Source organism: Sciurus vulgaris (genome assembly GCF_902686455.1).
Source record: "Sciurus vulgaris genome assembly, chromosome: X".
NCBI classification, from domain to species: Eukaryota; Metazoa; Chordata; class Mammalia; order Rodentia; family Sciuridae; genus Sciurus; species Sciurus vulgaris.
In genome coordinates, this window is record NC_136471.1 from 138,263,032 (window position 1) to 138,331,704 (window position 68,673).

At 58.6% G+C, this 68,673-nt stretch overlaps 1 protein-coding gene and 2 long non-coding RNA genes across 6 annotated transcripts; 1 reads left to right on the plus strand and 2 right to left on the minus strand.

Moving 5' to 3' along the window:
* Positions 1-12,350: 12,350 nt before the first annotated feature.
* LOC306651370 lies at positions 12,351-14,033 on the minus strand. Its single transcript, XR_013761137.1, has 5 exons — positions 13,749-14,033; positions 13,405-13,577; positions 13,061-13,147; positions 12,803-12,975; positions 12,351-12,402 (listed from the first exon to the last, which is right to left on the minus strand). It is a non-coding gene; the product is annotated as an uncharacterized lncRNA (long non-coding RNA).
* A 3,368-nt stretch (positions 14,034-17,401) lies between these two features.
* On the minus strand, positions 17,402-34,822 carry LOC306651985. Its single transcript, XR_013761282.1, has 5 exons — positions 34,689-34,822; positions 33,154-34,559; positions 29,857-29,945; positions 28,321-28,441; positions 17,402-18,023 (listed from the first exon to the last, which is right to left on the minus strand). It is a non-coding gene; the product is annotated as an uncharacterized lncRNA (long non-coding RNA).
* A 17,816-nt stretch (positions 34,823-52,638) lies between these two features.
* LOC306651981 (regucalcin-like) lies at positions 52,639-57,657 on the plus strand. 4 transcript variants are annotated; one of them, XM_079125008.1, is made up of 7 exons: positions 52,639-52,753; positions 54,018-54,183; positions 54,683-54,865; positions 55,363-55,578; positions 55,752-55,883; positions 57,051-57,205; positions 57,458-57,657. In XM_079125008.1, the coding sequence occupies exons 1-7, from the start codon at positions 52,748-52,750 to the stop codon at positions 57,506-57,508; spliced, it is 909 nt and encodes a 302-aa protein (XP_078981134.1). In that variant the 5' UTR covers positions 52,639-52,747; the 3' UTR covers positions 57,509-57,657. The 4 variants fall into 4 exon arrangements, with proteins under 4 accessions (XP_078981134.1, XP_078981135.1, XP_078981136.1 ...); XM_079125009.1 differs by lacking the exon at positions 52,639-52,753 and adding an exon at positions 52,767-53,393; XM_079125010.1 differs by lacking the exon at positions 52,639-52,753 and adding an exon at positions 53,671-53,777.
* Positions 57,658-68,673: the final 11,016 nt, after the last annotated feature.

The following is a 68,673-nucleotide window of genomic DNA, read 5'->3' on the forward strand; positions in this document are numbered from 1 at the left end:
AGAAAGTTATTTTGTTATGCAAAATTTAAAAGAGATAGAGAAAAAAAATTAAAAACCAGACTCCTGAGTGTCAGCCACAGTGTCCCAGTGCCTGGAGACCCGATCCCTAGGCTAATCTAAGAAATGAGCCCAGGTCATTACCTCTGCCCCTCCTCCATCAAGTTCCAGGAGTTGAAGTTCCATCAACGAGGACTCTGCCTTTGCAGGAAGAGGAGCTCCGAGGAATTCTCGGTCACCAAGAGCCCCTTCAGCTAATTACAGCCTCCGCTGGATCCCAGTGGTCAGCCGGGAGCTGCAGTTCTCCGCCTGACCTTCACCTTCCCGAGGTGGGCTAGTAAGCTGGTCACGCGTCCCGGCGTGCCCCCGTGCCCGGTCCGCAGCGGCCACAGCCCCGCGGCCCCGCGCACGCCCCTGTCCCGCCCGGCAGCCGGCGCTCGGACGCCACCAGTCGCTTCCCACGGACGCTCGGAGAGCCCCGCTCACCTGGGTGGAGGCGCTCACGCCGGACAGCCGACAGGACCGGCATCCCCGCGGAGTGAACCGAGGCCGCGGGGCAGCAGCGGAGGCGCGAACGCAGCAGCAGGTGCGCGCCGTCCCTCCCCGCAGCGACCCGGCCCGCGCCCCGCCCCCTGGAGGCTGAAGGGCGCGTCTCCACAGGTCGCGCTCTGCGCGGTCCCGCAGCCCGAGCTGGGGATTCTAGGTGAGCGGGCTCGGGGCCTGTGACGCACGCCGAGGTGGACACTCGGGAAAGCTACAGCAGAAGCCGCCGGCGTCTCCTACCGCTGGAGGTTCCGTGCGATGGGATCGACTTGGTCCAGTCGGTGGACGATGGAGTAGCTCCCTTCGCGGTGGCGCGTGGCTGCTTCTGCAGCCGTCCTGGTTTAGGGAGCGCTCTGGCCCCAGTTGTCCTGGGACCGTTTTCCTCAATAGGACCGCACTTCTCTGGTTCTAAATGTAAAGCCCCACAGCGCTTGGAGTCTTTCCATTAGAGAACCCAGTTTTCTATTTCCTTCCCCCCCCCGCCCCCTTTGGATGTTGCTAAGCCTTTATTTTACCCATTTATTTACATGTGGTGCTGAGAATTGAACCCAGTGCCTCTCACATGCTAGGCAAACACTCTACCAACTGAGCCATAAACCCAGCCCCAAGAATCCCAGTTTTCTTGATTTACAGCAAGAACCCAGGAAACCTGAGAGTCATACCATCATGGAACCCCTCTACCTTGGCTTTCCACTTAGAATCCAGAAGCCTGGGGAATCCTACCATCATTGCATCCCAATTCCCTGGCTCTCCACCTAGAGTCCAGCAGCTCCTTGAGTCCTGCCTTCACAGAAACCTTGTTCCCTGGAACTTCACAAACAGTCCTGCTGGTTCTTCCAACATAGACTCCATCTTCACACTCTTCAACTAGAGTCCAGTTGCCCTGGGTGTCCCGCCATCATAGAACCCCAGTTCTTTGGATCTCCATTTACATCCCAGAAACTCTGTCTGTCCTGACTTCATGGAACCCACTTCCCTGATTCTTCATGTAGAACCAGCAGCCCTTGATGTTCTCCCATTATAGAAGTCCCCTTTCCTCGGTTTACATGTGGACCCCAGCAGCCCTAGAAATCCTGCCATCTTAGGTTTCATGTTTGGGGCTCTCCATGCAGAACATAGCAGCCCTACAATCCTGTCATTATATAACCCCAGTATCTGGGCTCTCCACATGGAGCCCAGCAGCACTGCATATTCCAGCAAGGTAGGATGCCAATTTTCTGAAGCTCTACATAGAGCCCAGTACCCTGGTTAACTTTACATCACATGAACCCGGTTCTTTGTACCTCCAGGTACACTCTAATGCAATTATTCATGAAAGATTTGGCATCATAAGACCCAAGTTCCTTGGCTCACCACATACAGTCAAGCAGCCTTACAAATTCTGCCATCATGGAAACCCAGTTCCCTTGCTCTCAACAGAGAACAGCAGCTCTGTGAGTCCAGGCGTTTAACACAGTTTACTTGGCTCTCCAAGTAGAGATCAAAACCTCTGCTACCAATATAGGTACAAAGTTCCTGACTCTACACAAGTCCCAGCAGTTGTGTTTTCCTTGCTATCCAGAAACCAGCTCTGTGCCCTTCTGAAGTGCTCAGCAGCCTGGCAATTTCTGCCATTATAGAAGATCAGTTATGTGGAATGCAGATAGAGCCCAGAACTCTGCACATCCTTCCATCAACAGAACCCCTGTCTCATGGCTCTCCAGGGAGGGCACATTAGCCTTGGGGACCCTATGATATAGACTTCAGTTCCCTGTTCTTCTCATAGAACTTAGCTGCAGTGTGCGTACTGCCATCATAAAACCCAGTTTCCTTGAATTTCAATAAAATCCTGCAATACTGTTGGCTCTGCCATCTTCCACTCCAGTTCCTAGACTCACCAGGTAAATCCCAGCAGTCATGGGAGTAGTTTCATCATAGAAACCCAGTTCTCTCCCTCTCCATGAAAATCTGAGCAGCCTAGGGTTTCTGCCATAAAGAGACTCAGTTTCCTGGGTCTTCACATAGATCCAGCATATTGTGTGTCCTGCCATTATAAAATCACAATCATGGGCTGTCTTCATGGATTCCTGCAACTCTGGGGGCCCTGACATAATAGAATCCCAATGTCCTGCTCTCCACATAAAGCCTGGCTGCCCTGTGTGTCCTTCAGGCAAAGAAACCTATTTCCCTGGGTCTCCATGCAGAACCTAGTAGAGCTGGGTGTCCTGTCATCATAGAACACCATTCCCTGGCTGTCCACAGAGGGATCAGCAGTTCTACAATTCCTGATATCATATAATCTCAGTTCCTGGGTTACTCAGTTTGGGCTAAGCTTCGTGTGAATACTGCCACAATATACATTTAGCTTCCTCTCTCAGTTTATAACTCAGTGTTGTTACATCTTGCTATCCGTTGAATGTGATGATCCATCTCTCCACCAAGAGCTCTGATCATCACAAGTCAGATGCTAGTTTCCGGGTTTTGGTTGTAGATACTAGCTGTCACGGCAGTCTTGTCATTACAGACGCAAAGTTTCTTTACTCTCTACATAGAGTCCAAGAGCCCTACAGGTCCTGGCCCCATGGAATCTAATTTCCCTGGATCTCCAGGTAGAGTCCTGAGTCTCTCCTGCTGTATCATTAGAGAACACCACTTTCATGACTCTCGATGTGGAGCACAGCACCACTGAGTGTACTGCCATAAACAGAACCCAAGTTCCCGGATTCTTCATGTAGAGTCCAGCAGCCCTAGTCGATTGGCCATTATAAAAACCAGGATACCAGGACCCCACATAGATCCCAGCAGCCTTAGGGTCCTGCATAGAACCAAGTTACCTTCTGTCCACACACAACCCAGTAACATCACAAATCCTGCCAGCAATGGAATTCTACTTCACCCTTACTCCGCACAGCGCTCGGCAGCTCCAGGTTTGCTGTAACCACAGAAACCCAGTTTCCTGTCTCTGCACAAAGAACCCATCAGCTCTGGGCATCCTTCCATCAATACAGCCCATTTCCTTGTTCTTTGCAAGAGCCCAAATTCCTGAGAGTCCTGACATCATATGGCCCCAGTCCCTTAGGACTTCCATGTAAATTCCTGAAGACTTGAGAGTCCTGGAAACATAAAACAAAAGTCCGCTTGCTACAGTGAACAGTAATCCTGAGAGTCATGGAACCATATAAACCAAGTCCCCTTGCTTGCCACATACAGAACTGCATAACTGTGAATTCTGACATTATAGAGCCCCATTTCTCTGGGTCTCCAAACAGAACATGGGAAGAAGACGTGGGAGACCAGTCTTTATCCAACCTATGTTCCCCGGCTCTCCACATATACCACAGCATTTTTGGGGTTTATGCCATCATAGAAAAGAGTTTCTTGTTTTCCATGACAGCTCAGTTGTCCTGCAAGCCCTGCTATCATAAAACATCAGTTTTGTAGTTCTCGAGGTAGAGGCAAGGAGCCCTGTGCATTCTGTCAAAACAGAAAACCGAATTTTTTCTTCTCTATGTGTAGCTTGGACACACTGGGAGTTCCGTGATTGATAGGATTCTATTCCTTTGTTCTCCACATGGATCACTGTGAGTACTGCCAACATAAAATCAGGATCTCTCCGTCTTCACAAAGAGGCCAGAAAACATGTGGATCCTGCCATAATAGAACCCCATTTCCCTAGGTCACATAAGTCCCAGCAGCTTCGTGAGTCTCACCATTATAGACTGTCAAATCTCTTGTGGTACAAGTAGAGACCAGGACCTGAGAGCCCGGTCATCACGGGACCTAAATTCCCTAGCACACCACAGAGTCCTGCAATCATTACTCCCATTCTTTGACTCTCCAACAGGACTGCGGAGCCCTGGAGCCCTGCATTTCACATCCCCTGTTCTGGCCCTCCATGGACAGCCCAACGTTCCTATCGGCTGTGTCATTATAGAAACCCGTTTGCTGACTCCCCACGGAGAGCCACGTGCTCTCAGTGTCCTGTCAAAGCACCCCGGTTCTACGGCTCTCCACATAAAGTCAGGCAGCTTGGTACGGTGACATCAGGGAGCACAAACGTCCCCGCCTCCAGGAAGAGCAGGCATCCCTGGGAGACACGCCTGATTCAAAGTCCGTTACCTCGGTTTTGACATACAGCCCCGCAGCCTTCAAGTACCTCTCATCATGAAACCCCATTCCCTGATTCTCAAAGCAGAATCTGGCAGTCTTACAGGTCTCGCTAGCCTGCAATGCCAGGTACCTGTGTCCACATGTAGAGCCAGCGATAATAATCGCCTTACCAACAAAAGAACCTCAGATGCTTGACTGGCCATAGAGTATAGAATTCCTGGGATTTCTACCACCATAGAAACTCAATGCTGTGTCTCTGCTCATACAGCAGAGCAGCTAGCTCTGTGAGTCCCGACAGCACGGAAACCTAGTTCCCTGGTTTTGAACATAGAGTAAGTCAGTCACTTGATTTCTGCCACAGTAGAGCACAGTTTCACTTGCTTTCCACATGGAGACAGCAGACCTTTGAAAACTGCCATCATGAAACACTATTTATCTGGATCTCCAAGTGGAACCCAGAAGACCTGGGAATGCTTAGCTCACAGAACTCAACTTTCCTGACTCTTCTTGTAGATCCCAGCAGCTTTGTGTTCTTCCCATCATAGAAACTGTTTCCCTTTTCTACACATAGAGATGAGCAAATCTCTGACTCCTGCAAGCATGCAAGGCCACTTATGTGGCTCCCATGGAGCCATGAAGATATGGGAGGTTTGTCATCATATCCCAGGAACCATAGATGGATCCCAACAGTGGTAGCATTTCTGCCACAGTAGAAACCAGTCTCCTGATTTCCACATTGTGCTCAGCACGTCACCATCATGTAACACCAGGTGTGTGGTCCTTCACCGAGTGCAGGAGCCAGTACGACTGCCTTCAGTACAGATCCTGTCAGCACTGTGGTCACACATGCGGCACAGCTGCTGTGGGAGAGAGGCCATCAGTAGAGCCCAACTCCCCCGGTCTCCATGTGCGTTCCAACAGTGCTGTGAGCGCTGCGAGTCCTGGTATCACAGCACCCAGTTCACTGACTCTAACCCTGACACCTTATCCTAACCTGCAGTCAGCATCGCAACTTCTAACTACATTACCTATAACCTTGAATTCTCTGCCGCTCCGTGGTAGTTTTGAATATTGCATTGTCCACAGTCCTGTGGTCCTTGACGTGTTCCTGCGATAAGTGGTCAAACTGCAACAATACTTTACCCACAATCCTACACAAACATTTTTCCCAGAATCCCTGCAGTATTCAGGCAAATTGGAGACTATGTTACCCACAATCTGTACACAGGAATTTCCCAGGATCCTCTACATTGAGAGGGTAAATACAGGAGTGCATTACCCTCAATTCTGAGAGTTAAGATCCTTCAAGTGGCCATCAAGGAGTAGTCAAGTTGGACTACAGTTCCAATAATCCTTTATGAACAAGTTTTCCAGTAATCCCTACGATCAGCTGGCAATTTGAGAGACAATATTCACCACAGTACTTAGTGACGTAGTTCCCAGGATCCTCCACAGTGAAAGGGCATTTCCTAGACGATAATGCCCACAATGCTATGACGCTAGGAGTTCCCAAGTTTTCCTGCAACGCATGAACAAATTGCAAATATTCATCACCCACAATTCTGCATCAAAAATTTTCCAGGATTCCCTGAAGTAAGCAGGAAGATTTTGGGATTACATTACCCACAAATCTTAGGGAGGAAGTTCCCAGGATCCTCTACTGTAAGAAGGCAACTCCAAGATGACACTGCCCACAGTTATAAGGGGTATAAACCTCCACGGTTGCCCATCAGTGAGCACTCAAATTGAATTACAGTGACCACGGTCCTTTGTGAACTAGTTTTGCAGAAATCACTGCAGTTAGCAGTCAAACCTTGGGACTACATTATCCACAGTCCTTAGGAAGTTCCCAGGAGTCTCAACAGTGAGAGGGCATTTCCAAGGACTACACTGTCCACAGTCCTAAGGGGATAGAAAGCACCAAGTTTGTCCAATGAGCAGACAAATGGGGCTACACTTCCCACAATAATTTTTGAACAAGTTTCCCAGGAATTCCTGAATTGAGGAAGTAAATTTTGGAACTGCATTACCCCAATTCTAAGGAGGTAAGAAGGTCCCAGAATCCCCCACTACAAGTGGTTAAACCCAGGACTAAATTATCCATAATTCTAAAGAAAGGAAGCTCCCCCAAATCCCTCACTGTGAGACCAGTTTACCTACAATCCTAATATGGGTAGGAACTCCCAAGATTCCATGAAGTGATCAGGTAGAACTTAGGGTGACACTACCCACAGTCCTCAAGGCAACGAGATCCCAAGGCACCCAGTGCCAAGCAGACAAATGGTGGGGCTACATTACCCACAATCCTGATGGAAGGAAGTTCCCAAACCCTCTTCCATGAATGGTGAACCCAGAAATACATGACCTACAGCCTAAAGGGTAGGAACTCCTAACTTCCTGCAGGGAGCAGGCAAAACCCGGGATATTACCCACAACTCCAAGAGAGAAGGAAGCTCCCAGGATAGCCAATGATGATCAAGCAAATGATGGGAGTATGTTATGCATAACCTTAAGGCAGGTGTTTCCCAGCACCCCCTGGGCCTGTGGTAAACATGAGACTACACTTTTCCAACCTCTATGGGGGAGGAGTCTCCCAGGAACCCCCAGTGAGTGATAAACCCAAGACTACAATCATAACTGGGGAGAGTAACTCCCATGAATCCCTGGAGCTATCAAGGGAAAACCCAGGGTAACATTACCCATGATCCCAAGAGGGAGGAAGTTCCAAGTATCCCCCAACAGAAGTGGTAACATCTAGAATTACGTTACCCACCGTTATATGGGGTGGAAGCTCCCAGGATTCCTCAAAGTGAGTAGTAAAACTTAGGTTATACTACCCATAATCCTTACGGGAAAAGTCTCCAAGGAAGGCAGGAATGAGCAAGCAAATCATGGAACTTTATTTCTCACATTCTGAGATGAGGAATTTCCCAGGATCTCTTGCAGTAAGCCAGCCAAATCTGAGATTATATGGCCCACAATGCCAAGGGTTAAGGAGGCTCCCAGAATACCCAGTAGTGAGCGAGCAACTGTTGGGACTACGTTACTCATAATCCTAAGGAGAAGTTCCCAGGATACTTTGCACAGAGAGGCCAAATCATGAGACTACATTATCCACAATTCTAACAGGGGAGGCCGCTTCCACAATCAGTTTTAAATGTAGAACGACATTACCCACAATTCTATGGGGGCGGAAGGTCCCACAATTCCCCAAAGGGATTCGTAAACCCCAAACTACTTCACCCACAATATTTAGGGGAGGTGGCTCCCAAAATATTAAGAGGTGAGCGCGCAAATGTTGGGACTACATTATTCATAACAAGGAAGGAAGGAAGTTCCTTTGCTCATGGAACTATAGTACCCACAATTCCAACTGGGGAGGAAGCGCCCACAATTATGTACAGTTAGCGTAAAACGTGGGACTACATTAGCCATAATTCTATGGGGGAAGTCGTTCCCATAAGGCCCCCGAGTGAGTGGTTAGCCGGTGACTACGCTCACAATACTTAGTGGCGGAGGCTCCCGGCATATACAGCGGTGAGGAGGCAGATGTTGGGACTATATTACCCATAAACTTATGCGGGGAGGAAGACCCCAGAGTCCCTGGAATGGAGAGCACAAACCATGGGACTACATTACCCACAATTCCAACTGGGGAGGAAGCGCCCACAAATACGCACAGTTAGTGTGAAACGTGGGACTACATCACCCACAATTCCAACTGGGGAGGAACCGCCCACAAATACGCACACTTAATGTGAAACGTGGGACTACATTACCCACAATTCCAACTGGGGAGGAAGCGCCCACAAATACGCACAGTTAGTGTGAAACGTGGGACTACATTACCCACAATTCCAACTGGGGAGGAAGCGCCCACAAATACGCACAGTTAGTGTGAAACGTGGGACTACATTACTCACAATTCCATGGGGCAGGCGAAGTCCCCAGAGTTCTTCAAAGAGAGCGGTAAGCCGTGATTACTTCATCCACAATACTTAGGGGAGGGGGGTTCCAGAATACCTAGCGGTGAGCGGGAAATACTGGGGCTACATTACCCACAATCTCAAGGGGAGGAAGTTCCAAGGGTCTCTGGGGATCAGTGGTAAACCTGGGCCTAGTCTACCCATGGTTCTTAGTGGCAGAAATTCAGGATACCTCTGGGTTTCATCAATCTCACTAACCTAGTCCTGCAGTTAATCTTTGCCTGGCCCTACCCCTAACCCTAAAATTACTCAGAATCCTCAGGGTATGACAGCAAGCGTGTGACATTCGGCTTCCGTAGATCTCCCGGCAGAGGGGGTGTGGGTAAAATCCAGAACTACATCACCCATAATCCTTAGGGTGAGGAAGCTCCCAGAATCCCCCATGGAAAGTCACCCAAACCCAAACCCTAACTAATCCTGAGAGTTATAATATAGTTCAGCAGGTTGCTGGTTTTTCATGGGGGATCCTGTGGGGCTTCAACCCCCTTAGGATTGTGGGTCATTTAGTCCAGAACTTTGCCTACTCGTGGGAAGTGGTGGAATTTGCCGGCAAGCTTCTGCCCCTGAGGGCTGTGGGCAATGTAGTCCAGCGTTTTGCCAGTTTATGATGTGTGCTGCCTTCGCCCGGGTTGATTGTGGGTAATGTCCAGTATTTTGCGGTTCTCTGCGCGGAACTCAGGGAACGTCCGCCCCATTAGGATTGTGGGTACTTAACTCCCATATGTTTTCTGGCTCAGAAGGTTGATTCCGTACACGTCCATCTCCCCTCGCAGGATTGTGGGTAATGTAGTCCAGCATTTTGTGCACTCAGGGTGGAGGTAGTTAGAGAAAGGGGTCTCCTGAAAGCTTCTGCCCCAGGACCGAGGGTAATGTAGACCAGTATTTTGCTGGCTCTCTGTGGGGGAACCTGGAAGCTTCTGTCACCTCAAGATTGTGAATAATTTAGTCCCACGTTTCACCAGCTCGCAGGAGGCAGGGGACTCCTGCCCCCACCCCAAGGATTGTGGGTAATGAAGTCCTACATTATTACAGCTCATGATGGGGGGACATTGCTATGAGCGTCCCATCCCCGCCCCTTGAGGATTATGGGTAATGTAGTCCAGTGTTTTGCTGGTTCTGTGAGGGAAGCTGGGAGCTTCTTCACCCTTAGGATTGTGGGTGAGGCAGTCCCACATCTTGCCAGCTCTCAGTGCGGAGCACTCAGGTTTCTGCCACCCCTGGGAATTGTGTAGTCCAGTGTTTTCCCTAAGCAATGTTTTCCCTCTACCAGATGTTCATGTAAGCTGCAGGCTGCATGCTTGCCCAGGCACCCTGAAGATTCTTAGTACTAGGGCCCAGTGACCTACCCATGCAACCCTAACCTCCACGTTTCCTCCCAGGCATCCCCAGGTATTCTGAGCACTTTAGTCCAGCATTCTGCCTGTACATCCCTCACTGTGGAGAGCCATGGGATCTCCAGGCTGCACATTCACACAGGCAAGCTTGGGAACTCTGGGCAGTGAACTACAGCCATTGCAGAGGCCTTTTGGAGCTGCAGGCACCCAAGGTTCATGGTTAGTGTCGTCTATTATTTTGCCCATACATCCTTCACCCCAGAGGCTGGGAGCTGCACGCCACGTGGATACCCAGGGACCCTGAGGACTGTTTCAGTGCAGCCACATTCTGCTGCTCAGCCCTCACCATGCAGGCCTTTGGAAGCTGCGGGCCATGTACCTGCCCTGGAATCCCAAGGATTCAGGGTAGGTAGTGGAGCTCAGTGACTGACTGCCCAGCCCTCTCCACAGGTCTGTGGGCGCTGCAGCAGGATGTTTGCCAGGCACCCCAGAGATTCTGGGCAGTGTTTTCTGGCACATTTATCACCACAGTGGCCTCTGGGAATTGTCAGACAGCCCACTCCATTGTGTGCACTTGCCCAGAAATCCCTGGTACTGTCTACAAAAGTCGGAAAGGTCTCTTCGTTACAGTCACAGTATTATTATCACATTGATCCAACTCCTCAATATTTTTCAAGTACTTCAACACTGAAAAAAGTCATCCATAAAAATAAATAAAAACACTGAGATCGCATTAGCCCTTCCCTCAGGCAGTAGTGAGGCGCCAGTTGCTGGGACCCCATGCCTGCCCTGCACTATCCAGAGTTTATGTCTAAGGGTTTCTCTTTTCAGTGTCCTGGGATTTCTCCCCATAAACTGTACTTTAGCATACTATGATAATGAGCAGCCAAAGCCTCATCAAGGGATACTTTTATAAATTAAATCCCACTAAAAGATTACCTGGAAATGTAAAGGACACAGCAGAGCTTCTTCCTCAGCACATGGGATAGGGGACAAGAGGGCTTTCCTCATTCTTCCCCAGCTTTTCCTCAGATGGACTTCAGTTGTCCAAAACCACAGTGGCATCTCCACACGTAGAGCTAAGGGAAACAAGTCTCACGGTACCCATGGTCCCTCGGTGCCCCCTGCAGATACCAAGGTGGCTCTCGTGACAGTAGTCATGGCCCCTTAGTGTCTGCAGCCACGGTATCTTCCTAGGTGGGTCCCAAGGTTAGGGTGCTCTTCTGAAAGTTGAAATTGTCGCTGGGCATGGTGGTGCATGCCTCTAGTCCTAGCTACCAGGGAGCCTGAGGCAAGTTAGCAAGACCCTGTCTAAAAATAAAAAATGTAAGGGCAGGGTATAGCTCATTGGTAGAGCACCCCTGGGTTCAATGCTCATTTTTAAAAATGAAAATGTCTACTCTGAAAAATTCATATTAAGGAAACAAAAGGATCGGCCACCCACTGGTGGAAATATTTGGAAAATGCACACATAAAGTGGACTTCCACCCTAAATCTGATAAGAAACAATCCAATTTAAAACAGAAGAAGACCTGAACAGACAACCACCACAGATGATATGGGACTGGCAGAGAGGCACAGCCATGCTGCTCAGCATCACCTGGCATGAGGGAAATAACCCACCCTGCTGTGGAGGCCCTGCTCCTGCCTTAAATGGCTCCTACCTCTTCAGTGCAGTATCGACTGGAGGAGGTAGGACCAGAGCTCTCACTGATTGCTGGTGGAATGCATACTAGTCCTCTGCCTTTGAAACGTTTACGACTTATTTCCAAAGTTAAACGTGAACACACAATATGATCCAGCATGGGCTTAAGGTGTTAGACAGTGGCCTAGAAAGCGTGTCTTGAAACATGTCTAAATACAACATGCAATTTCACACAGTCCTACTCGGAATGGCCCAGTAACTTAAGGAATCAGGAAGTGCTTCAAAGGGTGAATAAAGGACAGGTCATGTCCCTGGCCATGTGCCATGGAGGCCATGGGGGCCGCTGTCCACACCTGTTCCACCAGGCCCGCCCTTGCCCTGTGCCCCTCAGCGGAGCAAAGTGGGTTCTGCATGAAACACCTGTAGCAAAAGGTCATGAAGGCAGTGGCTGCCTATGAGAGACCTTTGAAAAGGCGCACACACAGAAGATGAACTCAGAAAAATGCAGCCACACACAGGCCTGCATCCTTGTCCTTCCTCCTGGACAGTCAGACCTGCAAGCAAGTCCGGGACACCCACAGAAACACACCTGCCAGAAACACCAGGAGGTGGCCTCCAAAAGGGCTCCTGTGACCACATATGATTAGCTTGGGGACCTTATCCTGCAGCCTTTACTGTCCTCGTAATGTCACCCTCAATGACACCTAGCAGCACAGGGGGCACTGCCCAGCGTCCTCAGTCCCTCTGCACCCTCCACTCCCCTGCTCCTCAGTGTCACCCTCCATCTCTCCTAGCAGCACAGTGGACACTGCCCAGCGTCCTCAGTCCCTCTGCGCCCTCCACTCTCCTGTACCCCAGTGTCACCGTCCATCTCTCCTAACAGCACAGTGGACACTGCCCAGCGTCCTCAGTCCCTCTGCACCCTCCACTCTCCTGTACCCCAGTGTCACCGTCCATCTCTCCTAACAGCACAGTGGACACTGCCCAGCGTCCTCAGTCCCTCTGCACCCTCCACTCTCCTGTACCCCAGTGTCACCGTCCATCTCTCCTAACAGCACAGTGGACACTGCCCAGCGTCCTCAGTCCCTCTGCACCCTCCACTCTCCTAGCAGCACAGTGGACACTGCCCAGTGTCCTCAGTCCCTCTGCACCCTCCACTCTCCTGCTCCTCAATGTCACCCTCAATGACACCTAGCAGCACAGTGGACACTGCCCAGCATCCTCAGTCCCTCTGCACCCTCCACTCTCCTGCTCCCCAGTGTCACCCTCCATCTCTCCTAGCAGCACAGTGGACACTGCCCAGCGTCCTCAGTCCCTCTGCACCCTCCACTCTCCTGCTCCCCAGTGTCACCCTCCATCTCTCCTAGCAGCACAGTGGACACTGCCCAGCGTCCTCAGTCCCTCTGCACCCTCCACTCTCCTGTACCCCAGTGTCACCCTCAATGACACCTAGCAGCACAGTGGACACTGCCCAGCGTCCTCAGTCCCTCTGCACCCTCCACTCTCCTGCTCCTCAGTGTCACCCTCCATCTCTCCTAGCAGCACAGTGGACACTGCCCAGCGTCCCCAGTCCCTCTGCACCCTCCACTCTCCTGCTCCCCAGTGTCACCCTCCATCTCTCCTAGCAGCACAGTGGACACTGCCCAGCGTCCTCAGTCCCTCTGCACCCTCCACTCTCCTGTACCCCAGTGTCACCCTCAGTGACACCTAGCAGCACAGTGGACACTGCCCAGCGTCCTCAGTCCCTCTGCACCCTCCACTCTCCTGCTCCCCAGGGTCACCCTCAGTGACACCTAGCAGCACAGTGGACACTGCCTAGCGTCCTCAGTCCCTCTGCACCCTCCACTCTCCTGTACCCCAGTGTCACCCTCCATCTCTCCTAGCAGCACAGTGGACACTGCCCAGCGTCCTCAGTCCCTCTGCACCCTCCACTCTCCTCCTCCTCAATGTCACCCTCCATCTCTCCTAGCAGCACAGTGGACACTGCCCAGCGTCCTCAGTCCCTCTGCACCCTCCACTCTCCTGCTCCTCAGTGTCACCCTCCATCTCTCCTAGCAGCACAGTGAACACTGCCCAGCGTCCTCAGTCCCTCTGCACCCTCCACTCTCCTGTACCCCAGTGTCACCCTCAATGACACCTAGCAGCACAGTGGACACTGCCCAGTGTCCTCAGTCCCTCTGCACCCTCCACTCTCCTGCTCCTCAGTGTCACCCTCCATCTCTCCTAGCAGCACAGTGGACACTGCCCAGCGTCCTCAGTCCCTCTGCACTCTCCACTCTCCTTGCGTCCCAGTGCTAGCGAGCACCCAATTCTCCCAGGATCCCCACAATAAGCAGGCACTTCACAGAAAACTTTACCCACAATGTGAAGCGGCAGAGGCTGCCAGGATCCCATGAAGACCCTCAGCACAGGGTAAATAGTAACCCAGTCCTTGCACTAACCCTAACAGTGTACAGAATCCTCAGGGTACCAGGGCAAGCATGTGACCTTCAGCTTCATGTGACTACTAGCAGACATGTGGGCAAAACTCAGGACTATGTTAACCATGATGCCAAGGTGTAGAAGTTACCAGGGTCGTCCCCCGACAGAAGCAGGCAGAATGCAGGACTACATTACCCACATTCCCAAAGGGAAGACTCTCCTAGGAATACACAGTGAGTGAATGCATCATAGGACTACACTACCCACAATTCTAATGGCAGAAGCCGCTAGGATCCCAGCGGACAAACAGCAAAACACTACTCCTTGTGCAAAGCTTTAATCCCAGCGGCTTGAGTGGCTGAGGCTGGAGGATTGCAAGTTCAAAGCTGGCCTCGACAACTTGGCGAGGCCCTAAGCAACTTAACAAGACCCTGTCTCAAAATTAAAGTAAAAAGGTTGGGGATGTGGCTCAGTGCTTGAGCACCCCTGGTTTCAGTCCCCATTACCAAAACAAACACTAAACCTAACGTAGCCCTAATCCTGACCCAAACAGTACTCAGAATCCTCAGGGCAACAGGGTATGTGGCCTTTGGCTTCCATGAGACTCCCGGCAGAGGCGAGGGCAAAACTCAGAACTACATTACCCACAATGCAAAGAAGCAGAAGTTCTTAGGGTACCCCATGGTGAGTGGGCAAAACTCAGAACTGCATTACCCATGATGCCAACTGATGAAAGTCACCAGGGATTCCCCCTCCCTGAACAGTGAGCAGACCAAATGCAGATTACCCACATTCCCAAGGGGGAAGAATCTCCTGGGATCCCCCACAATCCTAAGTGGCAGAAGCAGCCAGGATCCCAGCATGCCAAATGGCCTTTGCCCTGACCCTAACACTACTCAGGATCCTTAGGATATAAGGGTAAGTCCATGGCCTTCAGCTTCAATGTACTCCTGGTAGACGTAAGGGGGCAAAGAAGCAGAAGTTCTCAGGGTACCCCGTGGTGAGTGGGCAAAACTCAGAACTACATTACTCAGAACCCTATAGGTAGAAGTTGCCAGGATCCCCAACAGATAGCGAGATGTTAACCCTACCCTAGACTTTGTCCTAATATTGACTCTAAACCTAACCTTACTGAGAATCCTCAGGTTTCCAGGGTAAGAATAGGTTCCATGGGACTCTGAGAAAAAGTGAGCAGGCAAAACTCAGAACTGTTTCGCACACAATAACAAGAAGCAGATGTTCCCAGGGTTCCCCCCACCCTGCCTTGGTGAGCAGGCAAAGCACAGGACGACATTACCCACAATTATAAGTGGCAGAAGCTGCTAGGATCCCAGCAGACAGCAGGCACATTGCTAACCTTGACCCTAGGCTTTGCACTAACCCTGTCCCTGACACTGCTCAGAATCCTCAGGGCATGGGCAAGCAGCTTCCATGTGACTGTGGGCAAAAGCATGTGGGACCGCATTACTGACAATCCTAAAGGGGTGGAAGCCCTGGGGTCCACTGTAATGAGCAGGCAAGCCACGGACTACATTACCCACAATCCTGATCCTGGGGCTACCTCATCTGCAGTCCTGGCCAGAGGGAACTTCAAGGGGTCAGGAAAAGTGGCCACTGTGGGCACTGCAGGACACTCCCCACTCACGGTTCAGTGACCCTGCGCCCCCTGTGGCTGTCCCAGTGAAGCTCTGGAAGTCCTTGTTATTCCAGGTCATGATTTTAGAAATGAGGCAGAAATAGAGCCCACCATGCCACGCCTTGATCAGAATGGATGGAGACAGCAAGAGGCAAAGTACAATGCCAGAGACGAAGGTCCTTTGACATTTGTCCTGTGGACTTTGAAAACTAGAATAAGAACAATTTACAGCATTTCCATTTGTAATAGCATCCCCCCAAACTGAAGTCCTTCAGTACAATTGTACTTTCAGAAAAACTTGAAACAGGGTACAAAGAAATAAAATTAAATGTAAATAAGTGCACAGGTACTCCTTGATCAGGACTGTTAGACTCAGTGTAGTTCAGATGGAATTCTCTCACGCGTGATCTGCACATTCAGTGCAATGCCCCTTCTCTAAGCCCAGGAAAGATGACACTGGCTGCCAGAGGGCCAGTCTGAGGACTCACATCTGGATCCCAGACGCAGTCAGAAAACGTTCTGCTGTGAAGGGAGAGACAGAGAGGAATGGAAGCTAATGGAGAGCACAAACACGCCCGTGTAAACACAGTTCAACAGGCTCGTTTTCCTCACAGTGTTAAAGTACTTCGACAACACTGAAAAGTTCATGTATCAGGTTCAAACATCAGGTGTAAGTGTATTTGTTGCATTTTGATAAAGGGACAAAGGCCTCTGATGGAGAAAGGAATTTCTTCTCCACAGATGGCGATGGGACAACTGGAAACAATACAGGAAAGGGACGAGGGTGAGCTACAGCTTACACGAAACTCCACCCACAGTCCACAGACTCATACTTAAAGTGTGAAACTGTAAACGTTCTAGAAGAAAGCATGCCTGACCACATTTCATGATGAGTTTTTATGCACAGCTCCAAAACAAATACAGAAAGAAAACTGACAATGTGAACCTTATAAAGATGCTGACTCTGTGAAAAAAGAATCATGCTTAGGAAAGAAAAAGATAAGCCACAGACTGGGAGAGATATTTGGAAAGTACACGCCTAAAGAAGACTTCTATGTGAAGTAGACTAAGGAACTTCATAAGAAAACAGACACTCCATCTAAAAACAGGTGAAGATCTGCAGGGCCACCTCCCTGGAGAAGTGCAGATGGCAAACAGCACAGCAGTGACGTGAGCAGCCGTCCGGACGGCGAGGTGGCTGAGACGCCGAGACGGTGCTAAGCCCTGTCGATGGACAGTCTTCATGGTGCACTGTCAACTGTGAAAACAGGAGTTCACACGCCCCGCTGCCGGGGGCACGGAGTTCTCCACTTCGCAAAGAGCTCAGCAGTCTTGCAGCTGCTTGTGGTCTCCCTACAGGACTCACCGTCTGATGCCTCCACCTGAGAGAATGCTGCTGTGGTCTGAATGTCTGCCCTTCACATTTCACGTCCCAAAGTCCCGGAGCCCAGAAAGCCACCCTCGCATCTCAGCCGTCCAGCTTGGAACAGCCAAGGTGTCCCTGTTCATCTCAGCAGGGAGGGTCCCCAGGAAGGCACACAGGAGGATGCTCCACCTGGTCAAGGCATCTCCCTCGTCCACTGAGCCCAGCTGGCCCTTCGAGGAGTCAGGGTGGAACAGGCTGGAGCCACACCCCTCCTCTCAGGAGGCCTGGGACAAAGCAGGGTGGAGGGGAGGGGCTGGCTGTCAGGATGCGGGTGGAGGCCCCTCCCCAGGGGGCTGGTACGGGCTCAGGGGCCTCCCGCCTCCATCCACGTGGTGTGTCTGGGCACAAGTGCCCTTTCCAGGAGGTTCAGCCCCAGTCAAGGGTCAACTCCAGACTTCAGTCCATTTTCCCCAGAATGCAAATGACACAGCTGGACAAGTCAGGGGCCTAGAACTGTCTGAGCCCACTGCCTGTCCAGCACAGGAAGGAAAATGCCCTGGAGGGCCGCACCCAGTCCTTGCCTCTGACTGACCAGCTCCGCAGGCATCTCCCTGCGGGAACTCTGGCCACAGGCTGAGCCTGGGACGGGCCCAGGGCTCTGCGCTTCCTGGGAGGGCTGAGAGCGGCATCCCCTGCAGTACCCCAGGCATGGCACTCACGTCCTCTGCCCTGAGTCTGGGGGCACCTGTCTGGTGGGGGACAGGGCAGACCTGCCATGGCAGGCAGGCAGATGGCTGCTCCCCCGACTCCACACACCCTGCTGAGCTCGGGGAACCTGGGAGGCCAGGACCAGGGCCCCGCTCCTCCTCCAGGCTGAGGACTGGAGCGGGCCGGCCACAGGCGAGCAGTGTGGCGGCCTCCCAGAGGCTGGACTCGGAGGCTCCTTCTGGGTGTTGACACAGGCCTGCAACGGCTGTGGGCTGGCTCCACGGACCCCTGTCCAGACCTGAAACAGCACAGGGAGGAGGGAAGAGCTCAGGCAGCAGGTTCAGAACTCACTCTGGTTAAATTACTGGAAGATCAGTTCCTGGGCGCAGGGAGAGAGATCCAGGTGTGAGGCAGAGCTGGGTCAGGAGGGGAGGCCTGCTCTCCTCGGAGGACAGACTCCTCCCTCCTGCTGCCAGGATCCTCCTTGGCTTCTCCTGCTCTTCTCCAGGTTTCTGCCAACACCTGTGGCCTCCAAGGTGAAAGCCAGAAAGGGATGTGTGCTTGTGTGTGCCTGTGTAACTGTGTGCAGTGTGCCTGCACAGGTGTGTGGTGTGTCGTGGGCAGGTGTGTCTGTGCTGTGGAGGGCTGCAGGTGTGTGTGCGTGTGTAACTGTGTGCATTGTGCCTGCACAGGTGTGTGGTGTGTCGTGGGCAGGTGTGTCTGTGCTGTGGAGGGCTGCAGGTGTGTGTGCCTGTGTAACTGTGTGCAGTGTGCCTGCACAGGTGTGTGGTGTGTCGTGGGCAGGTGTGTCTGTGCTGTGGAGAGCTGCAGGTGTGTGTGCCTGTGTAACTGTGTGCAGTGTGCCTGCACAACTGTGTGGTGTGTCGTGGGCAGGTGTGTCTGTGCTGTGGAGGGCTGCAGGTGTGTGTGCCTGTGTAACTGTGTGCAATGTGCCTGCACAGGTGTGTGGTGTGTCGTGGGCAGGTGTGTCTGTGCTGTGGGGGAGCTGCAGGTGTGTGTGCCTGTGTAACTGTGTGCAGTGTGCCTGCACAGGTGTGTGGTGTGTCGTGGGCAGGTGTGTCTGTGCTGTGGGAGAGCTGCAGGTGTGTGTGCCTGTGTAACTGTGTGCAGTGTGCCTGCACAGGTGTGTGGTGTGTCGTGGGCAGGTGGGTCTGTGCTGTGGGAGAGCTGCAGGTGTGTGTGCCTGTGTAACTGTGTGCAGTGTGCCTGCACAGGTGTGTGGTGTGTCGTGGGCAGGTGTGTCTGTGCTGTGGAGAGCTGCAGGTGTGTGTGCCTGTGTAACTGTGTGCAGTGTGCCTGCACAGGTGTGTGGTGTGTCGTGGGCAGGTGTGTCTGTGCTGTGGAGGGCTGCAGGTGTGTGTGCCTGTGTAACTGTGTGCAGTGTGCCTGCACAGGTGTGTGGTGTGTCGTGGGCAGGTGTGTCTGTGCTGTGGAGGGCTGCAGGTGTGTGTGCCTGTTTAACTGTGTGCAGTGTGCCTGCACAGGTGTGTGGTGTGTCGTGGGCAGGTGTGTGTGCCTGTGTGTGCACGTATGCAGTGTGCCTGCACAGGTGTGTGGTGTGTCGTGGGCAGGTGTGTCTGCTGTGGAGGGCTGCAGGTGTGTGTGCCTGTGTAACTGTGTGCAGTGTGCCTGCACAGGTGTGTGGTGTGTCGTGGGCAGGTGTGTCTGTGCTGTGGAGGGCTGCAGGTGTGTGTGCCTGTGTAACTGTGTGCAGTGTGCCTGCACAGGTGTGTGGTGTGTCGTGGGCAGGTGTGTCTGTGCTGTAGAGGGCTGCAGGTGTGTGTGCCTGTGTAACTGTGTGCAGTGTGCCTGCACAGGTGTGTGGTGTGTCGTGGGCAGGTGTGTCTGTGCTGTGGAGGGCTGCAGGTGTGTGTGCCTGTGTAACTGTGTGCAGTGTGCCTGCACAGGTGTGTGGTGTGTCCTGGGCAGGTGTGTGTGCCTGTGTGTGCACGTATGCAGTGTGCCTGCACAGGTGTGTGGTGTGTCGTGGGCAGGTGTGTCTGTGCTGTGGAGGGCTGCAGGTGTGTGTGCCTGTGTAACTGTGTAGTGTGCCTTCACAGGTGTGTGGTGTGTCGTGGCCAGGTGTGTCTGTGCTGTGGAGGGCTGCAGGTGTGTGTGCCTGTGTAACTGTGCAGTGTGTCTGCACAGGTGTGTGATGTGTCGTGGGCAGGTGTGTCTGTGCTGTGGAGGGCTGCAGGTGTGTGTGCCTGTGTAACTGTGTGCACTGTGCCTGCACAGGTGTGTGGTGTGTCGTGGCCAGGTGTGTCTGTGCTGTGGAGGGCTGCAGGTGTGTGTGCGTGTGTAACTGTGTGCAGTGTGCCTGCACAGGTGTGTGGTGTGTCATGGGCAGGTGTGTCTGTGCTGTGGAGGGCTGCAGGTGTGTGTGCCTGTGTAACTGTGTGCAGTGTGCCTGCATAGGTGTGTGGTGTGTCGTAGGCAGGTGTGTCTGTGCTGTGGAGGGCTGCAGGTGTGTGTGCCTGTGTAACTGTGTGCAGTGTGCCTGCACAGGTGTGTGGTGTGTCGTGGCAGTGTGTCTGTGCTGTGGAGGGCTGCAGGTGTGTGTGCCTGTGTAACTGTGTGCAGTGTGCCTGCACAGGTGTGTGGTGTGTCGTGGGCAGGTGTGTCTGTGCTGTGGAGGGCTGCAGGTGTGTGTGCCTGTGTAACTGTGTGCAGTGTGCCTGCACAGGTGTGTGGTGTGTCGTGGGCAGGTGTGTCTGTGCTGTGGAGGGCTGCAGGTGTGTGTGCCTGTGTAACTGTGTGCAGTGTGCCTGCACAGGTGTGTGGTGTGTCGTGGGCAGGTGTGTCTGTGCTGTGGAGGGCTGCAGGTGTGTGTGCCTGTGTAACTGTGTGCAGTGTGCCTGCACAGGTGTGTGGTGTGTCGTGGCGCAGGTGTGTCTGTGCTGTGGAGGGCTGCAGGTGTGTGTGCGTGTGTAACTGTGTAGTGTGCCTTCACAGGTGTGTGGTGTGTCGTGGCCAGGTGTGTCTGTGCTGTGGAGGGCTGCAGGTGTGTGTGCGTGTGTAACTGTGCAGTGTGTCTGCACAGGTGTGTGGTGTGTCGTGGGCAGGTGTGTCTGTGCTGTGGAGGGCTGCAGGTGTGTGTGCCTGTGTAACTGTGTGCACTGTGCCTGCACAGGTGTGTGGTGTGTCGTGGCCAGGTGTGTCTGTGCTGTGGAGGGCTGCAGGTGTGTGTGCGTGTGTAACTGTGTGCAGTGTGCCTGCACAGGTGTGTGGTGTGTCATGGGCAGGTGTGTCTGTGCTGTGGAGGGCTGCAGGTGTGTGTGCCTGTGTAACTGTGTGCAGTGTGCCTGCATAGGTGTGTGGTGTGTCGTAGGCAGGTGTGTCTGTGCTGTGGAGGGCTGCAGGTGTGTGTGCCTGTGTAACTGTGTGCACTGTGCCTGCACAGGTGTGTGGTGTGTCTGTGCTGTGGAGGGCTGCAGGTGTGTGTGCCTGTGTAACTGTGTGCACTGTGCCTGCACAGGTGTGTGGTGTGTCGTGGCCAGGTGTGTCTGTGCTGTGGAGGGCTGCAGGTGTGTGTGCGTGTGTAACTGTGTGCAGTGTGCCTGCACAGGTGTGTGGTGTGTCATGGGCAGGTGTGTCTGTGCTGTGGAGGGCTGCAGGTGTGTGTGCCTGTGTAACTGTGTGCAGTGTGCCTGCACAGGTGTGTGGTGTGTCGTGGCAGGTGTGTCTGTGCTGTGGAGGGCTGCAGGTGTGTGTGCCTGTGTAACTGTGTGCAGTGTGCCTGCACAGGTGTGTGGTGTGTCGTGGGCAGGTGTGTCTGTGCTGTGGAGGGCTGCAGGTGTGTGTGCCTGTGTAACTGTGTGCACTGTGCCTGCACAGGTGTGTGGTGTGTCGTGGCCAGGTGTGTCTGTGCTGTGGAGGGCTGCAGGTGTGTGTGCGTGTGTAACTGTGTGCAGTGTGCCTGCACAGGTGTGTGGTGTGTCATGGGCAGGTGTGTCTGTGCTGTGGAGGGCTGCAGGTGTGTGTGCCTGTGTAACTGTGTGCAGTGTGCCTGCATAGGTGTGTGGTGTGTCGTAGGCAGGTGTGTCTGTGCTGTGGAGGGCTGCAGGTGTGTGTGCCTGTGTAACTGTGTGCACTGTGCCTGCACAGGTGTGTGGTGTGTCTGTGCTGTGGAGGGCTGCAGGTGTGTGTGCCTGTGTAACTGTGTGCACTGTGCCTGCACAGGTGTGTGGTGTGTCGTGGCAGGTGTGTCTGTGCTGTGGAGGGCTGCAGGTGTGTGTGCGTGTGTAACTGTGTGCATTGTGCCTGCACAGGTGTGTGGTGTGTCGTGGGCAGGTGTGTCTGTGCTGTGGGAGGGCTGCAGGTGTGTGTGCCTGTGTAACTGTGTGCAGTGTGCCTGCACAGGTGTGTGGTGTGTCGTGGGCAGGTGTGTCTGTGCTGTGGAGGGCTGCAGGTGTGTGTGCCTGTGTAACTGTGTGCAGTGTGCCTGCACAGGTGTGTGGTGTGTCGTGGGCAGGTGTGTCTGTGCTGTGGAGAGCTGCAGGTGTGTGTGCCTGTGTAACTGTGTGCAGTGTGCCTGCACAGGTGTGTGGTGTGTCGTGGGCAGGTGTGTCTGTGCTGTGGAGGGCTGCAGGTGTGTGTGCCTGTGTAACTGTGTGCAGTGTGCCTGCACAGGTGTGTGGTGTGTCGTGGGCAGGTGTGTCTGTGCTGTGGAGGGCTGCAGGTGTGTGTGCCTGTTTAACTGTGTGCAGTGTGCCTGCACAGGTGTGTGGTGTGTCGTGGGCAGGTGTGTGTGCCTGTGTGTGCACGTATGCAGTGTGCCTGCACAGGTGTGTGGTGTGTCGTGGGCAGGTGTGTCTGCTGTGGAGGGCTGCAGGTGTGTGTGCCTGTGTAACTGTGTGCAGTGTGCCTGCACAGGTGTGTGGTGTGTCGTGGGCAGGTGTGTCTGTGCTGTGGAGGGCTGCAGGTGTGTGTGCCTGTGTAACTGTGTGCAGTGTGCCTGCACAGGTGTGTGGTGTGTCGTGGGCAGGTGTGTCTGTGCTGTAGAGGGCTGCAGGTGTGTGTGCCTGTGTAACTGTGTGCAGTGTGCCTGCACAGGTGTGTGGTGTGTCGTGGGCAGGTGTGTCTGTGCTGTGGAGGGCTGCAGGTGTGTGTGCCTGTGTAACTGTGTGCAGTGTGCCTGCACAGGTGTGTGGTGTGTCGTGGGCAGGTGTGTGTGCCTGTGTGTGCACGTATGCAGTGTGCCTGCACAGGTGTGTGGTGTGTCGTGGGCAGGTGTGTCTGTGCTGTGGAGGGCTGCAGGTGTGTGTGCCTGTGTAACTGTGTGCAGTGTGCCTGCACAGGTGTGTGGTGTGTCGTGGGCAGGTGTGTCTGTGCTGTAGAGGGCTGCAGGTGTGTGTGCCTGTGTAACTGTGTGCAGTGTGCCTGCACAGGTGTGTGGTGTGTCGTGGGCAGGTGTGTCTGTGCTGTGGAGGGCTGCAGGTGTGTGTGCCTGTGTAACTGTGTGCAGTGTGCCTGCACAGGTGTGTGGTGTGTCGTGGGCAGGTGTGTGTGCCTGTGTGTGCACGTATGCAGTGTGCCTGCACAGGTGTGTGGTGTGTCGTGGGCAGGTGTGTCTGTGCTGTGGAGGGCTGCAGGTGTGTGTGCCTGTGTAACTGTGTAGTGTGCCTTCACAGGTGTGTGGTGTGTCGTGGCCAGGTGTGTCTGTGCTGTGGAGGGCTGCAGGTGTGTGTGCGTGTGTAACTGTGCAGTGTGTCTGCACAGGTGTGTGGTGTGTCGTGGGGCAGGTGTGTCTGTGCTGTGGAGGGCTGCAGGTGTGTGTGCCTGTGTAACTGTGTGCACTGTGCCTGCACAGGTGTGTGGTGTGTCGTGGCCAGGTGTGTCTGTGCTGTGGAGGGCTGCAGGTGTGTGTGCGTGTGTAACTGTGCAGTGTGCCTGCACAGGTGTGTGGTGTGTCATGGGCAGGTGTGTCTGTGCTGTGGAGGGCTGCAGGTGTGTGTGCCTGTGTAACTGTGTGCAGTGTGCCTGCATAGGTGTGTGGTGTGTCGTAGGCAGGTGTGTCTGTGCTGTGGAGGGCTGCAGGTGTGTGTGCCTGTGTAACTGTGTGCACTGTGCCTGCACAGGTGTGTGTGTCGTGGGCAGGTGTGTCTGTGCTGTGGAGGGCTGCAGGTGTGTGTGCCTGTGTAACTGTGTGCAGTGTGCCTGCACAGGTGTGTGGTGTGTCGTGGGCAGGTGTGTCTGTGCTGTGGAGGGCTGCAGGTGTGTGTGCGTGTGTAACTGTGTGCAGTGTGCCTGCACAGGTGTGTGGTGTGTCGTGGGCAGGTGTGTCTGTGCTGTGGGAGGCTGCAGGTGTGTGTGCCTGTGTAACTGTGTGCAGTGTGCCTGCACAGGTGTGTGGTGTGTCGTGGGCAGGTGTGTCTGTGCTGTGGGAGGGCTGCAGGTGTGTGTGCCTGTGTAACTGTGTGCAGTGTGCCTGCACAGGTGTGTGGTGTGTCGTGGGCAGGTGTGTCTGTGCTGTGGAGGGCTGCAGGTGTGTGTGCCTGTGTAACTGTGTGCAGTGTGCCTGCACAGGTGTGTGGTGTGTCGTGGGCAGGTGTGTCTGTGCTGTAGAGGGCTGCAGGTGTGTGTGCCTGTGTAACTGTGTGCAGTGTGCCTGCACAGGTGTGTGGTGTGTCGTGGGCAGGTGTGTCTGTGCTGTGGAGGGCTGCAGGTGTGTGTGCCTGTGTAACTGTGTGCAGTGTGCCTGCACAGGTGTGTGGTGTGTCCTGGGCAGGTGTGTGTGCCTGTGTGTGCACGTATGCAGTGTGCCTGCACAGGTGTGTGGTGTGTCGTGGGCAGGTGTGTCTGTGCTGTGGAGGGCTGCAGGTGTGTGTGCCTGTGTAACTGTGTGCAGTGTGCCTGCACAGGTGTGTGGTGTGTCGTGGGCAGGTGTGTCTGTGCTGTAGAGGGCTGCAGGTGTGTGTGCCTGTGTAACTGTGTGCAGTGTGCCTGCACAGGTGTGTGGTGTGTCGTGGGCAGGTGTGTCTGTGCTGTGGAGGGCTGCAGGTGTGTGTGCCTGTGTAACTGTGTGCAGTGTGCCTGCACAGGTGTGTGGTGTGTCCTGGGCAGGTGTGTGTGCCTGTGTGTGCACGTATGCAGTGTGCCTGCACAGGTGTGTGGTGTGTCGTGGGCAGGTGTGTCTGTGCTGTGGAGGGCTGCAGGTGTGTGTGCCTGTGTAACTGTGTAGTGTGCCTTCACAGGTGTGTGGTGTGTCGTGGCCAGGTGTGTCTGTGCTGTGGAGGGCTGCAGGTGTGTGTGCCTGTGTAACTGTGCAGTGTGTCTGCACAGGTGTGTGGTGTGTCGTGGGCAGGTGTGTCTGTGCTGTGGAGGGCTGCAGGTGTGTGTGCCTGTGTAACTGTGTGCACTGTGCCTGCACAGGTGTGTGGTGTGTCGTGGCCAGGTGTGTCTGTGCTGTGGAGGGCTGCAGGTGTGTGTGCGTGTGTAACTGTGTGCAGTGTGCCTGCACAGGTGTGTGGTGTGTCATGGGCAGGTGTGTCTGTGCTGTGGAGGGCTGCAGGTGTGTGTGCCTGTGTAACTGTGTGCAGTGTGCCTGCATAGGTGTGTGGTGTGTCGTAGGCAGGTGTGTCTGTGCTGTGGAGGGCTGCAGGTGTGTGTGCCTGTGTAACTGTGTGCACTGTGCCTGCACAGGTGTGTGGTGTGTCTGTGCTGTGGAGGGCTGCAGGTGTGTGTGCCTGTGTAACTGTGTGCACTGTGCCTGCACAGGTGTGTGGTGTGTCGTGGCAGGTGTGTCTGTGCTGTGGAGGGCTGCAGGTGTGTGTGCGTGTGTAACTGTGTGCAGTGTGCCTGCACAGGTGTGTGGTGTGTCATGGGCAGGTGTGTCTGTGCTGTGGAGGGCTGCAGGTGTGTGTGCCTGTGTAACTGTGTGCAGTGTGCCTGCACAGGTGTGTGGTGTGTCGTGGGCAGGTGTGTCTGTGCTGTGGAGGGCTGCAGGTGTGTGTGCCTGTGTAACTGTGTGCACTGTGCCTGCACAGGTGTGTGGTGTGTCGTGGCCAGGTGTGTCTGTGCTGTGGAGGGCTGCAGGTGTGTGTGCGTGTGTAACTGTGTGCAGTGTGCCTGCACAGGTGTGTGGTGTGTCGTGGGCAGGTGTGTCTGTGCTGTGGAGGGCTGCAGGTGTGTGTGCCTGTGTAACTGTGTGCAGTGTGCCTGCACAGGTGTGTGGTGTGTCGTAGGGCAGGTGTGTCTGTGCTGTGGAGGGCTGCAGGTGTGTGTGCCTGTGTAACTGTGTGCAGTGTGCCTGCACAGGTGTGTGTGTGTCGTGGGCAGGTGTGTCTGTGCTGTGGAGGGCTGCAGGTGTGTGTGCCTGTGTAACTGTGTGCAGTGTGCCTGCACAGGTGTGTGGTGTGTCGTGGGCAGGTGTGTCTGTGCTGTGGAGGGCTGCAGGTGTGTGTGCCTGTGTAACTGTGTGCAGTGTGCCTGCACAGGTGTGTGGTGTGTCGTGGGCAGGTGTGTCTGTGCTGTGGAGGGCTGCAGGTGTGTGTGCCTGTGTAACTGTGTGCAGTGTGCCTGCACAGGTGTGTGGTGTGTCGTGGGCAGGTGTGTCTGTGCTGTGGAGGGCTGCAGGTGTGTGTGCCTGTGTAACTGTGTGCACTGTGCCTGCACAGGTGTGTGGTGTGTCGTGGGCAGGTGTGTCTGTGCTGTGGAGGGCTGCAGGTGTGTGTGCGTGTGTAACTGTGTGCAGTGTGCCTGCACAGGTGTGTGGTGTGTCATGGGCAGGTGTGTCTGTGCTGTGGAGGGCTGCAGGTGTGTGTGCGTGTGTAACTGTGTGCAGTGTGCCTGCACAGGTGTGTGGTGTGTCGTGGGCAGGTGTGTCTGTGCTGTGGAGGGCTGCAGGTGTGTGTGCCGTGTGTAACTGTGTGCAGTGTGCCTGCACAGGTGTGTGGTGTGTCGTGGGCAGGTGTGTCTGTGCTGTGGAGGGCTGCAGGTGTGTGTGCCTGTGTAACTGTGTGCAGTGTGCCTGCACAGGTGTGTGGTGTGTCGTGGGCAGGTGTGTCTGTGCTGTGGAGGGCTGCAGGTGTGTGTGCCTGTGTAACTGTGTGCAGTGTGCCTGCACAGGTGTGTGGTGTGTCGTGGGCAGGTGTGTCTGTGCTGTGGAGGGCTGCAGGTGTGTGTGCCTGTGTAACTGTGTGCAGTGTGCCTGCACAGGTGTGTGGTGTGTCGTGGGCAGGTGTGTCTGTGCTGTGGAGGGCTGCAGGTGTGTGTGCCTGTGTAACTGTGTGCAGTGTGCCTGCACAGGTGTGTGGTGTGTCGTGGGCAGGTGTGTCTGTGCTGTGGAGGGCTGCAGGTGTGTGTGCCTGTGTAACTGTGTGCAGTGTGCCTGCACAGGTGTGTGGTGTGTCGTGGGCAGGTGTGTCTGTTGGAGGGCTGCAGGTGTGTGTGCCTGTGTAACTGTGTGCAGTGTGCCTGCACAGGTGTGTGGTGTGTCGTGGGCAGGTGTGTCTGTGCTGTGGAGGGCTGCAGGTGTGTGTGCCTGTGTAACTGTGTGCAGTGTGCCTGCACAGGTGTGTGGTGTGTCGTGGGCAGGTGTGTCTGTGCTGTGGAGGGCTGCAGGTGTGTGTGCCTGTGTAACTGTGTGCAGTGGTGCCTGCACAGGTGTGTGGTGTGTCGTGGGCAGGTGTGTCTGTGCTGTGGAGGGCTGCAGGTGTGTGTGCCTGTGTGTGTGTGTGCATGTATGCAGTGTGCCTGCACAGGTGTGTGGTGTGTCGTGGGCAGGTGTTTTTTTGTTGTGGAGGGTTGCAGGTGTGTGTACGTGTGTGTGCCTGCACACATGTGTGTACCTGCATTTGTGTGAGCATCTGTGGGTGTCTGCCCACTTGGTGTGTAGTCAGGGAAGAAATGCAGCCCCCTTCCTCCAGAGAAATCCTCCTTCTATGAAAAAACAAAACTGAAAATATATCACTTTCCTCTCTTAAAAAGATCATTAATAAATAATGTTATGTTTCTGTTAACATCCACACCTGTGGTCGAGGCCCCGCCCACTCAGGGAGGGCAGAGGGACATCCCTGCAGCCTGGACAGGGGCCTTCCCTGCTCTGCTATCACCCTGCGTCCTGTGTGACGGAGGGAGCTGTAATCGGGCTCCCTCCGGAGCAGAAACAGGACTAGAATATGCTGAGGTTTCCCTCGGAAAGCAGAGCTCACTCTGGTGCTAGGTCTGATGCTCCTCCCTGAGCTGAGAGCAAGATTCTCAGACAGAAATGTCCGCAGGCGCAGCAGTGACAGGCCTGCACTCAGAGCAGGGGACCTAGGGCTCAAAAGTGAATCCGCTCCTTCCCTGCCTCCTACCCTGACCTTCTCTAGGCCCCGCCTGCCTGTGGTCTTTCGACTCAGCCTCCAAAGGCCATGGCCACTCTCCCTGGCTGCTCATCTGCTCTAGCCACACTGCTGCATGACTCCTCCTCAGCCCAGATTCAGAGCGGGCTCCCGATGTCGACGTGATTAGCAAAGTGCGCTGGCAGAAACAGACACCTTCACGACAGGGAGAGCCACTGTGTTCGCGTCCCAAGAACGCCCCAGTAGAGCACAGGAATGTGTGTCCTGCCAAGAAACTTGCTGTCTCACCGTTCTGCAGGTCAGGACTCCAAACTCAGGTACCAGCAGGGTCATTCTCCTGTGAAGGCTGTTGGGAGGAACTTCCTTGTCTCTTCAGCTCTGCTGTTTGCTGACCATCTTCTGTCCTGCACTATTGGAGAAAAAGTGATCCATTAAAGCAAGGGAAGAGAGTTTAATCAGGGCACTGTATGCTGGGGAGGGGTGTTCTTTAAACGGACTGATAATTCGGCTTACTGGAGACAGGCCAGGGTGACCAGAAGTCACCAGGGATGGCAGAGGATGAGGACCTGGTCAGACACTGGGGAGCAGTGTCCTTGATAAACTAACTGAGCAGGGTGCCTGCTGGAGACAGGCCAGAGTGACCAGATGTCACCAGGGATGGCAGAGGATGAGGACCTGGTCACACACTGGGGAGGGGGTCCTGGATAAACTAACTGAGCAGGGTGCCTGCTGGAGACAGGCCAGAGTGACCAGATGTCACCAGGGATGGCAGAGGATGAGGACCTGGTCAGACACTGGGGAGCAGTGTCCTTGATAAACTAACTGAGCAGGGTGCCTGCTGGAGACAGGCCAGAGTGACCAGATGTCACCAGGGATGGCAGAGGATGAGGACCTGGTCACACACTGGGGAGGGGGTCCTGGATAAACTAACTGAGCAGGGTGCCTGCTGGAGACAGGCCAGAGTGACCAGAAATCACCAGAGATGGCAGAGGATGAGGACCTGGTCAGACACTGGGGAGGGGGTCCTGGATAAACTAACTGAGCAGGGTGCCTGCTGGAGACAGGCCAGAGTGACCAGAAGTCACCAGGGATGGCAGAGGATGAGGACTTGGTCAGACACTGGGGAGGGGGTCCTGTGTAAACTAACTGAGCAGGGTGCCTGCTGGAGACAGGCCAGAGTGACCAGAAGTCACCAGGGATGGCAGAGGATGAGGACCTGGTCAGACACTGGGGAGGGGGTCCTTGATAAACTAACTGAGCAGGGTGCCTGCTGGAGACAGGCCAGAGTGACCAGAAGTTACCAGAAATGGCAGAAGATGAGGCCCTGGTCAGACACTGGGGAGCAGTGTCCTTGATAAACTAACTGAGCAGGGTATGGCAGAGGATGAGGGGTCAGACACTGGGAGGGGGTCCTGGATAAACTAACTGAGCAGGGTGCCTGCTGGAGACAGGCCAGAGTGACCAGAAGTTACCAGAGATGGCAGAGGATGAGGACCTGGTCAGACACTGGGGAGCAGTGTCCTTGATAAACTGACTGAGCAGGGTGCCTGCTGGAGACAGGCCAGAGTGACCAGAAGTCACCAGGGATGGCAGAGGATGAGGACCTGGTCAGACACTGGGGAGGGGGTCCTGGATAAACTAACTGTGCCTTCCTAGCAATGGGCTGTACGAGGAGGTGCAGCAACAAGCCCAGGAGAGGTTCAGGATCTGACGGCAGGTGGTCAAGCAGAGGACCCCTGACAGTCCCTCTTGTTCAAGAAGAGACGTTCTCCTCTCCTCTGAACAACATGAATCCACGTTCTGATCTGCTCGCCTTCTACTTACCAGGGACCTGATGATTCATCTCTGGACTTGGTAGTGGAGGGTTCTTGCTGGATGGGGCCAAGAGTCAGGCATTTCATGAGGAGGAATTTCTATGAAAATAAAGAAAACACAAGGAAAAAAAGAAAAGCCACAAGTAACTTTCATTCCTGGGTTGTCTTTGGTGGTGCCATGGTTCGGACTTTTGCCATCCGGAATCTATGTTGGAATTTTAACCCCTGAAGTTACGTGTTACAGTGAGGGACCCTGGGAACTGACTGGGCTGCACTCTGTCCTCATGAATGCATCTGTCTGTCACACGCCAATAGATAATGGGATGTCAAGGGAGCAGCTCTGCTACAAAGGCCCACTCTGCCACAGCGGGTCTCACCACGTGAGCCTGCCCTGCCTCAGGATGCTGCAGAGTCCCCTCCAGGAGGGCACCACAGAGTCCCCTCCAGGAAGGCACCACAGAGTCCCCTCCAGGAAGGCACCACAGAGTCCCCTCCAGGGAGAATGTCTTCAACAGATGCAGCCCACTGACCTGGGACCCCTGCACACCAGAAAACTAGAAATAGCTTTTTAATGAGTGACTCAGTCTCAGCTGTGCAGATACAGCAACAGAAAACACAAGACGGACGGGAAGATCCAGAGGCCCAGCAGAGCGGTAAAGGACAAAAGGAAGCTGACGTGCTGTCCACAGGCAGCATGGAAATCACTGGAATAAAGCGACCCAGATATCGGAATGTGAGACATTCAAGTGCGCACTCAGGGCGCTCTGAAGCATGCTGAGAGAAATGAGAAACAGATCAATGCAGCCATGCTCCTTGCTCAGCATGCTGAGAGAAACGAGAAACACAGATCAATGCAGCCATGCTCCTTGCTCAGCATGCTGAGAGAAACGAGAAACAGATCAATGCAGCCATGCTCCTTGCTCAGCATGCTGAGAGAAACGAGAAACAGATCAATGCAGCCATGCTCCTTGCTCAGCATGCTGAGAGAAATGAGAAACAGATCAATGCAGCCATGCTCCTTGCTCAGCATGCTGAGAGAAACGAGAAACACAGATCAATGCAGCCATGCTCCTTGCTCAGCATGCTGAGAGAAACGAGAAACAGATCAATGCAGCCATGCTCCTTGCTCAGCATGCTGAGAGAAACGAGAAACAAGCAGATCAATGCAGCCATGCTCCTTGCTCAGGAACAGTACAGTCATCACTGTTAGGAAGACAGTTCTTTCTGACTTGGTCTTTAGATTCAGCAGAATCCCAATCACAACCCCACAAAAGATGCCCACAAACTCTGAACCCAGAAGAGACGGCATGGGAGTGAATGAAAAGAGCCCAAGGACCTACATCTGGCTCCAAGCACTCGTGACGTTTCAGTGGCCACAGAGTGACACAGGGACAGGCTCTGGAAACAGACAAATGGAACAGAATGAACGGCCCAAAAAGGACCCGTGTGAAGCCAGTCAACTGATTCTGCAAAGGGACAAAGGCGATTCCATGGACAGAGAGTCTGCACCACAGAGGGCTGCAGAGAGACTGGGAACGTGGGCCATGTGGAACCCACATGGAAAATGATGAACGGAATCCTAAAGCTCGCTCGAAAAGCCACTCAAAATAGTCCATGAACTTAAACTTTTAAATGCAAAACTGTGAAAGTCATAGGAGAGAATCTGCAGAGCTTTGTGCCTTACACACAGGAGGAATCGGACACAGGAGCGCACACAGGAACAGCACCCTGTGGAGACTGCAGGTCCGCTGCCAAAACCGGCAAACGAGAGAGGCTGGACTGAGACCCTCCCCTGGGGCCTCCATGGGGAGCACAGCCCTGCCAACACTGCGATCCCAGAACCCTGGACTTCGGGGCTCGAGGCCACGAGTCTGTGTGTCCAAGCTCTCCAGTTGGTGGCACTTTGCTAGGGCAGTCCTAGGAGAATGACACAGGCACATCTGCTCCATCCACCACCCTCTTCAGACACCTGCCTCCCCAAGCCCACCCACATAGGCTGGAGGCAGACCAAGGCACCTTGCAGACCACGACCACTGCCAGGTGGTCACTTCCCACACTGATAGTCTGGAAACTCTGGCCTCGGCTCCCAACCTCCTGGAGCCAGTAGAGCCTTGTCCAGAAACTCCATCTAGACAAGGCATCCCACCTGGGTCCAGTGGCCCAAGCTGGCCCTTTAAAGGAGTGAGGGTAGAGCAGCCTGGGGGCCCAACCCCTCTTCTCAGGAAGCCTGAACAAAGCCAGAAAGGGGAGACAGGAAGGGAGGGGCTGGCTGTCAGATGCGGAGGGTGGATCTCTCCTCACAGGGGTTGAGTGCAGGGCTGAGGAGGGACCTCTTGCCTCCATCCAGGACCTGATAATTGCATAGGCACCCCTTCTCAGGAGGTCCAGTCCCAGTCAAGGGTCAGCTCCAGGGACTTTAGTCCATTTCCCCAAAATGGGCATGACGCAGCTGGCTGAGCCAGCATGCTGACTTTCAGCACTAGCACAAGCCTGTTCAGCACAGGAGGGAGCAGAATGCCCTCCCGCAGCCCATGCCTCCTTACAGGCATCTCCTTGATAGGACTCCAGGCCCTGCTGGCTGCAGAAAAGGCCACAGGAACAAGGCATGTTTCCTGGGAGGGCTGAGGGCTGGCTCTCCCCACAACAGCCCAAGGCTCAGCAGTCACTGCCTCTGCCCCCTTGAGTCTGGGGGCCTTCCTGGTGGAGGATGCATGAGCCCAGTCCTCCTGAGGCAGGTAGGTGGATGGTTGTTCCCCCAAGTCCACACACCCTGCTGGAAGCAAATCCCTGGGCTCGGGGACTCAGCATAGTCTGTGCCTATGTGCAACACCCCCAAATCCACCACCTCCATTAAAACAATTGAGGAAAGCTCAAGGCTGCCAGGAACAGGCACTACGTCCTAACCAACACCCGACGACAGGCCCCTGCCTTCTCTTTCTCCAGTCATTTAATAGAAGGGGCTTACCAATGACAACATGCATCTCTTGCGGCTCAGAAGGGCCTCTCTCAGAGCCCGAGAGCCATTCCCTTGAAATATAATCATCAAGCAGGATAAGGTCTCTCTCCCAGTCTCTGTGGGAAGACAGAATTCTTACCTGGACGACTGCTACAAACACAGCTGGCCTAATGACATTTACAATGGCCAACTCTATTTTTTACCTCACTGACTCCCAAGCTCACACTCTCCCTCCTCTCCCTTCTTTCCCCTTTAAAGAACCCGAATTACCTCCGCCCAGATCAGAATGGAGCTCGGGTCTTTCCTCTACCTTCAGGAGTTACCTAGTAAACTCTGTTCCCACTGCTTTACCTGAGGTCCGGTTGCACTTTTGTCACCCCAGCAAGCGGACGTTCAGGAGAGGAGGAAAAGGAATCAAGGAGCCCACCTCCCTAAGCTCCATTCTCTGCACCCAGGCATTCCAAGCACAGCTGCAGCCCGTGAAGCAGGCAGGCAGAGGAATGGGCGCGCCTGTCCCAGTCCGTCCTAGGTGGCCACATGCGGCTGGCCACACACTCCGCATGGCACACCTGACCCCTCACCTGTGCACCCAAGACCTGGGAGGCAGGCCGGAAACGGAGGCTTCTGGGGAAGCGGGCCCCCAGGCCTTCTGGGTATTGCAGTCCAGCATCCTGCCCACGCAGCCCTCACCATAATGGCCCCCGGAAGCCGCGGGCCCCAGGCATTCTGGGCAGGCTACTCCAGCATTCTGTCCACACAGCCCTCACCATAATGGCCCCCGGAAGCCGCGGGCCCCAGGCCTTCTGGGTATTGCAGTCCAGCATCCTGCCCACGCAGCCCTCACCATAATGGCCCCCGGAAGCCGCGGGCCCCAGGCATTCTGGGTATTGTAGTCCAGCGTTCTGCCCAGGCACTCCTCACCAGGACCGCCACAGGAAGCCGAAGACCCCCTCAAGGATTCTGAATAGTGTACTTTGGCGCTCTGTGCGCACATCCTTCACTGCAGATGCTTCTGGAAGGTGCAGGCCTGGAGGATTCTGGGTATTGTAGTCCAGTGTTCTGCATGTTCCGCCTTCACTGCAGAGGATCTGCACACCTCGCAGCTCTGCCCCTAACCATCTACCCGTCCCTCCTGGCGGACACTGAGGGGAACTGCACGCACTAATGGGACACCAGGTAGGACCCAGGAGGAGCTCCCCCCAAGTTCGGTCACACAGGTGGGACCTCAGGTGCTGGACAGGGAGCAGAGGGGAGGGGCCATGTTGCCTCGAGAAGCCTGTTGTAGCCTGGTGGGATGATGTGCCATCCTCCTAGCCCAAGGGCATCATGCATTCCGGGATGTGCGCTGCCGGGCAGGACACAAGCTGCCGGACAAGACCGTTGATGTCGCAGTGACACCTGTGTTCCCTGGAGGTAAGGGGGCCAGGACTGGACCCTCAGGGCTCCTGCTCCCTCATCTGCCTGGGGCTAAGCTCTGAGGGGACCAACAAACCAGGGAAACCTGGTTCTGGGAGAGCAAGGCCACTGGTCAGAACTCAGGGGCTGGGGGAGGGGAAAGTAGGGGTCCCCAGTGGAGACAACAGAGGGACACAGGTCAGCACTGGCTACTTATTTGGCAGCTCATTGCTCTGGCTCAACAATCCCTGTCACCCTGCACCCAGCCTCCCTCCTGGGCAATGGGCGGTTAATCCCCATCACAGCTGGTGTGGACACAGGGCTGGTTCCTGTGTGCACTGTGACTGCTCCTCTCATGTCACCTGGGAGAGTGGGTGGTGATCAGATATTGGGGTAAGCAGACATCACCTGGGGAGAAGGGAGAATGGGATCCAGTATCAGGTGATCAGTTATCAAGGGTGGGCTCTTGCTACTTTGGGGTTCACAGGGACCTGCACGGATGGCTCCAGTGCTTCCTGCGCCTGAGTGAGGCAGGCAAACAGCCAGCCAGCCAAAGAAATGACAGCCATGTGATCAGAGGAGACTCTTCCAGAAGGTGCGATTTCAGACGAAGCCCAGAATAAAACGAGGGTCTGAAATGCGCGCCAGGTGGACAGAGGATGGACACCAAGAGCGGAGTTGCGGCAGGTCAAGGAAGGACAGGAAGGGCCGAGGTAACTAAAGGATACAACTCTAAAGAGAGCTGAGTGGCCCCGGGAGGACCGAGTGTCTACTGAGAAAGCCGAGGGACAACGGAAAGAGCCGAGGGCGGCTGAAGTGTCGAGAGTTGACGAAGAAGGCCGAGTGGCGGACGAGAAGAGCCCAGGGCTGCTGAACCTTGGCCCGCGGAGAGCCCGGGAGGACCGAGTGTCTACGGAGAAAGCCGAGGGACAACGGAAAGAGCCGAGGGCGGCTGAAGTGTCGAGAGTTGACGAAGAGAACCGAGCGGCCTCGGAAGGGCCGAAGAACGACGGGCAGAGCCCAGGGCGGCTGAACTGTAGCGGGCAGAGAGTCGAGTGGTTTCAGGGAGGGCCACGGGACAGAGGAAAGTGCCCAGGGTCGAGGAAGAGTCGAGAGGGGCCTAAAGAGCCAGCCAGTGTTGGCGGGGAGGAGTAGTTGAGGGTCAAAGAAAGAGTGGAGGGGCGGAGCGGAGCATACACGGCCTCAGGGGCCTCAGGGGACCGGAGGCGGTGGACAGGGTCTGGGGCGGTCGGCAGGCGGGCAGGGAGGCCGTGGAGGGGGTCGGGCGGCGGGGAGGGATAGGGAGGGGCTGGGAAGGCCGGGGTAGAGGTGGGGGCGGCCGGCAGGCATGGAGAAGGGCGGGTTGAGAAGGACGCTGAGGTCGGGGACGGACGGGACTGGAAGCCGGCTAGGGGGCGGCGGGGGCGACCCAACCTGCGGGGGGCGGCGGGAAGGAGAGGGGGGCAGCCGGCAGGAGGTGACCGGTGAGCCTGGATCGGGCTGGGAGGGTCGGGGCAGAATGGGGGACGGCCCGCAGGCATGCAAGAGGAGGGGCCGGGCAGGACGCAGAGGGTGGGGGCTGGGCAGGGCCGGAGGCCGGGGAGGGGGCGTTGGGGGCGAGGCGGAGGACGGAGGAGGGGGCGGCGGGCGGTGACCCGGCGAGGGGGAGAGGGGGGCAGCCGGCAGGGAGGTGACCGATGAGCCTGGGTCGGGCTGGGAGGGTCGGGGCAGAATCGGGGGCAGCTGGCAGGCTTGGAGGAGGAGGGGCCGGGAAGGACGCCGGGGGTCAGGGACCAGGTCGGGATGGAAGCGGAGCAGGGGGCGGCAGGGAGGTGAACGATGAGCCTGGGTCGGGACGGGCTGCAGGCAAGGAGGAGGAGCAGGGGCCGGGGAGAACGCAGAGCGTCGGGGATCCGCGGGGCCTGAACCAGAGTAGGGAAGGGCAGGGGGCGCGGGAGAGGGACTGGAAACGGAGTTGGGGACGGTAGGGAGAGCCCAGGGCGGGGCGGGCGTCGGAGGAGGGCCTGGGGCGGGGCCGGGTCCTTAACCCGCCCACAGCGACTCAGGTCCTCGGTTGGGCGGAGCCTCGCCCTCAGTTGGCGGAACCCCTGGGTCGCCCGGGGCGACAGTAAACCTACCCCAGGGGCTCCGCCTGGGCCCGGGCGAGGGACACCTGAAGGACAGCTTGGGCCTGAAGAGGGGCGGATAGAGCCTGCAGACGTCACCAGAGACCCTCCCAAACCCAGCGGTGCAGCAGCCGCCGATCCCCTGCCTGCTGCCGGGAGCCGAGACTGGAGGTGCACCTGGAGGAGGCTGGCGGGGCACCTACAGGACTGACTGCCTTGCTGCCTTTCCTGGGTAGCTATGCGGATCATCAGAGGAATGCCTTTGGTTCTGGGACTTTTCCGTACTTTTTCCTTAGCTGCCCACTAGTCCTTCAAGTCTTTCAACAGAGTGCTCTGCAGGAAAGAGACCTCTACTGCAGATTCGTTATGCATAAGGAGACCCCTCACGGTCCTTAAGAGTGCCCGTTGGGGTCAGTCCCGTTCCGGTGTAGCTTGAAAACAGCCACGAGGAGGTACTCTTTTCACTCTATGGCTTGCTCTCTGGTGCAGGAGGAGGGCATACTTGAGAGCCTCTGCTCCCTTAGGGAGCGTCCCTGCAGAAGAACCTAGCCCAGCACCCCTCACAGAGATCTGACGGAGCTCAGGGACACAGAGCCTGGAGAGTTCTGGCAGGGCCAGAGTGCTGAATGTACCTAGGACACAGAGTCCTCCTCCAGTCTGCACTCAGGGGACTCGGGACACGGTGTCCTCCTCCAGTCTGCACTCAGGGGACTCGGGACATGGTGTCCTCCTCCAGTCTACACTCAGGGGACTTGGAACACGGGTTTGTCCTCCAGTCTGCACTCGGGACTCAGGACATGGGCTTCTCCTGTCTATACTCAGGGGACTCGGCACACGGTGTCCTCTTCCAGTCTACACTCAGGGGACTCGGGACATGGGTTTCTCCTGTCTACACTCAGGGGACTAAGGACACGGTGTCCTCCAGTCTACACTCAGGGGACTCAGAACACAGGTTTCTCCTCCAGTCTACACTCAGGGGACTTGGAACACGGTGTCCTCCTCCAGTCTACACTCAGGGGACTTGGGACACGGTGTCCTCCCCCAGTCTACACTCAGGGGACTTGGAACACAGTGTCCTCTTCCAGTCTACACTCAGGGGACTCGGGACATGGGTTTCTCCTGTCTACACTCAGGGGACTCAGGACACGGTGTCCTCCAGTCTACACTCAGGGGACTCAGAACACAGGTTTCTCCTCCTGTCTACACTCAGGTGACTCAGAACACAGGTTTCTCCTCCTGTCTACACTCAGGGGACTTGGAACACGGATTTGTCCTCCAGTCTACACTCAGGGGACTCAGAACACAGGTTTCTCCTCCTGTCTACACTCAGGGGACTCAGAACACAGGTTTCTCCTCCTGTCTACTCTCAGGGGACTCGGGACATTGCTTGTCTTGGTTTCCTTCTGTCTACACGCAGAGGACTTGAGACACCATTTCCTCCTGTCTACACTGCTGGCCGAGGATTTGATTTCCTTCTGTCCACATTTGTGGCACTCAGGACTTGGCGTCCTCTACACTCCCAGGATTTGGACTTATTGGACTAGGTTTCCTTATGTCTGTGCTCAACTGTCTCAGGACACAGTTCCCTCCTGTCTACACTCTACTGGCCGAGCACGTGGTTTCTCCTGTCTACTCTCATTGGACTAGGCTTTCTTGTGTTTGCTTGCACTCAGCTTTCCTCCTGTCTGCACTCTCCTGGCTGAGAATTTGGTTTTCTTCTGTCTGCATGCAGCTGACTCCGGACTCACTTTACTCCCACCTACACTGGAAGCAGCGGGGCTCCGGTGCAGGAAAGGAGGTGCGGATTCAGGCCGGATGCAGCCTTTTGTAAGGAGGCGAAAGTGAGTCCTCATTACTGCTGGCCCAGCCTCATCCTAGACCAAGTTTCCATCCAGACTCAAGCCTGACCCATACTGACCTCTTCCCTCCTGGCTTCTCTGGAGCCCTACCTGTGTCTGCCTGCTGCCCTCCACCTCCCTGAGTCCAGGTAGCTCAGGTGCCACGGGGCAGAATGTGGACAATGTCACCATGTCCGGCGCTGGGTTCTAGGCAGCCACATCTGCCCCATCAGCTCTCCCAGAGGGGTGCTGTCCACCCCAGTGGGACATCCTGTGGGTATGACTGGGAGAAACAGTGCCAGAAGAACACATCTGTCCACTGTGAGTGAGTCCTGGGCACAGCACCAGGGAAGTCTGCCCCTGGGACAGAGTCCTGGACCTCGGACTGTGTACACAGTGTCCACTGTGACTGAAAGTCCTGGACCCACAGGGCTGGGTGCACACTGTCCACTGTGTCAGAGTCCTGGACACCTCCACTGTGACAGTCCTAGACACAGCACCAGGTACAAACTGTTGACTGTGTCTGAGTCTTGGACACAGCTGGGTGGGTACACACTGTCCACTTTGAGTGAGTCCTGGACACAGCACCAGGGAAGTCTGTCCCCTGGGACAGAGTCCTGGACGTCAGACTGTGTACACAGTGTCCACTGTGACTGAAAGTCCTGGACCCACAGGGCTGGGTGCACACTGGCCACTGTGTCTGGGGGTCTTGGACACAGCTGGGTGGGAACACAGTGTCCACTGTGAGTGAGAGTTGTGGGCTGTCAGCTGCGACTGACAGTCCTGGACCAGAATTGGGTACATGTCCACTGTGAGAGTCCTGGACATGGGCCAGATAGACACTATCCACTGTGATTGTGGGTCTTGGACAGTTGACGGGGTTCACAGTGCCCAGTGTGATTGAGAGTCCTGGACACAGGACCAGGTACACACTATCCGCTATGACTGAGGGTCCTGGATATGTGGGGCTGAGTGCACACTGTCCACCATGACTGAGTCCTAAACACAGGAACAGTTGCACACAGTCCACTGTGACTGAGTCCTGGACACAATTGAGAGGGCACTGTCCACTATCACAGAATCCTGGACCGGGTGGAGATCGTTCACTCTGACAGGCCTGGGTCCAGTGAGGTTCCTGGACCCTCAGGCCTGGAGTGGCCCTGTTTGCTGTGAGTGGGTCCATGCGCACGGCAGCACTGCCCTCCGGTTCTGTGGCCCAGGGCACCTTCCTGAAGGTAAAGTGCGGAAGGTGCCTCGGAGGTGCTGGAGCAGCATCGCGGCGGAGACGGTGTCCTCTCTCCACCCCACCCCCAGCCTGTTATTCTTCTGACACTGGATTTCAGACCTCAGGCCACTGCTACCTGTGCCTGCAGCGGCCAGGCTCTGGCCAGCCTCAGGACGCAGCAGGGGTCCTGTGGGTCCCCAGCCTGGAGACAGGCACAGGTGTCTGGAGAAGCCAGCAGGAGGACACACCCTCTGCAAGGACGGGCAGTTCCTGCTTTCGGCAGGTGTGATGTCACCTCCCCGCGCTCCAGCAGCTGGCTGGTGGGCATGGGGGCAGCTGCGGTGACCAGAGTGGGTGAGGTGGGCAGAGGAGGAAGAGCTGCAGGCCAGGCTCTGATTTGGTCTTGAGCTCACAAAAGTTTGCAGGAGTGCACTTTGATAGAAAAACAGGAGAAAAGACATTGTCCTTAGAGGTTTTGGGGTTTGGGGTTTGACACAACCCACACCCCTGAGAAGAGCATGTAGGATTTGTTACAACGCACAGGAGGGGAGGTCAAATAGGACGAGACAGGAGCCATAGCAGCCCATACTGGACAAGGTGGACCCACATAGGGAAATGAAGTCTCAGGGGTTGGGGAGGGAGGCAGGGACTGGAGGAGGAGGTCCTGCAAGGGTCACCTGGGCAGAGACTCAGGAGTGGCAGCTCAAGGGGCCCCCAGGGATGGGATCACTGGCTCCGTGTAACCCGCCTGGAGCCCGGGAACAGGAGACACGTTGCCCTTGCTCCTCCTGCCGGTTCCCTCCTGGAGCCGACCTTCACCCAGAAGAAGGCAGGTTCCAACATAGGCTGCAAAGCATCTGGTAGTAGGGGGCCCGGTGGGCGTGGCTGATCCGCACCAGGGCTGAGCGACAGCAGAAGTCCACACTCAGGCCCAGCTGCACTCAGGAACGCCGAGCCTGGAGCAGGGGAAGTGGGAGTCACGGCCCAGATGCTCTTCAGAGAGGGCAGGTGGACGCTGAGTTGGCAAAGGGATAGCAGCAATGCAGTGAGTAGGTGACACTTTTGAATATTTGAATGAAAACAGTTACCAGAGTACCATTGATATCACCTGGGAGAGGTGAGGATCTCCTGAAACAGGAGCACCCGGGCCTTTCAGTTGTACTTAGGACACAAGTGAGGATGGAAGTCTGCCCAAGAGTCTCAGGAGCGAGGAGTAAGGACGTAAGAACATGCCGGCAAAACCCACTGCAGGTGCAGTTACCAGAAAGTGTGGGAGTCCACAACAACTCGTACAACAGGGCAGTCTCGGCAACTCAGTGAGTGGAAGCTGGCCAGACAGAGAGGAGGGCGTAGGCCACAGAGGAGGCCCTAGAGAGGTGGGGGGCACACCAGGGATGAGAGCCAGTGGTGGACGCAGGAATTGAGAGAAGCTGGCAGAGGACTAGAGGTTAGTGGGAGGCTACGGGAGATGGGAGGAGAGGAGGGTGGAGGACTACAGGAGCAGATGGGGGAGGTGGAGGACTACAGGAGGAGATGGGGAGGGTAGAGGACTATAGGAGGAGATGGGGAGGGTAGAGGACTGCAGGAGGAGATGGGGGAGGTGGAGGACTACAGGAGGAGATGGGGGAGGTGGAGGACTATAGGAGAAGATGGGGAGGTGGAGGACTACAGGAGGAGATGGGGAGGGTAGAGGACTATAGGAGGAGATGGGGAGGTGGAGGACTATAGGAGAAGATGGGGAGGGTAGAGGACTATAGGAGGAGATGGGGGAGGTGGAGGACTATAGGAGGAGATGGGGGAGGTGGAGGAATATAGGAGAAGATGGGGGAGGTGGAGGACTACAGGAGGAGATGGAAGAGGGTGGGGAATTACAGGAGGAGATGGGGGAGGTGGAGAACTACAGGAGAAGATGGAAGAGGGTGGGGAATTACAGGAGGAGATGGGGAGGGTGGAGGACTACAGGAGATGGGGAGGGTGGGGAATTACAGGAGAAGATGGGGGAGGTGGAGAACTACAGGAGAAGATGGAAGAGGGTGGGGAATTACAGGAGGAGATGGGGAGGGTGGAGGAGTGGAGGAGGAGATGGGGAGGGTCAGAGGACTGCAGGAGGAGATGGGGAGGGTGGAGGACTGCAGGAGGAGATGGGGAGGGTAGAGGACTGCAGGAGGAGATGGGGAGGGTCAGAGGACTGCAGGAGGAGATGGGGAGGGTGGAGGACTGCAGGAGGAGATGGAAGAGGGTGGGGAATTACAGGAGGAGATGGGGAGGGTGGAGGAGTGGAGGAGGAGATGGGGAGGGTCAGAGGACTGCAGGAGGAGATGGGGAGGGTGGAGGACTGCAGGAGGAGATGGGGAGGGTGGAGGACTGCAGGAGGAGATGGGGAGGGTAGAGGACTGCAGGAGGAGATGGGGAGGGTCAGAGGACTGCAGGAGGAGATGGGGAGGGTGGAGGAGTGGAGGAGGAGATGGGGAGGGTCAGAGGACTGCAGGAGGAGATGGGGAGGGTGGAGGACTGCAGGAGGAGATGGGGAGGGTGGAGGACTGCAGGAGGAGATGGGGAGGGTGGAGGACTGCAGGAGGAGATGGGGAGGGTGGAGGACTGCAGGAGGAGATGGGGAGGGTGGAGGACTGCAGGAGGAGATGGGGAGGGTGGAGGACTGCAGGAGGAGATGGGGAGGGTGGAGGACTGCAGGAGGAGATGGGGAGGGTTAGAGGACTATAGGAGGAGATGGGGAGGGTGGAGGACTTCAGGAGGAGATGGGGAGGGTGGAGGACTGCAGGAGGAGATGGGGAGGGTGGAGGACTGCAGGAGGAGATGGGGAGGGTTAGAGGACTGCAGGAGGAGATGGGGAGGGTGGAGGACTGCAGGAGGAGATGGGGAGGGTTAGAGGACTGCAGGAGGAGATGGGGAGGGTGGAGGACTGCAGGAGGAGATGGGGAGGGTGGAGGACTGCAGGAGGAGATGGGGAGGGTGGAGGACTGCAGGAGGAGATGGGGGAGGGTGGAGGAGTGGAGGAGGAGATGAGGAGGGTGGAGGACTGCAGGAGGAGATGGGGAGGGTGGAGGACTGCAGGAGGAGATGGGGAGGGTGGAGGACTGCAGGAGGAGATGGGGGAGGGTGGAGGACTGCAGGAGGAGATGGGGAGGGTGGAGGACTGCAGGAGGAGATGGGGGAGGGTGGAGGAGTGGAGGAGGAGATGAGGAGGGTGGAGGACTGCAGGAGGAGATGGGGAGGGTGGAGGACTGCAGGAGGAGATGGGGAGGGTGGAGGACTGCAGGAGGAGATGGGGAGGGTGGAGGACTGCAGGAGGAGATGGGGAGGGTTAGAGGACTGCAGGAGGAGATGGGGAGGGTGGAGGACTGCGGGAGGAGATGGGGAGGGTGGAGGACTGCGGGAGGAGATGGGGAGGGTGGAGGACTGCGGGAGGAGATGGGGAGGGTGGAGGACTGCAGGAGGAGATGGGGAGGGTTAGAGGACTGCGGGAGGAGATGGGGAGGGTGGAGGACTGCAGGAGGAGATGGGGAGGGTGGAGGACTGCGGGAGGAGATGGGGAGGGTGGAGGACTGCGGGAGGAGATGGGGAGGGTGGAGGACTGCGGGAGGAGATGGGGAGGGTTAGAGGACTGCAGGAGGAGATGGGGAGGGTGGAGGACTGCAGGAGGAGATGGGGAGGGTGGAGGACTGCGGGAGGAGATGGGGAGGGTGGAGGACTGCAGGAGGAGATGGGGGAGAGTTAGAGGACTGCAGGAGGAGATGGGGAGGGTGGAGGACTGCAGGAGGAGATGGGGAGGGTTAGAGGACTGCAGGAGGAGATGGGGAGGGTTAGAGGACTGCAGGAGGAGATGGGGTAGGGTTAGAGGACTGCAGGAGGAGATGGGGGAGGGTGGAGGACTGCATGAGGAGATGGGGGGCGTGGAGGGCTGCAGGAGGAGATGGGGGAGGGTGGAGGACTGCAGGAGGAGATGGGGGAGGGTGGAGGAGTGGAGGAGGAGATGGGGAGGGTGGAGGACTGCAGGAGGAGATGGGGAGGGTGGAGGACTGCAGGAGGAGTGGGGAGGGTGGAGGACTGCAGGAGGAGATGGGGAGGGTGGAGGACTGCAGGAGGAGATGGGGGAGGGTGGAGGACTGCAGGAGGAGATGGGGGAGGGTGGAGGAGTGGAGGAGGAGATGAGGAGGGTGGAGGACTGCAGGAGGAGATGGGGAGGGTGGAGGACTGCAGGAGGAGATGGGGAGGGTGGAGGACTGCAGGAGGAGATGGGGGAGGGTGGAGGACTGCAGGAGGAGATGGGGGAGGGTGGAGGAGTGGAGGAGGAGATGAGGAGGGTGGAGGACTGCAGGAGGAGATGGGGAGGGTGGAGGACTGCAGGAGGAGATGGGGAGGGTGGAGGACTGCAGGAGGAGTGGGGAGGGTGGAGGACTACAGGAGGAGATGGGGAGGGTGGAGCACTACACGTGGACACTGAGCACACACCACCCACTCTTGTGTTCAAACTGTCACTCACCAGAACTCAGAACCAAGCAGCGGGGAAGACACTGACTCCCCAGCACAGAGAGGGGGGGGGGGGTGTGCATTGTTCAGACAGTCCCCAGCTCCCATGGCTCCTCGTGACTTGCCCGATGCTGCAGTGCTGAGAGCGCAACCCGCCTCAGTAGAGGAGGCCAGGTGTGCATTGGACCTTCACCAGGCCAGCGAAGCTCTCCTGCTGCTGGGCACTGGCAGCAAACTGCACACAGACATCCTGGGCTGCCCGCCTTGGCCTCCTGGCTCTGCCCTGGGCCACAGTCCAGCCTCCTGCCCATCAAGGGCCTCCTGCACCTCTGAGCACGGCCTGACCTGGAGATGGAGTCTTTGCAGATACAGGTCAAGATGGACATGAGATCATTCTGGAGTGGTGGCCCCGAGCTCAAGGAGGTCATCCTTAGAGAGACAGACACACAGACCCAGAGGGGAGAAGGCAGTGGGCGGGGAGACAGATGTCAGACCCTCCAGGTGAGTCCTGGCTCATCCTGGGCCCCAAACAGAGCCAGTTCTCTGTCCGTACTGGCCACTGTCTCCTCTGCCCAGTCCTTCACGCAGATCAGCAGGCCAGCAGAGGGGGTGGCCAGGGGCCATCGCGTCTGGGCTTCACAGCCACTTGGGAAGAAGAGACAGGCTGGCTCTCTGACCATTGGAGCTAACAGCTGGATCGCCTCACAGTCCTCCCTACGGGGCTGGTCACGCCTCTGCCCTGGGCCTCAAGCTGCCAGGGCACAAAGGTGAGACCAGAACTGGGTCTGGGGCTCTGGTCACACTGGGGCTTTTGCCAGGCTGCAGACTCTCAGGCCCCTCTCAGTGACCTGTGAAGGTGGATGGCCTTTCTCTACCTAGTGTCTGCTTCTCCCAGGATTCACTTGAATCTGGCAGAGGAGGCGGCGCCCTGGGGACATAGCTGTCCTTCCCAGGTTCCTCCTGGCTGCTCTCACTTCCAGACATGGCAATGCTGTCGTGACAATTCCATCTGTTCCCTGAGCACGCGCTACAACGCGGCGAGGTGTTTCGGACACCCCACAAGCAGGAACGGCCACAGCCCTGTGGACTCAGCCCTAACTTCACTTGGCCTCTCGCGGCCCTGCAGCTGCAGAGCCAGCACTGAAGGTCTCTGCGACCTGTTGGTGCGGGTGATCTGTTTGATCACCTGGATGGAGGTTTGTTACGTGCAGCTCGAGCCATTTCATGCTTGATGTGATAACACGTGCGTGGAGCACGTGTGCACATCCTCAGAGACGGCGCACACCCACACCCGCACACCACACCTTGAACTGCAGCTGCCCGGCATGGCCTCTTAACCGTGTCGGCTCAGCTTAACCCTCTGAGAACCGGCCTCGCTGTGACGTCGGGATGCCAGCCAGCATGGGCCCCCTCTCACACGCCCGAGGCTCTGTGCAAGTCTTGTCTGGGAGGCCGGCTGCCCACCATGCTCTGCTTCCTGGGTGGCGTCCCCAGCCTGCCCCACCTCCCAGGCATGGTCACCACACACTCCCACCCACCTGCCCTGCAGGAGGAAGCAGGAACCAGTGCTGGAGTCAGCCTCCTGAGTCTCCATGGAGCCGAGCAGCCACCCCCGTACAGAGACCCCAGTGGAGGAGACGCCCGGCCCTCAGCCCTGTCTGTGGGACTCCCCACTACAGGAACTTAGATCTGCCCCAGCAAAGGAGGTACCTGGCAAACAAACAAAGCTAAGACTTAATTCCCGTTTCTGCAGCCCACAGCCCACGTGGGAATGACTCCGGACCTTACTCACGTCCTCGAGCCCTGGGAAGGGGCCCTGGTTGAGTCCCCAGGCCTGCCGCCTGCCAGGAACAGCGGTGTTTGGCAATGCCCGCTTCCTGCCTGGCGCTCCCATTTTGTCTTGCTGGGCTGAAGTGGCAGTGCTATCGTCCTGTGCCAGTGATCAATTCCTCCCAACCTGTGATCGTTGCTTACAAGATGTTCTCCACAACAAAATTCCAGAGGAACCAGCTTCCCAGGGCGATCGCTCTGCACTTGGCACTGGCTGCTTCCTCTGCAAAGGGTGGCTGTTTTCCCAGGGCAACTTCACGTTTGGACAGAATGGGCCCTGGATCCCCCAGCCAGGAGGGACTTCCGATACCTCGTTCACCAAGCCCCCACCCTTGCCCAACTGTGGTCTGTACCAGTGTACTGACCTTGGTCATCTCCCAAGGTGAAAGAGCTCTATCATTTTGTCATAGGGGATGGATGGAGCCCCACTAGGAACGCCCCCCAGAACTGTGAGCTGTGTGCTGTTGGAGAAAGTGTCTCTGCAGGCGCAATAGGTGCAGGGTCCCGAGAGGAGCTCCTCCTGGTCAGGTGGCCCTGAGGCCATGGCCGTGTCCTCACAAGAGACAGAAGAGGAGACACAGACACAGAGGAGGAGCCACGTGGAGACGGAGGCAGAGGCTGGAGGGCTGGGGCCACCAGCCCAGGGCCACCTGGAGCCCAGGAGCTGGAGAGGCAGGAAGGAGCCTCCCGGAGCCTGTGGAGGGGCTCAGCCCTGGGACAGCTTGACTGTGGACTGTGAGAGCACACATGTCCACCTGAAGTTCTAGGTTTGTGGTCATTTTCTACAGCGGCCCCTTTGCTGTGAGGGTCTCATAAAGGCAAATGGAGGCTGAAGCATGGACCCTTGCTGTAGCTGTCACCAGTAGCCCTCTGGCACCGCCTGCCTGCTCACAAGACATGGAAGCTCGTGCCTTGGGCTGTCTTGAGGCTGCTGCAGGCCTGGCCTCCCAGGTCCTCACCCTGGGGGTGCAGCTGCTGGGTGAGGGGCTGACCATCCCAGGCCACCTCCTGAGGGTGAAGGTCTCCAATGCCACCCGTTCATTGCCAGTCCACAGGGCACAGTTATGCCATGAGACCCAGAGTTGACGTTTGCTGTGCTCATGGTCAGACTTCTGAAGTTGGTGGGGAGAGGGGGACAGAAGGCAGGGCCCCGGATGCTGCAGGCCTGGGGGCCAGTCAGTGTCCCCACCTCGCTAGCTGCTGCTGTGGGGCTGACCCAGCCCCAGAGGAGGCAGCAGCTGAAGGCGGCGGGCTGTGAGGAGAGACAGGTGGCTGGGGGCCAAACATGCAGAGCCCCCGGCTCCCACCTCAGCTTCGCCCTGGACTGCTGGCCAGCTCCACCTCCCTTGCTTGCCCCTGATGACTGCCCCCCAGGGCCTTGGTCCTGCTTCCTGCCTGTGCCCTCATGGGTAGCAGAATCTCTGCCTGCCAGCGTGGGAGACTCCCTTCATGAGCTGGTGCTCCAGGGTCCCAGCAAACGTCACTTTCGACCAGGCTCCCAAGAGGCCCTGGGAACCCTCTCACCCTAGGACCCAGCCCACCGTGCTGGCAGGAGACAGCGGCACCCTCGGTGTGCCCACCTGTGCCCATGCTCCTGGGCAGGCTCTCTGTAGACCTTTGGCCCTGCGAGTTCCTGGCACCATGGACTCCTCCTGGGACAGGTGCCCTCGGCAGGGGCAGGCTACCCAAGTGGACAGGTCACTTCCCATCGAGGCAGAGGCAGGAAGCCACCTACTGCAGCCAGTCAGGTCCCAGAAGCAGGCCCTCAGGGTCGACAGGCTCAGTGGGCTGCTGCTCTGGTTTGGCTTTTAAAGCCATTGAACCTTCAAACACGTACCCTTGGCAGTTTGCAGTGCATCCTCAAGCCTGTGACTCCCACGGTCCACTTCCAGAGCCTCATCCCGGAGAGGAGACCCACTCTCCCGCCCAGCTCCTGGCAGCCAGCCCATCGCTGTGCAGGGAGGGACGTGCCTGCTGGCTGTTCAGGGATGTGTAGTCCTGCAGGCCAGGCCTCTGTCTAGTCCCTCTGCAGAGCTGGTGTCTCTGGCGACCTGCACATTGCTGCATGTGGGCTTCCCCCTTCAGGTGCTACACAAGCCCCTGCTGCAAGGAGGGGCTCCTCCTTCATTGCTGAGAGACCTTCTCAGTTTGGATGCAAGTCAGGGCTGATCCCATAGATGACTAACCAGACCTGGAGGGCACTACACATCCAGCACTGGAGACGTCCCACTTGTTCAGGATCTTTGGGACCGAGTCCTCCAGGTCCTTGGCCAGGCTGGAGCAGGTGGGTCAGAGTTCAGCTCGGGGGCAGGTGGGGACGCTCATTGATCAGTCACCCTAAGAGCAGAATCGGGGGGAGGGGTCCAGTGGTCTGTGAGCAGGGATGGGGGAGGGGTCCAGTGGTCTGTGAGCAGGGATGGGGGAGGGGTCCAGTGGTCTGTGAGGAGGATGGAGGGAGGGGTCCAGTGGTCTGTGAGGAGGATGGAGGGAGGGGTCCAGTGGTCTGTGAGCAGGGATGAGGGAGGGGTCCATTGGTCTGTGAGGAGGATGGAGGGGTCCAGTGGTCTGTGAGCAGGGATGAGGAGGGGTCCAGTGGTCTGTGAGCAGGGATGAGGGAGGGATCCAGTGGTCTGTGCAGGGATGGGGGAGGGGTCCAGTGGTCTGTGAGCAGGGATGGGGGAAGGGTCCAGTGGTCTGTGAGCAGGGATGGGGGAGGGGTCCAGTGGTCTGTGAGCAGGGATGGGGGAGGGGTCCAGTGGTCTGTGAGCAGGGGTGGGGGAGGGGTCCAGTGGTCTGTGAGCAGGGATGGGGGAGGGGTCCAGTGGTCTGTGAGCAGGGATGGGGGAGGGGTCCAGTGGTCTGTGAGCAGGGGTGGGGGAGGGGTCCAGTGGTCTGTGAGGAGGATGGAGGGAGGGGTCCAGTGGTCTGTGAGCAGGGATGGGGGAGGGGTCCAGTGGTCTGTGAGGAGGATGGAGGGAGGGGTCCAGTGGCCTGTGAGCAGGGATGAGGGATGGCCCAGAGGGGGGCAGGCGAGCAGGGCTGTCCCTGTCTTCCCTGGGAGCAGGGCTGTGGGTGGGGCTGCATTCAGAGGGAACTCTGAGAACAGGTGGTAATGGACAGTGATCATGAAGCAGATTCAGGGTGTGTGGCGTGGGCAGCCACAGGGCTGAGAGCCGCTCAAGAAAGGCTGGAGGTGCAGGCTCAGGCTGCACCCTGAGGAAGCACTGAGCCCGTCACTCATGTGACAGGAAGCTGCAAATGCAAGGACCCTGCGGCCAAATACTGGCTCCATCTAAGGGAGGAAGATTCGGGGACAGGGGTTGCTGGGTGCCGGAGGAGGGAGGCTCAGCACCCAGGGCTGTGGGTTTGGTGCTGGATGAGCTTGGTGCTCAGCTCTGCAGCTCTCTGGGCTCTGCCTGCCTCCCCCTGCTCAGCTCTGCAGCTCTCTGGGCTCTGCCTGCCTCCCCCTGCTCAGCTCTGCAGCTCCCTGGGTTCTGCCTGCCTCCCCCTGCTCAGCTCTGCAGCTCTCTGGGCTCTGCCTGCCTCCCCCTGCTCTGGGCTCTGCAGTTCCCTGGGCTCTGCCTGCCTCCCCCTGCTCTGGGCTCTGCCTGCCTCCCCCTGCTCTGGGCTCTGCAGTTCCCTGGGCTCTGCCTGCCTCCCCCTGCTCTGGGCTCTGCCTGCCTCCCCCTGCTCACTCTGCAGCTCCCTGGGCTCTGCCTGCCTCCCCCTGCTCAGCTCTGCAGCTCTCTGGGCTCTGCCTGCCTCCCCACTGCTCAGCTCTGCAGCTCTCTGGGCTCTGCCTGCCTCCCCCTGCTCAGCTCTGCAGCTCTCTGGGCTCTGCCTGCCTCCCCACTGCTCAGCTTAGCAGAACAGGGCTCAGTCACCTGGACAGTGTCCAGGTCTCACCCACTTCCTCGAGGTGTTGAGGGATCAACAGGGATCAGCCTCATGCAGCTGCCTTCTGGGGATGCCTCCCTCGTCCCTGTGGGACGGCTGGAGATAAACTGTTGGACTCGACCCCCTGGCCCCATGCCCCACATAGCTGTCCAGATGAGCTGCAGTGGCCCTGAGCCAGTGTGACTGGCAATTGCCTGCCTGCTTGGTGTAAGCGCCCCCAGGCGGAGCTCCCTGTAGGAAACCTGCTGAGGTACCATGATGGCCCAGAGGTCACGCTCCCTACCCACTGATGGGTCGGCTGGCTCCCTCCATATCCCCAAGCCTTAGGGCAGCTGTCCTCCTCTCTGTGCGTGATGACACTGCTCTGCTGCCTCCTCTGGGGCTCAGCTGAGCACCTCCCGTCCTCCCTCCCTCCCTCCCTTCCTTCTTTCCTTCCTTCCTTCCTTCCTTCCTTCCTTCCTTCCTTCCTTCCTTCCTTCCTTCTTTCCTTCCCTCCTGGTCAGGGCCGTCGCCCAGAGAGCCTGTGTGGCAGGAAGGCACGTGGGTCTGCCAGGAGCCGCATGGCATCTTTTCTTAGAAGGCTTCCTGGGAGAGGTACCCCAGCAGGGTCGGGCTCCAGGAGACAGAGCTGAGCAGGGAGGAGGCAGGCTGAGCCCAGAGAGCTGCAGAGCTGAGCAGGGGGAGGCAGGTGGGAGCCCCAGAGTTCAGAGACCTTGCAGAGGTGAACAGAGGGGAGGCAGGCAGAGCCCAGAGAGCTGCAGAACTGAGCAGGGGGAGGCAGGTGGGAGCCCCAGAGTTCAGAGACCTTGCAGAGGTGAACAGAGGGGAGGCAGGCAGAGCCACATCCATGGACAGGGCATCTGGGAGGCGGGAGGAGGGGTGAACTTGGGATGCAGTTTTATGGCCTGTTAATTCCCTGTGCCTGGAAACAAAGTGTCACCGGCTTAAATCACTGGAACTTCTCCCCCAGATAAGGTATCACCACAGGCTGAGCCCCTCCACGGGCTCCAGGGAGGCTCCTTCCCGCCTTTCCAGCTCCTGGGGTCCAGGCAGCCCTGGGCTGGTGGCCCCAGCCCTCCAGCGTCTGCCTCCGTCTCCACGTGGCTCCTCCTCTGTGTCTGTGTCTCCTCTTCTGTCTCTTGTGAGGACACGGCCATGGCCTCAGGGCCACCCTGACCAGGAGGAGCTCATTTCAGGATCCTTCACTAATTACCTCTGCAGAGACCCTACATGCAAAAGAAGTCCTATTCTGAGGTCCCAGGTGCACTTGGGGTGCTATTTGGCCCACTGTGTGCTCTTGGGGAAGGCGTCCGAGGTGGTGTTCTCAATGGCCAGGAGGAGGAAGGCAGGGGAACAGGGGCGTGTGGGGCAAGTGCATGTGGATCCCTGATCGACTTCCAAGCAGGGTGCTGGGAACGGAGTCTTGTTTGGGAAGCGTGCGCTCATCTATAAACTGGGAGTCATCGGCAGGTCAGTGTGTGCAAGTCATGAGACAGATGAGATCATGCGCCCCAGGTGGGGATGGAGGCTGTGGAGCCCTGGGACTCCAGGTAAGGCCTGGGAAGGGGTGAGCATTCGGCAGGCGGAGGAGGAGCGGACAGGAGGTAGGAAGGCCAGGAGGACCAGGAAGCGGGGAAGGGTAGGTGTCGCTGTCCCATTGCTGGGTCACAGGGGCATGGTTTAGAGCCAGAGCCCCTGGAACATGGGGGCAAAGGGTGTGTGAGACTCCGCAGGAGACTCAGCTCTCGTGGTGTGTCTAGGGGACAGCTAGGTCCTGGCAGCATGGCGGGACACTGCCCTGCCTACCCAGCCAAGGGACTGCCACCTTTGTTTTCTGTCCAGGCCCACTGTGCCTTCCCACCAACCCAAGACAGCACTCTCTCCTGATGCTCAAACTGTCGAGAGGTCTGACCCTCCCTAGCCACTGCCCACCCTCTCCTCGGCTTGAGCATAGACAGAGAGGAGAGCTGCTGGGATAGATTGGGGACCACCTCAGCCATCTTGACCTCGGGGTCCCAACATGGCTCCCTAAACACGTTCCTTAGCTTTGAAGAGGTGGCCGTCACTGGTGGTCCAGGGTTAGGATTACAAGAGTCCCACTGAGCAAGTGTGTGCCCTGCCCAGGTGTGGCCAGGGGGTGAATGGAGACACCCAGGCCCGGGTCTCCAGGAGCGGCCACTGCAGGCTGCCCAACAGGAGACCTGGCCTGTCTTCAAACCCGGAGGGTCAGTCACAAGAACCAGAGGTCCTTTCTCTATTTGGGTGAGACACCATGGCTGAACACTGACCTCATCTTGAGCAGGAGCCTTGCTGAGTGAAGAGGGTCCCTTTGGCTGAAAGCAGGGCTTCCAAGACCCAAGCGCCTCTCTTGAGTGGCCCCACCTCCTCTGCTCCAGGGTCCCCATTTATTTTCCTTTAGACCCCTTCCACCCACAGCAGGTGGCCCTTCCTGGGCTTCCAGGGCAGGAGCCAGCCACCCAGCACTGGCCTCGGCAGCGTCCCAGACAGCCTGGTGCCCAGGGCCCTAAGGAGCTGTGGGACCAGGGGTTGGGGTGAGGATGCTGCAGAGCTGCCGACTTGGGAAGCCAGGAGGAAGTTCCCGGGGTGCCCTCCTGCGGAGTCCGTGCACCCAGGACGCCTGTTCTGGCCCCCAGGGGGAAGGGGTCCTTGCCGCCTGGGGGCAGCCTTTCAGCCGGGTCCTTGGGGTCCAGGGGCTGCAGCCCCTGGGAGGAGCCGGGCTCACTCTGAGACATGGAGGCGTCGGTGTGGGGAATCCACCTCCACCAAGCCAGCAGCCTTTTGTGGAGAGGAGGGTGGGCTCAGCCGGTGCCAAGTCCTCCACAGCGGGAGGAAGCCTTGGGGCACGCGCCTGCAAGAGAGCAGCACTTCGGCAAACTCCTCTCCCTGTCCGGTGCCGCTGGGATCCTGCCGGCACGCGGGGGTGGCAGGAGAGAGACCGGGCGCCCTGACACCAGGAGCGGCACTGGGCAGAAGTCCTCGGAGGGGGCTGGGGGAGTAGCGCCCAGACCATCTCGGAGGGTGGAGGAAGATGCGGGTGCTTGTGAGAGTTTGGGTCCCATGGCCAGGTGGGCGAGGTTCGGGTCGGTCAGCGGGTGAAGCTGGGGGTCCGCAGAGTTCTTTACAGGATGCCTGTGAGTAGAGCCCCGCTCCACGCCCCTGCGTGCCTCCCAGGAGTCCCCGTGTGCCTACCCAGCGACTGCCCCGCCCCCCGCGCATGCCTGCCCAGCGACCCCTGTCTGTCTGCCCAGGGCTCCGGGTGTGCCTCTACGCCTGCCCGGCCACGCCTGTGCGCGGAGCTCCTTGTGAGCCTGCCTAGGTGAGCCTCGAGCACCCGCAGTGCAAGCAGGCGCTCTTGTTCTGCAACTGGGACAGGTTGCACAGTGTCCCGCGCGAGATGAGAACCCAGAGGGCTGAGGACCCGCGCAGCCCCCGCCCTGCCCAGCTGCGTGAGGACTCGCAGAGATGCCTGGCGGGGGCGCTGGCCGCGAGCTCAGGGGCCCTGTGGAAGGGAGGTCCCGGGCCGCCTTTCTGCCACCCTAGTGCAGAGTTCACGGGCGACTCCTGGGACTCTGCAGGACGGAGCAGGCTACAGCGCGCTGTCACCTCGGGCGCTGATGGTTTGGCAAGGACAGAGGGAGGGACGAGGGAGGGAGGAGGGCGGAAGGGAGTTGCCACCACCAACCGGTGTGCGCGGAGGCCAGTGTGCGCAGAGTCCCACCGAGCTGAGGCGAGCAGGCAGGAGGAGGGCTGCGGAGCCACGAAGCCGCAGGGGTATGCGAGTCCTGGGCTATGGGGCCTCCTGGTGTCCAGGAAGGGCTTTGTGAAAGTCCCACCGAGGGGAGGCTTTGCACAACAATCCAATTACAAGTGGGATCGCGCAGTGAGCCCTTCTGGGGAAGAGGTCTCCTGGGTGGAGAGGCCAGGGGTGTGTGCCGGGTCAGCCACCTGCAGATCCCCCCCACGCCCACCTCTGAGCCCGGCCCACCTGGACGCTGCTCAGCTTGGCAGTCTGCTTCCCAGGCTGCAGCTGGCGCGGGGAAGGAGGAGGCTAGTGGAACACTGTGCCTCCACAGGGAGGGGTGCAGCCCTTGGGAAGCCTCTGAAGAATGGTGCCTTTTCAGGGACTTGCACCGGCATTTCCTGTAGATTTCTCAGGTTCACGGAGAGTGCCGTGTGGCCCAGCGGAGCCGGGATGGGTGCTGGCTTGGGTGGGTCCCTCTGCATGCTGATGTCTGCCTGGGTGAGGCTTCATGCAGCAGAAGTGGGCTGTCCCTGAGACCACAGAATCTGTCACTCACCTGCAGCGCCCAGCTCACAAGTCCAGCAGTCCTCACTCCGGGTGACCCGGAGGACAGGTGGAGGAGCAGGGCACTCACAGCCCTGCCCTCCTCCCAGGCCATGGCCGCCCCCAGGATCGAAGCTGTCATCAGGGAGAAGCACAGAATGGGGGAGTGTCCCGTGTGGGAAGAGGAGACCGGGCAGTTGGTGTATGTGGACATCAACGCCAGGACCGTGTGCCGGTGGAACCCACTCTCGGGGGAGGTGCAGACCATGGGCCTGAGTAAGTGGGTCCCCTGGTGGCTGCAGACCGTGGGCCTGAGGGAGTGTGTCTGGTGGCTGCAGACCGTGGGCCTGAGTAAGTGGGTCGCCTGGTGGCTGCAGACCGTGGGCTTGAGGGAGTGGGTCCCCTGGTGGCTGCAGACCGTGGGCCTGAGGGAGTGGGTCCCCTGGTGGCTGCAGACCGTGGGCCTGAGGGAGTGGGTCCCCTGGTGGCTGCAGACCGTGAGCCTGAGGGAGTGGGTCTGGTGGCTGCAGACCGTGGGCCTGAGGGAGTGGGTCTGGTGGCTGCAGACCGTGGGCCTGAGGGAGTGGGTCCCTGCACTGAGGCCGGCTTCCTTGCTCTGGGGAGGGGTGTGGAGGGCCCCCAGGCCGCCCGGGCTGACCCTGCACTGAGGCCGGCTTCTGTGCTCCTAGGTGCCTCCCAGCAGGAGCCACATGGGGTGGGGCTGCACCATCTCATGGGGAAGCAGCACACCCCTCCTGTCCTCTGTCCTCTGCAGGAGACCCTGTTGGCTGTGTGGCTCTTCGCAGGAAGGGCAGCTACGTGGTGGCCTCTGGCACCTGCCTGGGCCTCCTGGACTGGGAGACACAGCAGGTGCAGTGGGTGGCCAGGCTGGACCAGGACAAGCCCCACAACAGGTTCAACGACGGGAAGGTGGACCCTGCTGGGCGGTTTGTGGCAGGTGGGCTCCTGAGAGGGCTAACCAGGGCAGGCCCAGCCAAGGGGCCGGTGGGGACCTTACGGAGCTCTCCCTGTCTCCTAGCAACAGGGGCCGGTGGCCACACGGGCTCTGGGCAGCCCGCATGTTCCTCCAGCTGCAAAGCACAGACTTCCACACTGTGCTTCCCGGGTCCCTGCCCAGAAGAGGACCCTGGGGACGCGGGGCAATGGCAGGGGCGGCTTGCCAAAGGCCTTTCAGGTGCAACCCTGGTCCTGGCACATCTGCCTGACCAGGCCCGTCCCCAGGTCCTGCAGTTGGGACGTGGACCATCTTTGGGGTCCACCCTTCATGCAGCACAGAGCTCACTCCAGAGGCCCCCGAGGGCCGTCCTGCCTGCTGCCCTCCTGAGGGTGCCACAGCTCTCCGCACAGTGTCTCAGTTCCTGCTGAGTGGGCTGTGGTCTGTGGGGCGGGTGGGCAGGGCTGGGGTGCCGCCTGCTGACCTTCTGCTCTCTGTAGGCACCATGCCGGAGGCGTCTGCCCCGGGGGTGTGGGAGCCAGGGCAGGGCTCCCTGTACACCCTCTACGCTGATCACTCCGTGGTCAGACAGCTGGACCAGCTGGGCATCCCCAACGGGCTGGACTGGTCCCTGGACCACCGCACGTTCTACCACGTGGACAGCCTGGACTACGCTGTGCGGGTCTATGACTACGACGTGCAGACCGGAAGCCTGGGTAGGACCGCCCGTGGCCCAGCCTTGATCGCACCCCTCAGCCCCTCCCTGGTGGGTGCCAGACGCCCCCGCCCGGTGGGTAACACCCTCCCCTGAGGCCCCGGTGGAGCTTTGCAGCGTGACCTCCTGGTCTGGGCTGCGAGGGCCACAGTGCCTGTGTCCGTCCTGCTGCAGCAAACCCACGGCTGCTGTGCCAGCTGGAGCCAGAGCAAGGCATGCCCGATGGACTGTGCGTGGACACCATGGGGACTCTCTGGGTGGCCTGCATCGACGGAGGCAGGGTGATCCGCATAGACCCTGAGACAGGTGTGTGCACACAGCAGCCGGTCAGGCAGGGGCATCAGGGTGTCCTCTGTGTGCACAGGGGTCAGGGTCTAGAAGTCAGGAGCGGGCAGCTGCTGCATGCTCATCCGCTGTGGAGGGGGCCTTTGCAGATGGCGCCTGTGCCAAGGTGGTTAGCACTGGGCAAGGGCAGGAGAATAACTGGGGCTGATGAGCACATGAGCACAAACCAGCAGCTGAAAACCACAGGACCTTGTCCTCCCCCAGCCCTGGAGGGTGGGGGCTGAGGTCAAGGTCCCAGGGCTGAGCTCCTCCACAGGCTCCAGGAGGCTCCTTCCCACCTCTCCAGCTCCTGGGCTCCAGGTGGCCCTGGGCTGGTGGCCCCAGCCCTCCAGCCTCTGCCTCCGTCTCCACGTGGCTCCTCCTCTGTGTCTGTGTCTCCTGTTCTGTCTCTTGTGAGGGCATGGCCATGGCCTCAGGCCACCCTGACCAGGAGGAGCTCCTCTCAGGACCCTGCACTCACTGCCTCTGCAGAGACCTGTGTCCACACCAAGTCCCCCACAGGTTCTGGGTCAAGATGTGGACAGGACCAGCCTCTTTCCATGGTGTCCAGCTCCTGGGGCTCCAGGCAGCCCTGGGCTGGTGGCCCCAGCCCTCCAGCCTCTGCCTCCGTCTCCACGTGGCTCCTCCTCTGTGTCTGTGTCTCCTCTTCTGTCTCTTGTGAGGACACGGCCATGGCCTCAGGGCCACCCTGCCCAGGAGGAGCTCATCTCAGGATCCTTCACAAGTACATCAGGAAAGACCCTGTTTTCGCCAAGCAAGGTGGTGCACACCTGTAATCCTGGTGGCTCGGGAGGCTGAGGCAGGAGGGATGGCAAGTTGGAGGCCCTGGATAACTCAGCAGGACCCTGTCTCAAAAAAAAAAATAATAATAATAATAATTAAAAGAGCTGAGTTGTGGCCCGTGGTTAAGCACCCTGGTGTTCAGTGCCTAAAAAAAAGACCGTTTCACACAAGGTCCCAGGCTGAGGTCCCAGGCAGCGTAGGGCTGGGGACTCTGTTGATGGCCGCAGTACAGGAGGCAGGGTGGAGCGCGGAATGGGGCCGGGAGAGACCACTCACTCAGGTGGAGCAGGGGCGTCGTGGGGTCAGGCCGCCTGGGGGCGGGGCCACACCTGTGCCTCCCAACAGGGACGCGGCTGTGCACCCTGGAGATGCCGGTGTCCAGGGTCACGTCCTGCTGCTTCGGGGGGCCCGACTACTCCGACCTGTATGTGACCTCTGCCGCCGACGGCCTGAGCCCGGAGCAGCTGTCGCGGGAGCCGCAGGCGGGACACGTCTTCAAGGTTGGTGGGGTTCCCTGCAGGGGTCGGCTTGGCTCCAGCCCCTCTGCTGGCCAGGTGTGAGCACGTCTGGACCTGGGGGGCAGGAGCAGGGCTGGAGGGGTGACCCCGACCTCAGTGCACCTGGAACCGCACCAGGCCTCCGTGCCTGCTGTTCCAGGTTTACCTGGGGGTCGTAAGTGGCTGGCTTGCCTGGTGCTGCCAGGAGACCCAGCCGCGCCCGGGGGCTGACCTCCACTCTCTGCTCCCCAACAGGTCACAGGTCTGGGGGTGAGAGGCCTCGCGTCCCGCCCCTTCATTGGCTGACGGGCACCACTGTCCAGAGTAGCTCAGGCCTCTGTCTTCGGGGCTGGGCCAGGCTCAGCTCTGGTGGGGTGCCCCCCGCCCCAGCTGCTGGTTCACAGTGGACAATAAAAGTGGCCACCCTCAAAGTCGGTCTGCGGCTGCTGCTCTGGGATGTGCGTCCCACTGGGACCGCCCGTCGCTGGGACCAGCATCACCTGGCACTGCCCTTTAAGCCCTCGTGTCCTCTTTGTGGGTCCCCTGGGTCGCCTGCAGCCCCCAAAACGCCTGGCCCCACATGGGTGTCTCAGGGTCTGCCTCTGCCTGGGGCGTGGCGTGAGCCGCTGACAGGAGGAGCCACGTGCGGGTGGCAGCTGGCAAACGCGCAGTCCCTCCTCTAGGCGCAGCACTGGGTGACCAGCACCTCTGGTTCCCAATGCTCCGTTTACCCTGCACTCCAGCAGTGACCCCAGTCCCCTCCAGGCCCCGGCACCTCCTCCACTGCCCTTCGAGGCCCTCTGTGGCTGCGGCCCCGCCCCGCGAGGCCCTCTGTGGCTGGCTTCTCTCACGAGCATGGTATCTTCAAGGCCCCTCCCTGGAGCAGCAGGCGACTGCAGCTGCTGCCTTTTCAGGGCTGAGTAATATTCTATCATGTGGACGGACCTGTCCTGTCCCCCCATTCCTCCATCAGCGGACACTGGGTCAGTCCTGGCTGCTGACCCTCAGGCACGGTGCTGCTGTGAACGTTCATGCATAAGTCTTCGTTCCAGCATTTGTGTCTGGGTCTTCAGGGCAGTACCCAGGCTGGAGTTGCCGCGTGCGAGACCTCAGGAGGCCCCTGCAGACTGTCCCTCCAAGGGGCAGCACGCCACATTCCCATGGCAGGCCCCTAAGAGTGATGTGCAAGGTCGAGGCCCCTGCAGAGGACTCCGCCTGCACACACTGGAGTGTCCCCACCCAGGCGGCACTGCAGCGCAGGGCTGGCTGCCGCCAGGACACCAGGAGTGTGTGACCTGGGTCCCTGCTGCCAGGACACCAGGAGTGTGTGACCTGGGTCCCCACACAGGCGGCACTGCAGGGCAGGGCTGGCTGCCGCCAGGACACCAGGAGTGTGTGACCTGGGTCCCCACCCAGGCGGCACTGCAGCGCAGGGCTGGCTGCCGCCAGGACACCAGGAGTGTGTGACCTGGGTCCCTGCTGCCAGGACACCAGGAGTGTGTGACCTGGGTCCCCACACAGGCGGCACTGCAGCGCAGGGCTGGCTGCCGCCAGGACACCAGGAGTGTGTGACCTGGGTCCCCACACAGGCGGCACTGCAGCGCAGGGCTGGCTGCCGCCAGGACACCAGGAGTGTGTGACCTGGGTCCCTGCTGCCAGGACACCAGGAGTGTGTGACCTGGGTCCCCACACAGGCGGCACTGCAGCGCAGGGCTGGCTGCCGTCAGGACACCAGGAGTGTGTGACCTGGGTCCCCACACAGGCGGCACTGCAGGGCAGGGCTGGCTGCCGCCAGGACACCAGGAGTGTGTGACCTGGGTCCCCACACAGGCGGCACTGCAGGGCAGGGCTGGCTGCCGCCAGGACACCAGGAGTGTGTGACCTGGGTCCCCACACAGGCGGCACTGCAGGGCAGGGCTGGCTGCCGCCAGGACACCAGGAGTATGTGACCTGGGTCCCTGCTGCCAGGACACCAGGAGTGTGTGACCTGGGTCCCTGCTGCCAGGACACCAGGAGTGTGTGACCTGGGTCCCCACACAGGCGGCACTGCAGGGCAGGGCTGGCTGCTGCCAGGACACCAGGAGTGTGTGACCTGGGTCCCCACACAGGCGGCACTGCAGCGCAGGGCTGGCTGCTGCCAGGACACCAGGAGTGTGTGACCTGGGTCCCCACACAGGCGGCACTGCAGCGCAGGGCTGGCTGCCGCCAGGACACCAGGAGTGTGTGACCTGGGTCCCTGCTGCCAGGACACCAGGAGTGTGTGACCTGGGTCCCTGCTGCCAGGACACCAGGAGTGTGTGACCTGGGTCCCCACACAGGCGGCACTGCAGGGCAGGGCTGGCTGCTGCCAGGACACCAGGAGTGTGTGACCTGGGTCCCCACACAGGCGGCACTGCAGCGCAGGGCTGGCTGCTGCCAGGACACCAGGAGTGTGTGACCTGGGTCCCCACACAGGCGGCACTGCAGCGCAGGGCTGGCTGCCGCCAGGACACCAGGAGTGTGTGACCTGGGTCCCTGCTGCCAGGACACCAGGAGTGTGTGACCTGGGTCCCCACACAGGCGGCACTGCAGCGCAGGGCTAGCTGCTGCCAGGACACCAGGAGTGTGTGACCTGGGTCCCCACACAGGCGGCACTGCAGGGCAGGGCTGGCTGCTGCCAGGACACCAGCCGTCTCTGCCCTGGGTCCTGGTGCTCATGGATGGCAGAGCACCGGTCTTGTGGACAGGGGCAGGTGGTGCTGCAACCAGGCAGGCCTGTCCGGGGCTTGGTGCCTCCATTGGTTGGGGAGGCCCAGGTGGAGTTGGTTCTGGCCAAGTGGCCAGTCCTGGAGATGGGCAGCAGGCCCTGGGAAGAGGGCGAGTCCTCAACTCAGGTGCCGTTCCTGGTAACAGGTGGTGAGGGGCCAGGTGGGGACCTCCAGAGACCAAACATGAGCCAGGAGATCCTGCCCCTCCCGCAAGAAGCTCTTCCTCCCTGTCCAGCTTTGGCCCAAAGCAGGCCGCAGGGCCACGCCCCAGGGAGTGGGGCTGAGTCCACTGGGGCATCTTCCTGGCCTTCCCAGCCTGGATCCCCTGAGGCTTCAAGTCACAGGGAGAACCAGCAGCCCATCGCCTCTCAGCCCCCTCCTCCTGACCTGCCCCCAGAGCCCCTCTCCGCATGTCACCTCCCGCCCCATCCCCTAACCTCCTGTCCCATCGCTACCCCTCCCCTGACCATCTCCTTGACCCACCCACTCTCCTGACCTCCCCTCCCCTCCCCTCCCCCTCCCCCACCTCCCCTCCCCTACCCTCCCCCACCCCCCAGCCAGCGCAGCTCTTCCTGTGCACAGTGGCATAAGCCACCTTTCCTGTTTCGAGAGCTGCTCTGCCCAGTTCCTGACCCACAGTATGTCCTCTTCCGCCTGCAGGTAGGGGCCCTGCTGTGGCTGCCTCTGCTTCTCACTGTGAGCTTCTCACCTTGGAGTGTGAGCTGCTGGCTTCCCACTCAACCAGTCACCCGGGTCCTCTGGCAGACCCTCCGTCACCCGGGTCCTCTGTGCAGACCCTCCGTCACCCGGGTCCTCTGGCAGACCCTCCGTCACCCGGGTCCTCTGTGCAGACCCTCCGTCACCCGGGTCCTCTGGCAGACCCTCCGTCACCCGGGTCCTCTGTGCAGACCCTGTGTCACCCGGGTCCTCTGGCAGACCCTCCGTCACCCGGGTCCTCTGTGCAGACCCTGTGTCACCCGGGTCCTCTGGCAGACCCTGTGTCACCCGGGTCCTCTGGGCAGACCCTCTGTCACCCGGGTCCTCTGGCAGACCCTGTGTCACCCGGGTCCTCTGGGCAGACCCTCTGTCACCCGGGTCCTCTGGCAGACCCTCTGTCACCCGGGTCCTCTGGGCAGACCCTCTGTCACCCGGGTCCTCTGAGCAGACCCTGTGTCACCCGGTCCTCTGGGCAGACCCTCCGTCTTCCGGGTCCTCTGGCAGACCCTGTGTCACCCGGGTCCTCTGGCAGACCCTCCGTCACCCGGGTCCTCTGTGCAGACCCTGTGTCACCCGGGTCCTCTGGCAGACCCTCCGTCACCCGGGTCCTCTGTGCAGACCCTGTGTCACCCGGGTCCTCTGGCAGACCCTCCGTCACCCGGGTCCTCTGTGCAGACCCTCCGTCACCCGGGTCCTCTGGCAGACCCTCCGTCACCCGGGTCCTCTGGCAGACCCTCCGTCACCCGGGTCCTCTGTGCAGACCATCCGTCACCTGGGTCCTCTGGCAGACCCTCTGTCACCCGGGTCCTCTGTGCAGACCCTGTGTCACCCGGGTCCTCTGGCAGACCCTCTGTCACCCGGGTCCTCTGTGCAGACCCTGTGTCACCCGGGTCCTCTGGCAGACCCTCTGTCACCCGGGTCCTCTGTGCAGACCCTGTGTCACCCGGGTCCTCTGTGCAGATCCTCTGTCACCCGGGTCCTCTGACAGACCCTCTGTCACCCGGGTCCTCTGTGCAGACACTCTGTCACCCGGGTCCTCTGGCAGACCCTCTGTCACCCGGGTCCTCTGTGCAGACACTCTGTCACCCGGGTCCTCTGGCAGACCCTCTGTCACCCGGGTCCTCTGACAGACCCTCTGTCACCCGGGTCCTCTGGCAGACCCTCTGTCACCTGGTCCTCTGACAGACCCTCTGTCACCCGGGTCCTCTGTGCAGACCCTCTGTCACCCGGGTCCTCTGTGCAGACCCTCCGCCACCCGGGTCCTCTGAAAGACCCTCTGTCACCTGGTCCTCTGTGCAGACCCTCTGTCACCCGGGTCCTCTGACAGACCCTCTGTCACCTGGTCCCCTGTGCAGACCCTCTGTCACCTGGTCCTCTGACAGACCCTCTGTCACCCGGGTCCTCTGTGCAGACCCTCTGTCACCCGGGTCCTCTGTGCAGACCCTCCGCCACCCGGGTCCTCTGAAAGACCCTCTGTCACCTGGTCCTCTGTGCAGACCCTCTGTCACCCGGGTCCTCTGGCAGACCCTCCGTCACCTGGTCCTCTGTGCAGACCCTCCATCACCGGGTCCTCTGGCAGACCCTCTGTCACCTGGTCCTCTGTGCAGACCCTCTGTCACCTGGTCCTCTGTGCAGACCCTCCATCACCCGGGTCCTCTGTGCAGACCCTCTGTCACCTGGTCCTCTGTGCAGACCCTCTGTCACCTGGTCCTCTGACAGACCCTCTGTCACCCGGGTCCTCTGGCAGACCCTCTGTCACCTGGTCCTCTGTGCAGACCCTCTGTCACCTGGTCCTCTGGCAGACCCTCTGTCACCTGGTCCCCTGTGCAGACCCTCTGTCACCTGGTCCCCTGTGCAGACCCTCTGTCACCTGGTCCTCTGTGCAGACAAGGCCTTGGGGTCGACCCTGTGGAGGCGCCCCGACACCCGCTCCCCCGTCATGGTCACGGCCATCTCCCGCCATGGTGTCTTGGTTGAGTGTTTCCAGGTTGAACCTGTCCAGGGAGATGGGAGCCCACGCCAGCGGCTTCCGAGTCCCGGGAGCTGGTGTGCTGGTCCATCTTTGCTGCTGCTCCGGGCACTGTCTGCACATGGGGCTTTGGCGATGGGCTGCGGCCCCTGGCGGGTCGGGCGCTGTGCTGCCGAGGCTGCCCGGGTGGACAGGTGGCTCCCAGCGCTCGCTGCTGAGTGGAGGCTGGTCTCCCCTGGGGCTGGCTGCTGTGTGGAGGCTGGTCTCCCCTGGGGCTGGCTGCTGTGTGGAGGCTGGTCTCCCCTGGGGCTGGCTGCTGTGTGGAGGCTGGTCTCCCCTGGGGCTGGCTGCTGTGTGGAGGCTGGTCTCCCCTGGGGCTGGCTGCTGTGTGGAGGCTGGTCTCCCCTGGGGCTGGCTGCTGTGTGGAGGCTGGTCTCCCCTGGGGCTGGCTGCTGTGTGGAGGCTGGTCTCCCCTGGGGCTCGCTGCTGTGTGGAGGCTGGTCTCCCCTGGGGCTGGCTGCTGTGTGGAGGCTGGTCTCCCCTGGGGCTGGCTGCTGTGTGGAGGCTGGTCTCCCCTGGGGCTGGCTGCTGTGTGGAGGCTGGTCTCCCCTGGGGCTGGCTGCTGTGTGGAGGCTGGTCTCCCCTGGGGCTGGCTGCTGTGTGGAGGCTGGTCTCCCCTGGGGCTGGCTGCTGTGTGGAGGCTGGTCTCCCTGGGGCTGGCTGCTGTGTGGAGGCTGGTCTCCCCTGGGGCTGGCTGCTGTGTGGAGGCTGGTCTCCCCTGGGGCTGGCTGCTGTGTGGAGGCTGGTCTCCCCTGGGGCTGGCTGCTGTGTGGAGGCTGGTCTCCCCTGGGGCTCGCTGCTGTGTGGAGGCTGGTCTCCCCTGGGGCTGTGCAGGCGTCTGGGGACTGAGTCCCTCGCCTCCAGGAGCCAGCAGGAAACAAGACGCCCTGTGACCCGGCAGGCAGCGACTTTCCGCTCCAGCTCCAGGGGCTGAACCCAGGCGCTGCACTCTGCGCTGCCCCCGGCCCTTCTTCTTCCTTCTCAGTTGGAGACAGGGTCTCCCCAGGTGGCCAAGGCTGGCCTCGAACCTGCCGTGCTCCTGCCTGCCGAGCATGAAGGACGGGCGTGTGCGTGGGCCCCGCAGACTCCTGCCGTGTTCAGGCGGAAGCTGGGACCTGCTGAGACAGACTGGTGGTTTCTCCCAAAACCGCACACGCTCTTCCCTAGGACCCAGCAGGCACGCTCCTTGGTGTCCACTCCTGTGCGTGGACACCCAACACCCGCACAGGACCCTCATGGTGGTCGTGCTCATCATCACCACAGCCCCGGGGAAGCCACGTCCTGCAGATGAGAGAACGGGCTGCAGCTGTGCAGGGGTCGCCAGAGAGCAGGCAGGAGCGGGTCCCATGCACGAGGCAGGAAGAACGGAAGTCCTCCTTCCTAGTAGCGAAGCCACAAGAAGAGGCGCCCTGCCAGGCACTGGACAGGCCAGGAGTGGAGACCGGATCAGGGTCCACGTGGTTGTGATCCTATCTGGAAACGAAGTCTCTGCAGAGGCAGCGAGTACAGGACCCTGAGAGGAGCTCCTCCTGGGCACGGAGGCCCTGAGGCCATGGCCATGTCCTCACAAGAGACAGAAGAGGAGACACAGACACAGAGGAGGAGCCACGTGGAGACGGAGGCAGAGGCTGGAGGGCTGGGGCCACCAGCCCAGGGCCTCCTGGAGCCCAGGAGCTGGAGAGGCAGGAAGGAGCCTCCCTGAGCCCGTGGAGGCAGCTGGACACCATGGGAAGAGGCTGGTCCAGTCCACAACTTGACCCCAGAACATGCGAATGGGACCTGGTGTGGACACGGGTCTCTGCAGAGGCAGTGAGTGCAGGGTCCTGAGAGGAGCCCCTCCTGGTCAGGTGGCCCTGAGGCCATGGCCGTGTCCTCACAAGAGACAGAAGAGGAGACAGACACAGAGGAGGAGCCACGTGGAGACGGAGGCAGAGGCTGGAGGGCTGGGGCCACCAGCCCAGGGCCACCTGGAGACCCAGGAGCTGGAGAGGCAGGAAGGAGCCTCCCTGAGCCTGTGGAGGCAGCTGGACACCATGGGAAGAGGCTGGTCCTGTCCACATCGTGACCCAGAACCTGTGCAGGGGACCTGGCGTGGACTCGGATCTCTGCAGAGGCAGTGAGTGCAGGGTCAGAGTTAGAACCTGTGCATGGGACCTGGTGTGAAAACTGACTTTCCCGTCCTGTCTTAAGGGACAGCAATGTCTGCCTAGGTGCAGCCCCTCAGCCCTGGCCATGGAAGGATGTCAGAGTGCAACTGCTGCCCTTGGGTGTGAGAAGGAGCCGGGGGCAGGCCAGGAGTGGGGGGGGGAGGTGGCTGTGAGTGGGGCACAGCTGGGAGGCAGTGCAGGCGGCCTGGGGAGTCTGCTCTCAGGTGCACATGGCTTCTTTTCTGCTACAGACACATGTGCATGGGTACACAAACCCATTTGCACATGCATGTTCATATCACAGGAATGCAGAGACATGCAGATGTGCATATACACACACAACCACGTGCAGAGCACATGCACATACAAGCACACACACAGCACAACTGTGTGACACACCACATCAATCAACATGTGTGCACACTCAAATGCTGTGCACTGCCAAATCACATGATGTGCAGACACACATGCACACATATGCAGACGTACTTCTCACACACACCTGGCAGCATCACTACTTTGGCCTGCACCTGACAGCAGAGAGGGCTTATCTGGTGGGTTGTACAGCCATAAGGTCTGAAGGCCGGTGGGTCATCTGGGCTCTTGACAACAGCTTGAGGGCTCAGGGCTTGTCTGTCTCCTCCTTACTGTAGCCAGTGTGGGCCCTTATCCTGGCCTGGTCTCCTCGTGGTACCAGAATGGCTGCTGCCGCTCCAGGCATCACACAGTGGACAAGACTAGGGGTGTTCAGATCTGTTTCCCCTGTGAATCTCAGTTTCTCAGTGGGCACCCTTCCCATATAATCCCTGGAAGAATCTCCTTATAACTCTTCAGTCTGAACCACAGCGGAAAAAACTCTGGCACAGGACTAGATACTAAATGCAGCCCGGACCTGTTTCTCTCTACCCACCAGAGTCTGCTCCCTAAAACGGCGTTATGGCTGTAATTCTCACGTTTCAGTCACCCTTCTCACGGCTGTGACGAAGGACCCGAGCAGGCAGGTAGAGGAGGAAAGATGTATTTGAGGGCTCAGGGTTTCAGAGGCCTCGGCCCACGGAAGGCCAGCCCTGTTCCTGGGCTTGAGGTGAGGCTGAACATCAGGCAGAGTGTGGCAGAGGGAAGCAGCTCACAGGAGATCGGGAAGCAGCGTGTCCGCTCCCAGATACAAGTTGTATGCCCGAAGCCCCGGCCCCGTCCGCCTCCTCCGGCACACGCCGCCATCGGTCACCCTCGGTGAATCCCTCTCAGGATTGACGCGCGAATGGGTTCGGACTCTCACGACCCGTCGTTTCTCCTCCAAACCCTCCTGCCTGCCTCACAGGTGAGCTTTCGGGGGACACCTCACATCCAAACCCGGACCTCACGCCTTGTGGCTTGCCGTCCACAGTCTGCGTCCGCAGCTGAGCGTCTTCCCAGAGCTGTCAATCATTGCCACGCACAGTCAACTACAGAACATTTCCGCCTCGCCGCGTCAGGGGTCAGTCCCCGGCACAGGCAGTCCAAGGTCCACTCTCCGTGTCTGCGCCTGTGCGTCCTCCGCCTCCGGCTTGGCCAAGGGCTCCCCGGGTTCCTCCGCACTGCAGAGGCGTCAGAACTCGGTTCTGCGAGTGGTTACCGGCCGTCCTGGGGACGGACCGCGATGGCGGGGCGCTGCCGGTGTCCACCCTCCGGGCTGTGCAGCGCGCTGCTGTGGACGTCCGGTTTCAACACGGGTTTGCAGTTCCCTCGGGGGCGGGGGTCCGGGACCCGGATTGCTGGGTCGTGCGCCGGCGCCTGGGCAAGGCTCCGAGAAGCAGCCAGGCCATTTCCAAGGTGGCCGCACCGTTGGCCGTGCCGCCAGCACCCGAGGGCCAGCTCTCTCGTCGCTCTGCCCTTGGACTCCAGCCACCGCCTGGGCAGGCGTGAAGTGGCCTCTCGCCGTGGCCTCCCCCCCGGCAGCTATCCAACGTCTTGGGATGCTCTGGGCACTTTCTAGGATGAGATGCAGAGATAAGCTTAGTTCACTAGCCTGTAATTTAATCGCAATTAAATTAGTGTACCTGTGCAGTCCTAATTACAATATAAAGGAGAATAAAAGCAAATAACACGTTGACGACATGACGTGAGATCTGACGTGTCGACACTTGACCTGGATGCACGGAAGGCATGATTAAGTACTCAGACGTTTCTTAACTGATTCCTCACTTCAGATTTAAGGAGAGATAGCAATGTTCAATCCAGTTCAGCCTTTATGCTGACTACTTCAAAACAGGGAGTGTAGAATCACATGGTTACCGCAAGGCTGGCGCCTTTACTGGTGGTTCAAAAACTGTCAAGTTTTGCCACTTTCCAAAATGGTCACAAAAAGCACAAATCCCTGTAACGCTCCACATGGCAGTGAGGACAACCTTTCCTGGAATCGCGTGGCAGCAGCAGTGCTCTGGCAACCCTGGTGTGCCTTGAGGCAGTAAGTAAAGTGGGTTCGGCATCAGCAGGTCCTTTGGGCTTGGGGAAAGGCAGGCAGGCCTGGCAGGCTGCACCCAAGCCCAGGAAGCATCTGGGTGGTGCGGCCTCAGGCACCCAGCTGGGCAGAGCCCGTGGTTCCTGGGTCTCTCCAAGTCCCTGCCTGGGCTCCCTGGGGCCCAAGTGGTCAGTTGCCCATCTTCCTAGAAGTTAGGCTTCCTGGCCCACAGACCTGAAGGTGACCGGGGAGTGTAGGAGAGGGGCAGGTGGGAGCGAGGTGTGCGAGGAGGCCTCTGGGTGGAGCCCACAGCTGCCCTGTGCTCTCCAAGGACTCCTGGGAGGCCTGGAATGCGGGGTGGAGGCCGAGGCCCTTTCCACTGAGAGCTGCCCTTCAGCTGCCTCCTGTGGTCATGAGCCCTGGGAGCAGGAGCCCAGGGAAGTCAGGAGGGGCTGCCGTCCCGACCCACAGTGGGACTGTGCGGGCCTCCATCACCCCCTGCAGCCTGTGCTCCTGTCTTCCCTGTGTCTGTCACAGCTGGGAGAGGCTGGAAGCCCACGTCCCCAGGCTGCCCCAGCCTGCTCTAGGACTCAGGGCCCCGCACGGCTCCCTCTGCCCCTGCAGCACCAAGGGTCTGCTAGAGCATGTCCGCCACGCTGTCCAGGGAACGTGTCTACTTCTCTGTCGCTCCTGCGTGTGTCTCTGTGTATGCAGAGAGGGAGGACAGAGACAGAGAAGTCGACTCCCATTTCCACTCACCAAGACACACCTGTGTTTTCAAACTCACAGAGCGCAGGTCTAAGTTTTTATTGAACACGTGTTTTCCACTGGCCAAGCTGCTCGAGTCAGGTATCTCACTGCTGCGACTAAACGACCGACTAGGACAACTGCAGAGGAGGAGAGGTGCGAGAACTCACGACGCAGGTCTTAGTCCACAGAAGGCTGGCTCCTTTCCTCTGCGCTCAAGGTGAGGCTGCACATCACGGTGGGAAGGCATGGCAGAGGGAAGGAGAGAGAGGGAGAGAGAGGGAGAGAGTGGGAGAGAGAGTGGGAGAGAGAGGGGGAGAGAGAGTGGGAGAGAGAGTGGGAGAGAGAGGGGGAGAGAGAGTGGGAGAGAGAGGGAGAGAGTGGGAGAGAGAGTGGGAGAGAGAGTGGGAGAGAGAGGGAGAGAGACTCCACTTGCCAGATACAAACATCTACCCAAAACCAGCCCCCAGGGAGCCACCTCCCCCACTCACACCCCACCTGCCTCCAGGCACCACTCGGTGACCCACCAGGGAGCAGCCCTGTTTAGGTCTAGGCTGTGGTCCAGCAGGTCTCCTCCAGACCTTCCTGCAGTGTCCCTCACCTGTGCTCTCTCTGACCTTCCTGCACCTTCTCTGACCTGGGCT

What these genes read in the sequence shown, in the direction of transcription:
- LOC306651981 (XM_079125008.1), top strand. An exon ending in CCGCATAGACCCTGAGACAG is followed by an intron (nt 55,884 to 57,050) that starts GTGTGTGCACAC and finishes GCCTCCCAACAG; the next exon opens with GGACGCGGCTGTGCACCCTG. An exon ending in AGGCGGGACACGTCTTCAAG is followed by an intron (nt 57,206 to 57,457) that starts GTTGGTGGGGTT and finishes GCTCCCCAACAG; the next exon opens with GTCACAGGTCTGGGGGTGAG.